Here is a 72,089-nt window from a genome sequence, read left to right on the forward strand (position 1 = left end):
TCCCAACCAAGATGCCTATGGGGGAGGCATTTCTGCTTCTAGAAGGAGTCCACGACATGGTGCCATGGAGATTTCGTCGACCCAAGTGGCCTCATCCCAGGCATCGGAGAGATGGAATCCATAAGGTACTATGATGGGATTCGGTTGTCAGGTTATCCGGGGATCTGCTCTATAAGCGGGCCTCTTCATTATTTTGGTTTGGTGCTTTATCTATAAAGCGGGGAGAGAGCCAATTTTGAGAGTTTTAGCCTAGAGATATTTTAAAGGTTGATTTGATATGACCCGAGACACAACTTGTTAACTACATTCATGATATGAGTAAGACGAGAACTTTAAAGGCCTACACAATATTGTCAAGCTCTCTGTTAATCTTGTAGAAACAAAGGGATATGTTGTTTATTATGTGGTCTACTCCCTTCTCAAATTACTATTTCTTCTACGGGTGGCAACGATAAGTTTTGAAAGGGCATTTTCTGCGATGCATTTAGTGAAGCATAAGTTGAGGAGTACGATGGGTGATAGTCTTTTGGATAATTGTCTAGTCACATTAATAGAGCGATATTTTCTCTTCAAGGTAAAATATACTGATATAATTGAGAAAGCGTTATCTGGAGAAGAGCAAGAACTAGTAATAGTACTAGCAAAAGATTCGTGCGTTGCAATGGTAGGAAAGAAAGACGGATCATATGTTGTTGCTTAAGTTTGCACCCCATACAACATTTAGAAAATGGTTAATATGTAAACTAACATCATATTCATGTTACACATTTTTCTAATCAAATCCTCATATATAACATGTTAAATTGGATTTAGGGTTTAAAAGATATGGATAGTTAAAAAGAAACATTTGATATGTACTACTAGTTGATTAACCCAAATATTAGGGGGTTTCATGCAAGTCTGCCTTAAAACTGGACTAAGTGTTGATTACCAGAAACATCACGCGGTTTTCTACACCTTCCTTTATTAGTAAGTTATAGATTGTGATATTTTATTACCGCGGATATGTAATATTCCTCTATGCAAATTTCAGACATAATCAGTTAATTTATGTTGCTTGTGAGACCTTATAAATCTATTTGCATTGCGTTTTTGGTAAATTTCATATCTAAACATTAGCATGTTGTACTTGTGGTAATGGAAAAAAAAAGATCTAGCTGCCAGACCCTGGCGTAAAATCCAAGATCCGCCATTAGTGCAGTGGAAGGGGCGTGGATGGGGAATGACGGGTAGGGTTTCTACCACCCGATGAAAAGATGAATGATGGAGATCATTTGGAGGAGGTGATCGTATGGTTGAAAGTGGCCTGGCTATGAGAAGCTTCTTTATTGGATGCGACTTAAAAAGAGGGATGTTCTTCTATGTTTATTTTTGAAAAATACTTGCTTTGTCCCACAAAGTAAGACGTTTTTGCAAGCTGTGGGAGTATGTTATGCCATGGAGCAATAGAAGTTTGATGAGATAGTTGATACGAGTCACAGGAAGCGTGAGCAATCACAGCTCACCTTTAGGTTCAGATCGAGCACTTGGAAATGTTTGAAGAAAGGAGAGCTGATGCTAATCGGTCTGTTTCTAAAATTGATTAACAATAACATCCTCTTCCACGTGACACGTGGTCTGCCGCTGGTATTCGGGGATAGTGTCGGAGAATAGATGCTCCTGTCCTAGACTAGGCCAGAAAAGAGAAGAGACGGCACCGTCCTGTCCGGCGAGAAGATGAAGCCAGCCAGCGCCCACCAAACCCAACAACTGTTGGAGAGCAGAGGGGAGCGGCGGTGATGATGGACCGATTCCCTTTGTGGCATGGACCATGGTGTCGCTCATGTCATGTGGCGCATGTGGCAGGGCAACTGGCACAAGGCAGGCCCCCCGATGCCATGCCAGAGCCGACACGCACCAACTGGACTAGAACGCATGCGCATCATCATGGCTGCTGAACCCTGTCGCTGGATACTAGTACTATGCAAATTTGACAAATTTGACCTGTAGACGAAATCAAATCACAGAATGAACTACGTGTGAAACTATTTCACGCGGCTGACTTTTTTGTGTAACGCCCGACACGAAGGCGCTACACTACATTGTGTAACGCCTCACAGATAGGCGCTACACGTCTGGCCAGCGTTGCACCCCAGATTGCCTAAAAATTGCTAAGTCATTATGCAGAGCCTAGAAGCTAGGCGCTACACTATATAGTGTGGTGCCTAGCTCTCAGGCGCTGCACACTGACTTAGTAATTTTCGGATCACACGGGTGCGACGCTGGCCAAGCGTGTAGCGCCTATATGTGCGACGTTTCACAGTGTAGTGTAACGCATTCGTGTCGGGCGTCACACAAAAAGGTCAGCCACATGAAATATTTTCACGGACAGTTTATTCTTTGATTTGATTTCGTTCCTAGGTTAAATTTGTCAATTTTACCCTAGTACTACTGGTAGGAGTAGTCTCCGTCTTTTGTTTTGCCTTGTGGATCTGGCAGCCGAACCGTCATCTCGTCTCTCCGGCGCTCCTGCCGTTCCTTTCCCCGCGTGCCTGCCTTGATTTGCTCTGCTTTCTCGAGGGGCTCAGCGAGGATCTTGCATGCCTTCCGTAGTGGATGGCCGGAATCGTGTCAAGTTCCAAGTACCGGCAATCTCTCGATAAAAAGGAAAGTTCTAAGTACCGGGGTGCAAATCCCGGTTTCATCGTTATGTCTACTCTATCCTAACTCTTCCGGTATAAAAAATGCTGGAGTACCCGCCATCCTAAGAGCATCTCCTATAGACGGTCCATGTATAAAAATAATTAACTGTTAAAGCTTCGAGAGTATTGAGTACGTATTTTGTACTGCACGTGTATTGGAGTCGTGGCACACCTCCTAGTCTTGTATAGTTGAGGTAGAGGCTTTCCCTTGTATTATATATGCGTGCACCAGCACCCCAATCAATACATCATATTGCAAATCATCTCTCTACATGGTATCATCCTCTCCGGTCTAATCCTAGGGTCAGCCGCCGCCGCCGCCGCCGCGCCTCCACGCGCCGCCGCCGCCGCACCCCACCACCGCACCTGCCGCCGCCGCGCTCAACTCTCTCCTTTCCCGCGCCGCCGCCGCTGTGCCTGCTTCCGCTCGCTTCCCATCGATCGAGTCGCCCGCCAAGTCGCGCGATCCAGCCGCCCGCCAAGTCGCGTGCGTGTTTCCCTGCTGCTCGCTCTCCCACAACGCGCCTTGCTCCACGCAAACCCTTCGCTTCCCAGCCGGGCGCCAGTCGTCCCGCCCGATCGCCGCTTCCCTGCATCGTTGTCCCGCCGCCGCACCATCTGCTGTTGCTGCCGCCTCCTCTCTACTCCACAAAACCCTAACCCTAGCTGTTCCTTCGCACCCGCACGTCGTCGCCATGTCGTGGCCCTCCTCTCCCGGCTCCTCCACAACTCACTCGTCCAACCCCTTCGCTGGCCCCGAGCCCTCCGCCACCGCCATCCGTGACCTCAATATTGAGGCCCGGGTTCCTATCCGTCTCGACAGCTCCAGCACGTCGTACTACGCGTGGAAGACCTACTTCAACCTCGTCTTCCGCGAGTACTATCTCACCGAGCACATCGACGGTTCCGTGGACAACGCGTACATGTGCAGCGACCCGGAGTGGTCCGCCATCGAGGCCACGATCATCCGTTGGTTCTATCAGACGGTCTCGAAGGACATCTTCCACACTGTCGTCGCCGAGGACGACGACGCCTGCACCATGTGGGGGCAAGATCAACGCGCTCTTCACCGACAACAAACTTCAGCGCCTTGTTTTCTTGCAGCAGGAGTTCTTCGGCTGTCACCAGGACAACTTCACCATCGACGAGTACTGCATGAGGCTCAAGATGCTCGCCGACGAGCTTCGCGACATCGGCGCTAAGGTCTCTGACGACCTCATGCTGAGCACCCTCACCGCCGGTCTCAATGAGGACTTCGGCAACGCGGCGTCCAACCTCACCCTGCTGCCGCAACCCACCTTCCAGCGCGTTGTCGCGTACCTCAAACTTGAGGAGCGCCGGATGACGAAGCTGAAGCAGCGGGTCCAGCACACCGCCCTCGCCGCCGGTACCACCGCGGCGGCCCCGCTCCTCCGGCCGCCCCCCGTCCGCCCGCGCCACCCGCGCCCGCCGGCCACTACCCGCTGCCGCCCGCGCCCCCCGCGTCTCCCCAGCAGCCGCAAGGTGGCGGGGGCCGGCGCAACCGGCGGGGTGGCGGAGGCCGCCGTCAGCGGCAGCCGCAGCAGCAGGCGCCAGGTATAGGGGGGCGCGCCGCTTCCAACAGCCGCCCCCGCCGTGGGCCGCCGGGCAGAACCCGTGGACGGGCGTCGTCCACGCCTATCATATGCCCGTCCCGCGGGCTCCTGCACCGGGTCTCCTTGGCCCTCGTCCCGCGGGCCACCAGGCGTTCGTCGGCGCCCCTACCAGCCCTATGGTGCCCCGCTCGCGCCGCCACCCCTCGGTGGCTACAGCGCGCCCGCCCAGGCGCCGCCCTATGGAGGTCAGCTACCACCGCCGACACCTGCACCATGGGACCCCGCCCTCCTGGCCGCCCTGCACTCGGCGCCGTCGCCGAGCACCTATGGCGGTGGAGGCGACTGGTACATGGACTCGGGTGCTACTACGCACATGACAGCTCATCCCGGTAACCTTTCCTCCTCCACTCCCGTTCACACTCCCACTCGCATCACCGTTGGTAACGGTTCCTCTTTACCCATCACCCATGTCGGTAGCACTAGTTTTCCCTCTAGTTCCACACCTATCACTATGTCTAACGTTCTTGTTTCACCCGACTTAGTCCCTATCTTAGTCTCTGTTCGTCGTCTTACTCGTGAGAATCCTCTTACTGTTGAATTTGACGGTGTTGGCTTTTCTGTGAAGGACGCCCGTACCCGGATGGTGCTTCACCGATGTGATAGTCCTGACGAGCTCTATCCCGTGCACGCCGGCGCCTCCACTTCCACACCCGTCGCTCTCTCCGCTGGCGTCGACCTTTAGCATGCTCGTTTGGGCCACCCCAACCCCGCCGTTTTGCGTCAGATTCTTAGGAGTTTTTCTTTCTCATGTAATAAGCTCGACGAGCATACTTGTGAGGCTTGTCGTTTGGGCAAGTACGTGCGTCTTCCCTTTAGTGCGTCTACTTCAGTTTCCACTTTTCTGTTTCAGTTGATTCATAGTGATGTTTGGACGTCTCCCGTTGCGAGTAACACGGGCTATCTATACTATTTAGATGATTATTCTCATTATGTGTGGACTTTTCCTCTTCGTCGTAAATCCGATGCCTTAGCCACACTCACCACCTTTTATTCCTACGTCACCACTCAGTTCGGTCGCCCCATACTTGCACTCCAAACTGATAACGGAAAAGAGTTTGACAACGTTGCTCTTCGCTCCCTTCTCGCCTCTCACGACACCACCTTCCGTCTGACTTGCCCCTACACTTCACAGCAGAACGGCTGCGCCGAGCGCATTCTCCGCACTCTTAATGACTGCGTTCGCACGTTGCTCTTCCACGCTAACGTGCCCGCTCGGTTCTGGCCCGATGCCCTCGCCACCGCCTCTCTCTTAGTCAACCTTCGTCTGTGTCGTCCCCGGTGGAACTACGCCCCTCACCACCTTCTTTTCGGTACACCACCGTCCTATGATGGTCTTCGCATATTTGGGTGTCTCTGTTATCCTAGCACCGCGTCCACCACGCCACACAAGCTTGCACCCCGCTCCGTCCCATGCATCTTCCTTGGCTACCCTCCCAACACCAAAGGTTACCGGTGCTATGATCCTGTCACCCATCGTGTGTACACCTCGAGGCACGTGTACTTCGTCGAGACGGTGTTCCCTTTTTTTCAGGTTCCTCCGGCCGCGGCTCCTTCGGCTCCGGCCCCGCGCCCCCTACCTGGTGCGATGCGCGGCGGCACCCCCCGGCGGCCCCCCGGCCCGGCTTCTTCTGCCGCCCCCTCCCGGGTTTTCGACTCCCTCACCCGAGGTCGAGTCCGACCGTGCCCCCGGGTCCCCGGCTCCCTCGCACGAGGTCGAGCCCGCGGGCACCCCACCCGCCACCCCGGCCATAGCCGCCACCCCTGCGACGGGCTCGACCTCGACCTCGCCGTCGCCTCCTCCGTGCCTGGCTCGGCTGGCGCCGTCGCGGCTCCTGACGCCCCTGACACCGCGGCCCCCGCCGCCGCGGGCACCCCCGTTCTGGCCGCGGCCCCCGCTGCCGCGGCACCCGCCGCCCTCCCCGTCCCGGTCACCCGTGCCCGTGCAGGAGTGCATCGGCCGAGCACGCGCTACTCCTCCGACGAGTATGCGTGCGCTGCCTCGACATCGACGCCATCACCCATCCCCACCTCCGCTCGTGCCGCCCTTCGGGATCCCCATTGGCTGGCTGCGATGCAGGAGGAGTTCGACGCCCTACAGCCCAACCGCACGTGGCAGCTTGTTCCGCGACCCCTCCGTGCCAACATCATCTCTGGCAAGTGGGTGTTTTGCCACAAGACTCGCCCGGACGGTTCTCTCGAGCGCTACAAGGCTCGCTGGGTGGTTCGTGGTTTTCGGCAGCGCGCGGGCGTGGACTTCACTGACACCTTCGCCCCGGTTATGAAACCGGGCACGATCCGCGTCGACCTTCAGCTGGCCGTCTCGCGTGCCTGGCCTGTGCATCAGCTGGACGTTTCCAACGCCTTCTTGCACGGTCATCTCGCCGAGCAGGTGTTCTATGAGCAGCCTACTGGTTTCGTCGACGCCGAGCACCCCGACTTCGTGTGCTTGCTCTCCCGCTCTCTGTACGGGTTGAAGCAGGCGCCTCGGGCTTGGTACCAGCGTATCGCCGCCTTCCTGCAGTCTCTGGGCTTTCGGTCCACTCGCTCCGATGCCTCACTTTATGTGTATCATCAGGGAGCTGACACTGCATATCTGCTGCTCTACATCGACGACATCATCCTCACGGCGTCCACCCCCGATCTCCTTCAGCGGCTGACTGCTCGTCTTCTTGATGAGTTCGCCCTCAAGGACTTGGGGCCCCTGCACTACTTTCTCGGCATCGAGGTGATCCGCCGGGCCGACGGTTTCTTTCTGCATCAGCAGAAGTACGCCCACGAGCTCCTTGAGCATGCCGGTATGCTTAACTGCAAGCCGGCGCCCACCCCCGTCGACACGAAGGCGAAGGTCTCTGCTCTTGAGGGGTCTCTCGCGTCCGATGGAGCGTTTTATCGCTCTATTGTCGGTGCTTTACAGTACTTGACGCTGACTCGCCCCGACCTGCAGTACGCTGTTCAGCAGGTGTGCCTCCATATGCACGCCCCGCGTGACTCTCACTGGACTCTGGTGAAGCGTATTCTCTGTTACATACGCGGCACCATGTCCTTGGGACTTACCCTGACAACCTCCGCCTCCACCGACCTCGTGGCCTACTCGGATGCTGACTGGGCTGGCTGCCCCGACACGCGACGCTCTACGTCAGGCTACTGCGTCTACCTTGGGCCCTCGTTGATCTCTTGGTCATCGAAGCGGCAGCCCACGGTCTCCCGCTCCAGCGCCGAGGCAGAGTATCGCGCCGTGGCCAACGCCGTGGCCGAGTGCTCTTGGATACGTCAGCTGCTCCAGGAGTTGCTTTGTGATGTTCACAAGGCCACTCTTGTTTACTGCGATAACGGGTTGCGGGAGAGTGGACCGCTATAGATAGATGGGGGAAGGTAATGGAGATGTTGGTGAAGATGGTGGAGGTGTTGGTGTAGATCGCGGTGATGATGATGGCCCCCAGCGGCGTTCCGGCGCCACCGGAAGCGAGGGGGAGAGAGCCCCCCTCCTTCTTCTTCTTCCTTGACCTTCTCCCTGGGTGGGAGAAGGGTTTCCCCTCTGGTCCATGGTCTCCATGGCGTGGGAGGGGCGAGAGCCCCTCCAAGATTGGATCTGTCTCTTTGTCTCTCTCTGTTTCTGCGCTCTGGATTCTGCCCTTTCACCGTTTCTTTTATAACCGGAGATCCGTAACTTCGATTGGGCTGAATTTTGGACAGGATCTCTATCCGGAAATTAGCTTTCTTGCGGCGAAAGAAGGGCTCCAACCGCCTTACGGGGTGGCCACGAGGGTCCAGGGCGCGCCCCCTGCCTCGTGGCCCCCTCGGGCATCGTATCGCGTTGATTCTTCTTCCCAAAAATCATAAATATTCCAAAAAAAAATCTCCGTTAGTTTTTATCCCGTTTGGACTCTGTTTGATATGGGTTTTCTGCGAAACAAAAAACATGGAACAGACAGGAACTGGCACTGGGCACTGGATCAATATGTTAGTCCCAAAATAGTATAAAAAGTTGCCAAAAGTATATGAAAGTTGTATAATATTGGCATGGAACAATCAAAAATTGTAGATACGACGGAGACGTATCAGCATCCCCAAGCTTAATTCTTGCTCGTCCTCGAGTAGGTAAATGATAAAAAAGATAATTTTTGATCTGGAATGCTACCTAGCATAATCTTGATCACATAATCTAATCATGACATGAATATTAAGACACGAGTGATTCAAAGAAATAGTCTATCATTTGACATTAAGACAATAATACTTCAAGCATACTAACCAAGCAATTATGTCATCTCAAAATAACATAGCCAAAGAAAGCTTATCCCTACAAAATCATATAGTTTGGCCATGCTTCATTTTCGTCACACAAAATTCTCCTATCACGCACAACCCCGATGACAAGCCGAGTAATTGGTTCATACTTTTTAACGCGCTTCAGCTTTTTCAACCCTCACGCAATACATGAGCACAAGCCATGGACATAGCACTATGGGTGGAATAGAATATGATGATGGAGGTTGTGTGGAGAAGACAAAAAAGGAGAAAGTCTCACATTGACGCGGCTAATCAACGGGCTATGGAGATGCCCATCAATTGATGTCAATGTGAGGAGTAGGGATTGCCATGCAACGGATGCACTAAGAGCAATAAGTGTATGAAAGCTCAAACTGGAAACTAAGTGGGTGTGCATCCAACTTGCCTGCTCATGAAGACCTCGGGCATTTGAGGAAGCCCATCATCGGAATATACAAGCCAAGTTCTATAATGAAAATTCCCACTAGTATATGAATGTGATAACTCAAGAGACTCTCTATATGAAGAATATGGTGCTACTCTGAAGCACAAGTGTGGTAAAAGGATAGTAACATTGCCCCTTCTCTCTTTTTCTCTCATTTTTTTGGGCCTCCTCCTTTTTTTATTTTTTTCGTTCGGAGTCTCATCCCGACTTGTGGGGGAATCATATTCTCGATCATCCTTTCCTCACTGGGGTAATGCTCTAATAATGATGATCATCACACTTTTATTTACTTACAACTCAATATTACAACTCGATATCTTGAACAAAGATATGACTCTATATGAATGCCTCCGGCGGTGTACCGGGATGTGCAATGATATAGCGTAGCAATGACATCAAAAAACGGACAAGCCATGAAAAAATCATGCTAGCTATCTTACGATCATGCAAAGCAATATGACGATAAATGCTCAAGTCATGTATATGATGACGATGGAAGTTGCATGGCAATATATCTCGGAATGGCTATGGAAATCCCATGATAGGTAGGTATGGTGGCTGTTTTGAGGAAGATATAAGGAGGCTTATGTGTGATAGAGCGTATCATATCACGGGGTTTGGATGCACCGGAGAAGTTTGCACCAACTCTCGAGGTGAGAAAGGGCAATGCACGGTACCGAAGAGGTTAGCAATGATGGACGGGTGAGAGTGCGTATAATCCATGGACTCACATTAGTCATAAAGAACTCATATACTTATTGCAAAAGTTTATTAGCCCTCGAAGCAAAGTACTACTATGCATGCCCCTAGGGGATAGATTGGTAGGAAAAGACCATCGCTCGTCCCCGACCGCCACTCATAAGGAAAGCAATCAAAGAACACCCCATGCTTCAAATTTCTCACACAACGTTTACCATACGTGCATGCTACGAGACTTGCAAACCTCAACACAAGTATTTCCCAATTTCACAATTACTCAACTAGCGCGACTCTAGTATCACCACCTTTATATCGCAAAACTATTGCAAGGAATCAAACATATCATATTCAGTGATCTACAAGTTTTATGTAGGATTTTATGACTAACCATGTGAATGACCAGTTCCTGTCATCTCTCTAAATAGATATAAGTGAAGCAAGAGCGTTTAATTATTTCTACAAAATATACGCCCATGCTCTAACAAATATAAGTGAAGCAAAAGAGCATTCTACAAATGGCGGTTTTCTATGTGAAGAGAAACAGGCAATCCAAACTTCAAATGATATAAGTGAAGCACATGAAGCATTCTATAAAACCATACTCAAAAGATTTAAGTGAAGTGCAAAGAGCATTCTATAAATCAACCAAGGACTATCTCATACCAGCATGGTGCATAAAAGAAAAATGAAAACTAAATGCAAAAGACGCTCCAAGATTTGCACATATCGCATGAACGAAACGAATCCGAAAACATACCGATATTTGTTGAAGAAAGATGGGATGCCTTCCGGGGCATCCACAAGCTTAGACGCTTGAGTCTCCTTGAATATTTACTTGGGGTGCATTGGGAATCCCCAAGCTTGAGCTCTTGCCTCACCCCCTTCTCCTCATATCGAGACCTCCTCGATCTTCGAACACTTCATCCACACAAAACTTCAACAGAAAATTCGGTAAGATCCGTTAGTATAATAAAGCAAATCACTACTATAAGTACTGTTGCAAACCAATTCATATTTTTTTGCATTATAGCTACTGTAATATAACTTTTCCATGGCTTAATCCACTGATAGGAATCGATTGTTTCATCAAAACAACCAAACTATGCATCAAAAACAGAATCTGTCTTAAACAGGACAGTCTGTAGTAATCTGAACATTAACCATACCTATGGTACTCCAAAAATTCTACCAAAATTAGGAAAAATAAAAAAATTTGTATATAAAGACAGTCCAAAAAGTTTCATAACCATTTGACGTTCCAGTAAATAATGTAAAATCGCGCACTACATCCAAAGTTTCTGTCCTGCACCGCACAAACCAACAAGCATTGTAAACATCCTAAAGGCAAACCTTGGCACATTATTTTTATAATACAATGGAATTGTACAAGGGGATAATTATTTTTGTTGAAAAGTTTCTGTAATCAAGATTCACAAAGTTTCTGTGAGCATGAACAAAGTTCAAGGAGCTCCCCCACTTCAACAATGCTTGTCTCTCTTACTTTCACTTTCCTTTTTGAAAAAGTTTTAGGTTCCCCTCTTTATTTTTTTGTTTTTAAAATTTATAAAAGCACTCAACAGAAATAAATGTCTCTCTAAAACTTCCGGGTTGTCTCCCTGGCAGCGCCTTCTTTAAAGCCATTAAGCTAGGCATATAGTGCTCAAGTAATGAATCCACCCGGATCCCAAGGTATATCAAAGCCAATTTTAATTAACAATGATTTGTAATTTAGTAGTGAGCACAAAGTAACATATATCATGCAACAACGAAGTCTAACTCTCTTCCTATGCATCGGCATGTCATAAAAGAACAATTCATGCACACTAAGTAAAGGCCAATGCATAATATAAACAGTTTCTTGCAATTTTATCGTGTTGGAAACATAGAGAGGTGGAGATGTAGTTCCTTTCTCATAATAATTGCAAGTAGGAGCAGCAAGCACATGCATATTATATTCATCAAAATCATCATGTGCAACGGTAAAAGGCAACCCATCAATATAATCCTTAATAAGTGCAAACTTCTCCGATATAGTGTAGTTTGGAGAATTCAAAAAGATAATAGGACTACCATGTGTGGGTGCAATAGCAACAATTTCATGTTTAACATAAGGAACTATAGCAAGTTCATCTCCATAAGCATAATTCATATTGGCATCTTGGCCACAAGCATAGCAAGCATCATCAAAAAGGGATATTTCAAAAGAATCAACGGGATCATAACAATCATCATAACATTCGTCCTTCGGTAAGCACGAAGGGAAATTAAACAATGTATGAGTTGGAGAGTTACTCTCATTAGAAGGTGGGCACGGGTAGCTAATCCGCTCTTCCTCCTTTCGTTCTTCGCTCTCCTCATCATCTTTTTCATCCAATGAGCTCACAGTTTCATCAATTCCTTCTTCCATAGACTCCTGCAAAATATTAGTCTCTTCTTGGACAGCGGAGGAGTCCTCAATATATGGTTTAATATAAGGATTAGAAGCATAATTATCATAGCAATATTTAAGTATGGCCAAATTTCCAGATTTGTAGAGAGTAGCATCACATTCTTCAATAAAAGAAGCAATTTCACAAGTACCCCTAAAAGCAACAAATTCTTCAATTTGTTGAACATCATAGTAATTATAAACACCCTTAGTATATGAAGATACGATTCCATTATCACTAAACTCACATTGGAAAGGAAGGTGTTTCTTGGGGTTTTTAGAACAACAAGTACAATCATATATTTCACATAAATTCCAAGCATAGCACTGCAAACGATGAATTTGATCCAGTAAAAGTTTCCCTTTTTCAGATATGCGGTGTCGCACATAACAAGCATGCTCATCTAAAGATTTGCCCTCAACTAAGCTAGTTGGGGTTTCAGCATGAGCACATAGGGATCGAAGATGATCCAAGTAAAAAGCTTCAGGAGTGTGATAGATTTTGAGTGGTTCTTCAACCATTGGTTCAGTAGGTACAACTATGTTTTTTGGTATTTTACGTTTCCTACCCATAACTAAAGATAGAAAACAACTAAGAACAACAAATAAAAATTACTTAGTGATAAAGCAAACAAGCACACACGAGAATATTCACCCCACGCTACGACTCCCCTGCAACGGCGCCAGAAAAAGGTCTTGATAACCCACAAGTATAGGGGATCAATTGTAGCCTCTTTCGATAAGTAAGAGTGTCGAATCCAACGAGGAGCTAAAGGTAGAACAGATATTCCCTCAAGTTCTATCGACCACCGATACAACTCTACGCACGCTTAACGTTCGCTTTACCTAAAACAAGTATGAAACTAGAAGTACTTTGTAGGTGTCGTTGGATAAGTTTGCAAGAATATAAAGAGCACGTAAATAAAAAGTAGGGGCTGTTTTAAGTAAAGAAGCAATAAAGTTAGTATAGCAAGTGTGGAAAAGTGGTGGTAGGAGTTGCGAAATTGTCCCTAAGCAATTGACTACTTTACTAGACCGATAGCAAGTTTTATGTGGGAGAGGCCACTGCTAGCATGTCATCCCTGACTTGGAATTCTAGGTACACTTATGATTGGAACTATTAGCAAGCATCCGCAACTACTAACGTTCATTAAGGTAAAACCCAACCGTAGCTCTAAGATATATTGGCCCCCCTTCAATCCCGTATGCATCAATTTCTATGCTAGGTTGAAGCTTCTGTCACTCTTGCCCTCCAATACATAGTCCTATCAACATACAACTAACCCTATGGTGTGATCCACGCGCACGCTCATATGATGGGCACCAAAGGACAGCAACATAACCACAAGCAAATTAAACCAATCATAGCAATTCACCAATTACCGATAGGACAACGAAAATCTACTCAGACATCATAGGATGTCAACACATCATTGGATAATAATATGAAGCATAAAGCACCATGTTCAAGTAGAGGGCACAGCGGGTTGCGGGAGAGTGGACCGCTATAGATAGATGGGGGAAGGTGATGGAGATGTTGGTGAAGATGGCGGAGGTGTTGGTGTAGATCGCGGTGATGATGATGGCCCCTGGCGGCGTTCCAGCGCCACCGGAAGAGAGGGGGAGAGAGCCCCCCTCCTTCTTCTTCTTCCTTGACCTTCTCCCTAGGTGGGAGAAGGGTTTCCCCTCTGGTCCATGGTCTACATGGCGTGGGAGGGGCGAGAGCCCCTCCGAGATTGGATCTGTCTCTCTGTCTCTCTCTGTTTCTGCGCTCTGGATTCTGCCCTTTCACCATTTCTTTTATAACCGGAGATCCGTAACTCCGATTGGGCTGAATTTTGGACACGATCTCTATCCGGAAATTAGCTTTCTTGCGGCGAAAGAAGGGCTCCAACCGCCTTAGGGGGTGGCCACGAGGGTCAAGGGCGCGCTTGACCCCCTGGGGCTCGCCCCCTGCCTCGTGGCCCCCTCGGGCATCGTATCGCGTTGATTCTTCTTCCCAAAAGTCATAAATATTCCAAAAAAATCTCCGTTAGTTTTTATCCCATTTGGAATCCGTTTGATATGGGTTTTCTGCAAAACAAAAAACATGCAACAGACCGGAACTGGCACTGGGCACGGGATCAATATGTTAGTCCCAAAAATAGTATAAAAAGTTGCCAAAAGTATATGAAAGCTGTATAATATTGGCATGGAACAATAAAAAATTATAGATACGACAGAGATGTATCAATATCCGTCAAAAAAATAAAATAGGCGCTCTGCATATAGAGATGGCGGCGGCGGCCTATGCAGCGGCTACCGGAGAAGAGGTCAATCCTCGGTCGGTGGGCGGTGGTGGCGTCATAGGAGGTCAATCCTCAGTCTGCGGCGGGAGATAGGAGGAGCTCGACCATCGAGGTCGGCGACGGCGTGATTCGAGCACATCCATCGCTGTCGATGGCGGGATAGTGGAGGTTGAACTTCAGGCGGCAGCCGCACTAAGCATTGCTCCTGGACCCTGCTATCTCAGCGTTCCGCACATCGCACTTCTCTGTCTGCTGGGTGGAGGTCGCTGCGCGGCTAATTAATTAAGGTATTCTTTTCGTGAGTGGCTTAATTAAGGTATTCAATTCCTAAGGGTAGTGTTGTACTAGTACTCAGCGTGTAAATTGATTGGCCATTAATTTTTGTCATTGCACGTCTGGATAACAATATGGAGCGCCCTCAGTAATTATGAAAATAAAACCTTGTGATTTATGCACGCATCTTTGGGCAGCAGTTAATCCGTGTATTAATGTTGTTGTTTTGTTTTCAATTACCATTAGTGTGGTGCAGATGGAACAATCTCGATGGATGAAGAATCGAAGAACCAGTGGCATGACAGAGTTCATGAATTTGGCTGAAAGTACAAAGAGGAGAATTGGCGATGCAGATTACATCCTGTGTCCATGTACTGATTATGCCAATACACAGGCACGTAAAGTTGCAGATGTCCAACGGCACTTAGTTTCTCAGTGATTCATGGATGGATATACACATTGGACCAGACATGGTGAAGAGGAGGTCATGGATGAAGATACCCAGGGCTGCGAGATGCCAAACCCCGATCAGTGTCACATGGATGTTGAATCTAACATCGGGGCAGAGGCGTCAAGCTACCAATGGAACACCAGAAAGCCGAAACGCCCACTGGAAAACCAAGACGTCGACGCAGATGACCACGATATTGATATGCCAGATTTTGCTGCTATGATTGCAGATTTCGAGGGCCCCAAAAAGGATATGATTGGGTACAAGGATCTGCCAACCATTGATGCGGACTCCAAGAAAGAATTGTATCCAGGTTGCAAAAAGAAATATTCCAAGTTGAGTGCCACCCTGGCGCTTCTCAGATTTAAAGTAGCAAACGGTCTATCAAACAAGGGCTTCACAGAGAAGTTAGGTCTTTTCAAAGAAATTCTTCCAGAAGATAATGTGCTCCCGAGAAGCATGAATGAAGCGAAGAAAATTGTTTGCCCGTCGGAACTTGAAGTACAGAAGATACACGCTTGTGTGAATGATTGTATATTGTACTGTGGTGAGTACAAATATTTGCGTGCATGCCCACATGCACGATACAAGCGCAGGAGAGCAAAGGACAAGTACAAATTGGACGATGAGATCAAGATAGGAATCCCGTTCAAGGTTGTTTGGTATTTGCCTTTAATTCCAAGGTTGAGGCATTTGTTTGCAAACCCTAGAGAGGCAAAGAGGTTGCGGTGGCATCATGATGAGCGAATTGCGGATAAGTATATGAGGCACCCGAAAGATGGGGCTTAGTGGGAATTAATCGACAACAACTTTCGAGACTTTGCCAAGGATCCTAGAAGTATAAGGCTCGGGGAGTGTACTGACGGGATGAATCCTTTTGGCGATATGAGCACCAATCATAGCACATGGATGGTGCTTCTGTGCATATATAACCTAGCTCCTTGGTTGTGTATGAAGAATAAATACACTATGATGTCAATGATTATCCAAAGCCCGAAGCAACCTGGAAATGACATCAACATTTACTTTCAGCTACTGGTAGAAGAACTACTGACAGTGTGGATAGATGCGCCTGCTGTAAAATGTTATGATGCTTACAGAAAGGAGATTTTTGATCTACATGCGATGCTGGTGCACACCATTCAAGATATGCCGGGATTAGGCAACACATCGGGGCAGAAAAGGAAGGGTGATGTAGGGTGTGTCACATGCATGGATAGGACAGCTAGCAGATTTCTTCCCAACTCGCGCAAAATCATGTATTTGTGTCATCGTAGGTTCTTACGGAAATATCACCCATACCGAAAGATGAAAGCTGAATTTGATGGTACGGCAGAGGTAAGTGTGGGCCCAAGACCCTATGATGGGGAGGTGGTCCACAACATGGCAAAACAAATTAATGTTGTGCTTGGCAATAAGCACGCTTTGACGGTGAAATAAACACCCGAGGGCAAGTGTTTAAGAAGAAATTGGTGTTCTGGAAATTACCTTACTAGGAGATTCTACGTGCACGTCACTGCATCGATGTCATGCACATAGAGAAGAACGTATGTGAAAGCAGCCTTGGTACTCTGCTCAAGATTAAATGTAAAAGAAAGGATGGTGACAGTTCATGGCTCGATATGCTTGTTGATCAATCAAAACGCAAGAGTGAAGCGGAAGATGATGACAAATTTATCAAAGATCGCCAGAGTTACAATTTCAGTACAAAAGAAGCAACATAGTTCTTGACCTATTTGTTGTCAGTTAAGACACCCTCTTCCTACTCCGCAAACATCAGAAGTCTCGTGGATGTGAGCTCAAGTAAAATGAATTTGGGACACATGAAGTCACATGATTGCCACGTAATGTTGACACAAATCCTCCCGGTGGCCATCAGGAATCTGATGGACAAAGATATAAGAAACACACTCATTGAGCTCTGTGATTTCTTCAACCAACTATGGCAGAAAGTTGTAGATCCCGAAGAGTTGGGTCATATGCAAGATGATATTGCAAGAATATTGTCCAACCTAGAGATGTTTTTCCCACCGTCATCCTTTGATGTCATGGTCCATATCACTGTGCACCTTGCCAATGAGATAAAGTATTGTGGTCATGTGTTTCTTTGCAACATGTATCCATTTGAGCGGTTCATGGGAATACTGAAGCGCTTTTGTCGAAACCGAAACCATCCAGAGGCAAGCATCCTACAAGGTTATACCGCGAAGGGGATGGTTAAGTTTTGCACTGAATACATGAAACAAAGACCTATTGGTTTGCCCCTCTCTCGCCACGAGGGAAGGCGAAAAGGTAAGCCGGTCCTTGCTGGCACGCAAATGGTGCACCCGGAGAATTGGCAGAGAAAGCCCATTTGATGGTACTACTTAACAGCCCAGTTCTCAGCGCTTATGCCGAAGAACACTTAGCGGAGATACGCCAAAGCTTCTTACCAATGGTGCCTTCATCAGATGTGGAGATGAAGGAGCACACTAAGAACTACGCCGAATGGTTGAAGAATCGTTTGGCACAAGGATCCATCAATGACATTGCTACGTGGTTGGCACAAAGGCCATCACCTACGGTGTTGACGTACCAAGCGTATGACATAACTGGATACATGTTCTACACTAAGGAACATGATGACAGGACCTCATATCAGAACAGCTCTGTTCCAATAGAATGCATGACTGTAGATGAAGCTGATAAAAGGGTATACTATGGAACCATCAAAGAGATTTGGGAGCTTGACTATGTGAAAGTTAAGGTGGCATTATTCAGGTGCGCATGGATCCCTCTTGGTCATGTAAAGGTTGATGATTACAGGAAGACCTGTGTTAACAGGACAACGATGGCATATCACGTGGACCCGTTCATTCTTGCCAGCGATGCTACCCAGATTTTCTTTGCGGAAGACCCCTTGCGTAAGAACTGCCATGTAGTGATGCATGGGAAGAGGAGGGCACCGGGTGTCGAGGATGTTGCCAATGAGGACGAGTACGATGAATTTGCTGGGTTGCCAGCCAAGGGATCACGCAACCGTGTAACAGAGAAGCTTAAAATCATTCGGGGTCAACGTAATGATCCCAGTTCCCCCGCGTACATGGGAATTAAGCCGTAAGACTAGTCTTTATGCCTACCCTACAACTTAATTCGTTCAATTTAGAACTGTCACATGTACTGAATTTGTGACTTATGCCCGGTTTTCTGTTGATGTAAGAACCGTTAATATGTTGACCTTGATATGCTGTCAGCTCACGCAATGAATATGAACTGTTTTTTGTTATTATTATTATTATTATTATTATATCATAGAGGTAGCACACTCAATTGATCTCACTACAGTATGTGTGAACAAAAATATGCAATCTGGTTTGCGAATAGAACATGGTTTGTTGATGAAATCCGTGTGCTGACAAAACCCCGCTCGCGATCTGAGTCGTGCTTTCTGATTGGCCAGAACCCAAACCCCACGGATCGTACATCTGCACCGTTGGATGCTCCCAGATCGAATGGTGATCCTCATCCCTTTTGACAGCACATGCAATTCCGGTTGTAATTTTATTTTTATGCACAAAATGCATGTTAAACTCAAAAAGGGAGACATTTGGCACATGTTAAACTCAAAAACTTGTGCCATCTTTGTGTCATGCGTGATGATTTCTACACCTTCTTTGCTAAGGGTGGCCATAGTGGGGGTATCATAGCCGGTAGCATGCACTCGGGAATAGCAAATATGATGATGTGGCAAAGAATTAAATAAGGGAGAGTGGGTTAGAGTAACATAGGTAGATACCGTAACATAATAAATGCTATACTACTTTGTGTCATATATGGCCATAAATACGGTCATCTATGATACTACTCTATGATACTATGCACTATGAAGGTACGTACGTAGTATCATACACTAGTATCATATGCATGATACTATAGTATATGATACTCCCCACTATAAGGCTGGCCATAGTGGTGGTATCATAGCCGATATCATGCACTCGGAAATAGCAAGTATGCTGATGTGGCAAAGAATTAAAGAAGATAGAGAGGTTTAGATTAACATATAGGTAGATACCATATCATGTTAAATGCGATGCTAATTTGTGTCATGCATGTCAATAAATATGATCATCTATGATACTACTCTATTATACTATGCACTATAATTAAAGGTAGTATCATACACCAGTGTCATATATATGCATGATACTAGTGTACGATACTCTCCACTATGAGTAGCCTAAGTATAGCCTAACTAAAACACCCACATGTAGTTGTAGTAGGATTTTTGACTTTATATGCACTAAAATGCAAGGTAAGTGCAAAGAATGACTTAGACATAGCAGACGAGACCTGAAATGGGCCGGGAAATCAAACCAATGGTATATCTGTGATTCTTTACCATGATTTTTTTGAGGCGAAATGATGTAGTAACTGACGATTTGGAGTCCGAAGTGCCGCGTCTCCTTTTGGAAACTATGATCCTTCTTGTGAGATGCTCCGGTATGGAAGGTGCGAGCACCAAAACTTATGCCAAACTTTACCAATTTTTTTCCATGCAATCGTGAGAGCACGCCACAGTGACACATTGATTTCGTTATTTTCCGGACTCTATATGCATTTACTGAAATTAAAATATCAACAAGGCCTACGCCTTTGGCCGCACCCTGCGGCCGAACTGTTTGAAGTTTTTTCCTGTTTCTCGAACAATGAATGAAAACTCGCAAAGCGACACACAAATGATCTTGCTAACACCCACATGTAGTTGAGACTATATATATATACACACACACACACAAACGAGATCTCTTTTTTTGCATATTCAAAGTTTGAGATTGCTAGCCAGGCCTGCCGTCTGGTAAAATGTACCAGAAAATCAAACCATAGGGTACAATCGTGATTTCTTATCGTGGAAAAAAATTGGAGGTGAAATGATGAACTCATGTTTTCATTCAAACGAACATATGTTGTTAGTTAATGTAAATGTTTTCAAATAGCACACGGTTCACTCATGAAAGCAGTGTGTCCACTAAACCGTGGCCGATGCCCCCTGCCATGCGCGCGATCTGAGACGTGCGTTCTGATTGGCCATAATCCAAACCCCATGGATCGTACGTCTGCACCATTGGATTCTCCTTGATCGAACGACGATCCTCATCCCTTTCGACAACACATGCAGTTCCGGTTGTGATTTTATTTATATCCACAAATTGCACGTTAAATTCAAAAAGTGTCTTAAATATAGCAAACGATAACCGAAATGCGTTAGAAAATCAAACCCTTGGTATAATGGTGATTGCGTACCGTGGAAAATTTTATGAGGCCAAACGATGAAGTCACCGACCACTGGAGTTTGAATTCACATGTCTCCTTTTGGAAACCATGGTCCTTCATGTGAGATGCTCCGGTTTGCAAGGAGCGATCATCAAAACTTGTGCCAAACTTTACCCAAAAAAATCGCTGGGGTCATGAGAGCACGCCACGGGCACACACCGATTTTGATGATGTCTGGACTCCATCAGAATTCCCAGTAATTAAAATACCAACTAGGCCTGCGCTGGTGGCCGCACCTCCCCGTTTCTCAGACAATGGATGAAAACTCGCAAAGCGACACACAAATGATTTTTACACCTTCTTTGCAAACTAACACCCAGATGTAGTTGTAGAACGGTTTTGAATTTAATTATATGCACTAAATGCAAGGTAAGTGCAAAAAAATGACTTAATTATAGCAAGAAGACCTGAAATGGGCCAGAAAATCAAACCTAGGGTATATACATGATTGTTTACCATGAAAAAAATCAAGGCGGGACGATGTAGTCACTGACGATTGGAGTCCGGCGTGTCGCGTATCCTTTTGGAAACTATGATCCTTCTTGTGAGATGCTCTGATTTGAAAGGTGTGAGCATCAAAACTTGTGCCATCTTTACCAGAAATTTTCCATGTCATCCTGAGAGCACGCCACGGTGACACACCGATTTTCGTTATTTCCGGACTCTATATGCATTTCCTGTAATTAGAATACCAACAAGGCTTACAACTCTGGCCGCACCCTGTGGCCGAACTGTTTGAATTTTTTCATGTTTCTCGAACAATGAATGAAAACTCCCAAAGTGACACACAAATGATCTTGCTAGCTAGCACCCACGTGTAGTTACGACTATAGCAAACGACTCAAATGTAGCAAACGATACCTCAAATGCACGAGAAAATCTAACCATAGGGTACAATGGTGATTGATTACAGTTGAAAACAATTTGGAGGCGAAACGATGAACTCTTGTTTTCATTCAAACAAAAATATGTTGTTAGTTCATGTAAATGTTTTCAAATAGCACAAGGTTCACTCACGAAAGCTGTGAGCCTACCAAACCGTGGCCGATGCCCCCCTTGCTGCGCGCGTGATCTGAGTCATGCGTTCTGATGGGCCAGATCCCAAACCCCACGGATCGTACGTCTGCACCGTTGGATGCTCCCAGATCGAATGGCAATCCTCATCCCTTTCGACAGGAAATGCAGTCCGGCTAGGATTTGATTTATATACCAAAATGCATGGTAAATGCCAAAAAAAAGTCTTAAATATAGCACACGAGACCTGAAATGCGCCAGCAAATCAATCCCGTGGTATAATGGTGATTGCTTAGCGTGGGAAAAATTTAGAGGCGAAACGATGAACTCACGTCTTCATTTCAAACGAAATTATTCTCTTTGTGCACACGAGTGCTTAGAGGCATCGTGCGTGCACCTCTTCTTTACGTGCAGGTACGTACATACGTGGGTGGGTGTGAGAGAGATGGTTTGTGCGAAACAGAGGAAATGTGTTGATGATATCTCAAACAAAAAATGTAACATATGCAAAGTGTGTGAAACAGAGTCATGGATATATCATATATAGAGGGAGCGATCCACAAGAAGAGAGTGGAGGGATCATCAGCGTGAGATATCGATAGAATCTAAAACAGGGATGAAGTGTGTGGGTGCGCGATCGATAAAGAGTGCCATCAAATTTGTGTTTGCCCACGTCAAAGATACAGGGCGGCTGGCCCACTAGAATGTGAGAGGGCAGAGGTGCAGTTTGTCTATGCATGGATACCTACCTACAACGTTCGACTATCAGTGTGTGTGTGGGGGGGGGGGAGGGGGCAGAGACCTAACTATAGAGAGGTAGATCGACTGGTATATGTGTGGAGAAGGAGAGAGACCTAGCTATGTATTGAGGAAGATCGATCAACATCCATGCATATGTGTAGCAGAGGAATAAGGTTGGGAGAGAGACAAAGGTAGAGTGTCGGAGGGTTGGTGGTGGAGTTGTTTCTCACAAATGGTGGGAGAGGCCTGCTAGACAAACGGAGGGTACGAGTGCAATATCAATAAGAGAGGGGATGTCTGCCTGTCTATGCACGTGCATGTGAGAGACGGGTCGGGAGTTATATGCAAGGATGATGAGGGGGACGATATGGTTGTGGTAAGCTGACGTAACTACATAGGAAGATCAATCATCGTGTGTCAGAGAAAGGGAGAGACATAACTAGTGAGGTACGTCGATCGGTGCGTGGGGAAAAAGAATTATTGTTGACCTAGCTATATGTAGGGAGATCGGTAGGTATACATGCGTCCATGTGTTAGAAGAAAATAAAGTACGGAGAGACGGACATGGGGAGAGGGGTGTGGCTAGGAGGTGGTGCGAGAGGCCTACTATGTCGAGGGGGGAAGGAGTGTGCGAGCACGAGATCGATGAAAAGAGGGGCGGGAGTGTGCACCTGCATGGAACCGTATTGGACATAGGGGGGCATGGACGGTGAGAAGAGAAGAGGGGAAGTGTGTGTTTGTGGTAGGCACACTTGTCTAGAGAGGTATATAGACCAGTGTGGGTGTGCCGGAAAGAAGGAGCCGGGGGCCTACACACACCGTGGGTGAACGACCTAAAGAGAAATAATGAATGTGCGCGATGGAGGGGACGTTGAGGGAGGGTGAGAGGGGGGCGGGCGTGTGCATGCACGATAGAAAGTTAGCGCTAGCTATAAAGAGAAGAGGATTGTGTGGGTGTAAAAGAGGAACAGAGATCATAATATTCCTTATAAAAAAGTGGATTCGATTAAGATATCATAGTGTTTTAAACCGATGCATGCATGATGGATATATATAATGGTGATACGCATGGTGTGGTTATGAACATGTTATACTACATATAGTATATAGAACATTGATTATAATTTGTGATGATCTGTGGCTTTTGCAGCTCAGGGCAAAATACTTGTCATAATGTAGGGGGCGGGGCACTATACTTTTTGTGACAAACACAGTGTACGTGTGGAACATGGTTTAGATTATCATTATCTAGTTAGTACATCAAATGTACTATTATTTGGAGTCAACATCAAGTGTATTCAAAAATTTGAATTCGAGTTCATATAGTACACATAGTTCATATCTATCTCTATAGTAATCATGTGGTGTGTTGTTAAGATAATACACGAATGATGGTTTAAGTTGGCAACAATCATGATTGTAGATTCTTATTCAAATAGAGAAACAAATTCAAATTTAGTTTGGATTGCAGCGGTACTATAGACATTTGGAATGCACTAAAATGTTGGTATGAGTAGGTTACATGCATTATACAGCGAGCGAAAAAAATTAATTGGACATAACATGGATTCATAGCTTTGAATAGCATTTGTACAGTAAAACCAGACAAGACTCTCTCTTTGTGTAGTGTGAATAGTTTTATTTTTTTCATTTTTTTCGTTGAGGGAAGTGCGAATTGATTTGGTACGTACAATATTACACGTTAGGTTTGTCCCTAAAATTCAACCCGCGCCTTGTTATATCCCGAAAATTCAGATACCGTGTTCCCAAAACTCGTGCCTTCACAACCCGCGCCTTGCTATCCCGAAATTACAACACGCGCGAAAAACTCCCTCAAGCTGCTAAATCCCGACACACGAAATCCCCCTTCTAACCCTGAGCTGAAAGGGCCACTAATTCAAATTGGTGGGGGTACTTTTGTAACACACCCTACATTTGGACAAGTGCGTCCCTAAGTCATGCCCCCCTCCCGTCGCCTCCTTTTCGCCATTCGAAATCCCAGGCCGCCATAACCTCTCTGCTCCAGCCGCGAAACCCCACCCTCCTCCGTCCGCCACCTCACCGCTGCCCAGCCGGAGCCTCTTCCCCGACGACATCGTCCACCGCAGCAGCCCGACGTCCCTCATCCACCTCCCCGGATGAGGATCCGTCGTTGATCTCGTCGTCCCACCGGTTCAGCCGCCCCGTCCTCCACCTCCAAGGAGATGCTCCGACGATCACCACGGCTAATCCATCCCCACAGCACCACCTTAACCTGCTCCACCGGAACCGCAACATCCTCACCGACTCCTTGGACGAAGCCGAGGCCTACTCGGCGCCACCAAAGAGGTTGTACACTCATCGCATCGCACCTTCTCCTTAACTCAATCTCCCGGTGCCGACGGTGCTCCATCCCGCACCCCCATGGCGTGGCTACCTCGAAGCCGGTGCCACGGGTGACATCTCCACGGCGGCTCTCCCCAGTGCGAGGCCCCTTCGGCAGTGGCGGCCATACCAGCCGGATCTACTGCGGCTGCTCCTACTCCGGCTCTCACTCGCTCGCGCTGCTGCTCTGCTCTCCCCCTCGCTCGTGCTGCTGCTCCGCTCTTGCTCTCCCTCGCGCTGATGATGCTGGTACACAGGCTGCTGCAGCTACAAGAGTTGCTGCTTGATGACCCACAAGTATAGGGGATCAATTTTAGCTCTTTTCGATAAGTAAGAGTGTCGAACCCAACGAGGAGCAGAAGGAAATGACAAGTAGTTTTCAGTAAGGTAGCGTCTGCAAGTGCTGAAATTGTAAGTAGCGGAGTAGTTTGATAGCAAGGTAATTTGTAATGAGCAAGTAACAATAGTAGTAGCAAAAGTGCAGCAAGGTAGTCCAATCCTTTTGAGGCAAAGGATAGGCCAAAACGGTCTCTTATGATAAGCAAAGCGTTCTTGAGGGTACGCGGGAATTTCATCATGTTGGTTCGATTTGTGTTCGCTACTTTGATAATTTGATATGTGGGTGGACCGGTGCTTAGGTGCTGTTCTTACTTGAACAAACCTCCTACTTATGATTAACCCTCCCGCAAGCATCCGCAACTACGAGAAAAGTATTAAGAATAAATTCTAACCATAGCATTAAACTTTTGGATCCAATCGGTCCCTTACGGATTTTTATATGTTGTTCTATAAGCCCAAAGTGCATCATCTAATTTCTTAGACCAATTCTTCCTGGACCTATTGATAGTCTTTTGCAAAATTAATTTTATTTCTCTATTACTAAGTTCAACTTGACCACTAGACTGAGGATGATAGGGTGATGCAATTCTATGGTAACATCATACTTGGCAAGCATTTTACGGAAAGCACCATGAATAAAGTGTGAACCACCATCAGTCATTAAATATCTAGGGACTCCAAACCTTGGGAAAATAACTTCCTTAAGCATTTAATAGAGGTGTTGTGATCAGCACTACTAGTTGGAATAGCTTCTACCCATTTAGTAACATAATCAACAGCAACCAAAATATGTGTATACCCGTTAGTGGAAGGAAAAGGTCCCATGTAATCAAATCCCCAAACATCAAATGGTTCAACAGCAAGTGAATAATTCATAGGCATTTCTTGACGCTTACCGATATTACCTATTCTTTGACATTCATCACAAGATAACACAAACTTACGGGCATCCTTGAAGAGAGTAGGCCAATAAAATTCAGACTGCAATACCTTGTGAGCAGTTATATCTCCAGCATGATGCCCTCCATAAGCTTCGGAGTGACATTTCCGTAGGATTTGTCCTGTTCATGCTCAGGTACACAACGTCCAATAATACCATATACTCCTTCTTTATAAAGATGTGGGTCATCCCAAAAGTAATGTCTTAAATCATAGAAGAATTTTTTGTTTTGTCGGTATGTAAAGCTAGGTGGTAAATACTTAGCAACAATGTAATTAGCATAGTCATCATACCAAGGAGTACTATGAGAGACATTTATTGCAGCTAACTGCTCATCAGGAAAACTATCATCAATAGGTAGTGGGTCAACAAGCACATTTTCAAGCCTAGACAAATTATCAGCTACTGGGTTCTCAGCTCCTTTTCTATCAATAATATGTAAATCAAATTCTTGCAACAAGAGAACCCATCGAATAAGTCTAGGTTTAGCATCTTTATTTTCCATAAGATATTTAATAGCAGCATGGTCTGTGTGAACAGTTACTTCTGAATCAACAATATAAGGTCTAAATTTATCACAAGCAAACACCACTGCTAAAAATTCTTTTTTAGTAGTACCATAGTTTCTTTGAGCACTGTCTAGAGTTTTACTAGCATAATGAATAACGTTCAATTTCTTATCAACTCTTTGTCCTAGAACAGCACCAACAGCATAATCACTACCATCACACATAATTTCAAAAGGTAAGTTTGAGTCAGGTGGTTGAACAATAGGTGCAAAAATTAAGGCTTTCTTGAGTGTTTCAAAGGCTTCTAAACAATCGTCATCAAAAACAAAGGGAATATCCTTTTGCAAGAGACTAGTAAGAGGCCTAGGAATTTTAGAAAAGTCTTTGATAAATCTCCTATAGAAACCAGCATGACCTAGGAAACTACGAATACCTTTTATATCTTTAGGACATGGAATTTTCTCAATTGCATCAACCTTAGCTCGGTCCACTTCAATACCTCTTTCAAAAAATTTATGACCCAAGACAATGCCTTCATTAACTATAAAGTGGCACTTCTCCCAATTCAAGACAAGATTTGTTTGTTCACATCTCTGCAAAACTCGCTCAAGATTGCTTAAACAATCATCAAAAGACTTCCCATAAATAGAAAAATCATCCATGAAAACCTCAACAATGTTTTCACAAAAATCAGAGAATATAGCAGTCATACATCTTTGAAAGGTAGTAGGTGCATTAGATAAACCAAAAGGCACACGTCTATAAGCATAGGTTCCAAAGGGACAAGTAAAAGTGGTCTTTTCTTGATCAGGTTGAGAAACGGGTATTTGTGAAAAGCCAGAATATCCATCAAGGAAGAAAAAGTGTGTGTGCTTAGATAATCTTTCAAGCATTTGATCAATAAAAGGCAAAGGGTAATGATCTTTTCTAGTTGCTTTATTTAATTTTCTAAAATCAATTACCATTCTATAGCTTGTAACAATTCTTTGTGGAATAAGCTCATTCTTATCATTAGGAACAACAGTAATACCTCCTTTCTTAGGAACACAATGAACATGACTTAACCATCTACTACCAGCTATAGGATAGATTATACCTGCTTCCAGAAGTTTTAAGATTTCCGTTCTTACCACTTCCTTCATTTTTGGATTTAACCAACGTTGGTGATCAACAATGGGTTTAGCATTAGGTTCCATATTAATTTTGTACTGACATAGAGTGGGACTAATGCCCTTTAAATCATCAAGAGTATATCCAATAGCAGCCCGGTGCTTCCTTAGAACTTTCAATAATCTTTCTTCTTCACGTTCTGAAAGGTTAGCACTAATAATAACAGGATATATCTTCTTTTCATCAAGATAAGCATATTTCAAAGTGTCTGGCAATTGTTTTAATTCAAACACAGGATCACCTTTAGGTGGAGGAGGACCTCCTAGAGTTTCAATAGGAAAGTTGTGTTTAATGAGAGGACGTTCAAAGAAAATTTTATCTATTTCATTTCTTTCATGCATATGTAAGTCATTTTCATGGTCTAGCGGATATTATTCTAAAGGAACAGTAGGTGGAACAACAATAGAAGCAAGACCAATTAATTCATCTTTACTGGGAAATTCTTCTTCATGTACTAAACTTGGAAAAATTAAACTCATGTGACTCATCACCAAAACTAACACCGACAGTTTGTCTCTTACAGACTATCTTAGCATTAACTGTATTCAAGAAAGGTCTACCAAAGATAATGGGACAAAAGTCATCTTGTGGAGAGCCAAGAACAAGAAAATTAGTAGGTATTTTATTTTCCCACACAAGACTTCAACATCTCTAACAATCTATGTCTTTTATTTCTACCATTCAACATCTCTAACATTGTGGAGAGCCAAGAACAAGAAAATTAGTAGGTATTATACGGTGTCTCTCTTAGCAAGTTTAATAGTAACATCTATGTCTTCTATTTCTGCCGGTGCTATGTCTTTCATAATTTCTTGATAATGGGTGTAAGGAATAGCACAGACACTAGCATCCATGTCACATAAACCATGATAACAGTGATCTCCTATTTTAACTGACATGACAGGCATGCCAACAACAGGTCAATGTTTATCCTTTTTATCAGGTTTGGCAATTCTAGCAGCTTCTTCACAGAAGTAAATAACATGCCCACCTATATCTTCTTCTAAGAGATCTTTAACCATAGCAATGCTAGGTCCTACTTTAATTTGTTCATCAGGTTTAGGTGTTCTAATATAGCTTTTGTTAATCACAGTTGAAACTTTAGCATGTTCCTTTATCCTAACTGGGAAAGGTGGTTTAACAATATAAGCAGAAGGAACAACTGGATCAACATTATAAAGTGTAGTTTCTTCTTTAATTGGTATCGGTTCTTTGATTTCTTCTTTAATAGGTGGGTGATACTTAGACCACTTCTCCTTAGGGAGTTCAACATGAGTAGCAAATTATTCACAAAAGGAGGCTACTATCTCAGAGTCAAGTCCATATTTAGTGCTAAACTTTTGAAAAGCATCGGTATCCATAAAAGATTTAACACAATCATACTTAAGTTTTACCTGACTCTTTACCTTCGTCGAGTTCCCAATCTTCAGAGTTGCGTTTAATTCTTTCCAAAAGATCCCACCGGAATTCAATTGTCTTCTTCATAAAAGAACCAACACAAGAAGTATCAAGCATGGTTTGATCATTACGAGAAAGCCGAGCATAAAAATTCTGGATAATAATTTCTCTTGAGAGCTCATGATTGGGGCATGAATATAACATTGACTTAAGCCTCCCCCAAGCTAGAGCGATACTTTATCCTTCTCGAGGCAAAAAATTATATATATAATTCCGATCATGATGAACTAGATGCATATGATAATTTTTTGGTGGAACTCCAATTTCAAATGATTCCAATTCCATGATCCAATATCATCGCATAGCCTATACCATGCCAATGATTTTCCCTTCAAAGATAAAGGGAAAACCTTTTTCATAACTTGATCCCTGGGTAAACCTGCAAGCTTAAACAATCCACAATTTGTTCCACATATATCAAGTGCATATCAGGATGTTCGGTACCATCTCCTGCATAATGATTAGCTAGCAGTTGTTCTATCATACCCAAAGGAATTTCATATTCAATATTTTCAGTAGGTGCAGTAGGTTGTGGGGTAGCTAATTGTGGTTCCGGACGAGGTGAAGATACCACGAACAAACCCCTCAAAGGATTGTTTTCCATAGTAACAAGTAACAATAAATTTCAGCACACTATATAAATGTTTCCTTACCAAATTCCACTTACCAAAGGCGCTTCACTCCCTGGCAACGGCGCCAAAAAATAGCCTTAATGACCCACAAGTATAGGGGATCAATTGTAGGCCTTTTCGATAAGTAAGAGTGTCGAACCCAACGAGGAGCAGAAGGAAATGACAAGTAGTTTTCAGTAAGGTAGCGTCTGCAAGTGCTGAAATTGTAAGTAGCGGAGTAGTTTGATAGCAAGGTAATTTGTAACGAGCAAGTAACGATAGTAGTAGCAAAAGTGCAGCAAGGTAGCCCAATCCTTTTTAGGCAAAGGACATGCCAAAAGGGTCTCTTACGATAAGCAAAGCGTTCTTGAGGGTACACGGGAATTTCATCTAGTCACTTTCATCATGTTGGTTTGATTTGTATTCGCTACTTTGATAATTTGATATGTGGGTGGACCGGTGCTTAGGTGCTGTTATTACTTTAACAAACCTCCTACTTATGATTAACCCTCCCGCAAGCATCTGCAACTACGAGAAAAGTATTAAGAATAAATTCTAACCATAGCATTAAACTTTTGGATCCAATCGGTCCCTTATGGAATAGCGCATAAACTGGGGTTTAAGTTTCTGTCATTCTCGCAACCCACCATCTAATTGCTACTCCACAATGCATTCCCTTAGGCCCAAATATGGTGAAGTGTCATGTATTCGACGTTCACATGACACCACTAAGGGAATCACAACATACATACTATCAAAATATCGAACACATATCAAGTTCACATGATTACTTGCAACATGATTTCTCCCGTGACCTCAAGAACAAAAGTAACTACTCACAAATGATAAACATGCTCATGATCAGAGGAGTATTAAATAGCATATTGGATCTGAACATATAATCTTCCACCAAATAAACCATATAGTAATCAACTAGAAGATGTAATCAACACTACTAGTCACCCACAAGCACCAATCTATAGTTCCGGTAACAAGATTGAACACAAGAGATGAACTAGGGTTTGAGATGAGATGGTGTTGTTGAAGATGTTGATGGAGATTTCCCTCCCCAAGTTGGGAGAGTTGTTGGTGATGATGAGGACGATGATTTCCCCCTCCGGGAGGGAAGTTCCCCTGGCGGAATCGCTCCACCGGAGGGCAAAAGTGCTCCTGCCCAAGTTCCGCCTCGAGGCGGCGGCGCTTCGTCCCCAAAGTCCTCCTCTTTTTTTTTAGGTCAAAATGACCTATATACCAGAAGATGGGCACCGGAGGTGGGCTGAGGAGGGCACAACCCACCAGGGCGCGCCTGGGGGCCCTGGCGCGCCCAGGTGGGTTCTGCCCACCTGGTGGGCCCCCTCTGGTGGTTATTTGCTCCTGTAATTCTTACATATTCCATAAAAAATCTCCGTGAAGTTTCAGCTCATTTGGACTTGTGCAGAATAGGTAGCCTGACGTGGCTTTTTCAGGTCCAGATTTCCAGGTGTCGGAATTCTCCCTCTTGGTGTGTACCTTGCAAATTATGAGAGAAAAGGCATTAGAATTACTCCAAAAGGCATTATTATGGATAAAAACATTATAAATCACAATAATAAAACATGATGCAAAATGGACGTATCACTGCTCTCGCTCTAGTTTGCGCTGCTCCTCCAAGCAATGCTGCTCCGGCTTCTATCTGCTACTGTGTTCCCCGTCGATCGCCTGCTGATTTAGATCACTGTTTCTCTACTACTAGTGCTCGGGCAGCCTAAACTACATGTGAAGTGCCTCTCTGCTACCAGTGCGTTCAGTTTTGGCAGTAACATTCAGATTCCACAGTAAATTTCAGTTTCGACAGTTAAGTACAGAGTCAACAGTTTTTACCTCATCTGTTGTAGTCAGGTGTTTTTTGGTGATGTAAATTTTACGTCTATCACTTTTTGGTAATGTATTGTACATAATCTATTGGAGATGCAATTAGAATCCCACTTGATATTAATGATGTCTGTCTTGTACTGCTTCAGCCTTGATGTCTTACGGCTCGCCAGAGCTGCTCCAACGACGGAACCATCCATCACAACAGAGCAGTGCCCTGGACGCCGTCTACAGATTCCTCAGATCTTCCTCCACACCTCCGACAACCACATCTGCCTCAACTTCTTCAGTGACCAACCCAATGATGCCGAGGTCGACACGGCTACGACAAAGAGGTTGTACACTTGTCGCATCACTTATGACTCTACATTCATGTCGATCCATTAGGGCTATTTTGGTTCAAAGGAAAAACATAGCAATAGGAAATTTCCTATGGCACTCTACTATTCAATTATTCATGCATTTTGTTGAAAGGAATGGAGCAAAACATCCACCTGGACCTACTTTTCAAAATCCTATGCATGAAAACAAGACCAAGTGCATTAATGGCAAAATAACATTCTAACTGTACACGCTTTCATATGGTTTCACTTTAATTTGGCCATGTTTCTTTGCATTCCTCTGCTCTTCCAATTCCTGTGAACCAAACACCCAAGTTGACAGAAATCCTGTGTTTACAAATGCTCTATTTCCCACGTGCATTCCTATCCTATTCCGGTGTTTTTCCTATCCCTGCGTTTTTAGAATCCTGCAAGCCAAAGGAGCCCTTACAGAATTACTTCAGTTACAGGTAGGTGTCGAAGAAAACTTTGTGTGGTTTATCCTGCTCCTGACATGACGTCGTCCACCTCATCTGAGCTGCTCCATCGACAGAAGAATCCACCAAACCAGACATCACGACTCCTGACCGTCTTTCGCCGCCTCAGATCTCCTTCCCTGACGCTGGCACCCACCGCAACTGTATCACCATCATCGACTCAGCAGATGAACCTGAGGAGTACACGGGTCCACAAGAGCGGTCTCACTCTTTTGTTTTTGCTTATGTTATGCATTGCTCAATATTACCTACTACTTTATCATCATGTTCACCTCTTAGACTTCAAGTCAGGTCCAAATTAATGTTCAAAATTGAGTTTTAAAATTACTTGTGGGGCACATATCGAGGCAGCAATGAATAGTATCTCTGTCAATTATCTGGTTCACCTAGGGTATGCCTATGTTGTTCATCTTGGGTGGGAAACAAATAGTAAAGCAATAATCATCTATCTTTTTATTAAATTAAAGCTATCATCAGCCTGCTATCATTATTTTTGGATCCATCCACTCGTTGTTAGCATCACTCTAGATTTGTGCATGCTCTCCTTACATAATCTCACTATATTTTTTCGTATGCATGTCAGATATTGTACACAGTCATGCTGAACATGTAGAGCAAAATAGAAGAGTTTTGTGCGGCAATACAATGTCATGCAGACATTGCTCCATGGTGGGTTCAGTGGCAAACCCTCCCCCCTCTCCAAATTGTAATCTAGAGGAAAATATCTATTCTGAGGTGGATTCAGACGCAGCTGACCACTCCTATTTACCCCACAAGGTGTTTGCTCTAACTTGGCATGATGATATTGGTCATATCATGCATATGTTGCCTTGCAGTGCCTACTTTAGACATCATATATGTCATCTGCTTAGTTTAGACATGTTCTGTAATGCCACCTATTTAGTTTCTATATCATATATGGGAATTGTGCAGCCTCATCTCTTTTAGCCAGCCATAATATATGTGAAATATGCAATGCCATCCTGTTTAACCAAGCATCATATATTTGAATGATATCTTGCCCACCCTTTCTTCATTACATTTCCATTTGTCGACAATGTTTGTACATTAAACTACTCTTCCTATGAATCAGCCATTTGAGTGGTGATGGAAAAATCTAGAGTGAAAACAAGGTCTTCAGAGCAGACAGTGCTACCTATCGAAGAAGATCTCTTGCTGGGTCCCGATAGCTCCTCAGAGATGGGTTCAGAGATAGATGACCAGTTCTATTCCCCCACCGAGGTTTATGCTCTAATTGGCACGGTTATACTGCTCATATCATGCATATGGTGTATTGCATTGCATAGTTTAGACATCATATACACAATATTCAACACCATGTTCTTAGTTCAGACATCATATATGTGAATGCCCTCTGCTTAGCATATAAATCACATATGTGAATTAAATCATGCGATCCTGATTACTTAGATAACATGTATGTGAATTATGTCATGCGAACATGTTTACTAAAGACATCATATAATTATCTCATGCCATCCTGTTTATTTAGTCATCATATCTTTGAATTATGTGATGCTATACTATCTAATTTAGATAGACATCATATATGTGAAATTATGTCATGCTATCCATTTTAGTTAAACAATATACATGTCAACTATTTCATGCCCTCCTTTTTCCACACTATCCAATGCATCTGTCTCTCGTACAATGTCTGTACATTCAACTATGTTTCCTGTATATCAGTCATTTGAATTGGAGCGGGTGATGGCAGTATCTAGCGGAGTAAAATCACGGTCTTCAAATAAAACAGTGCTACCTCTTGGTGGAGATAGCACCCCGGTTGTACATGCACGAGAACCAGCCCTACCACACATAACCCAGACTCTCGCAGATTGTACCCCTACTGCGATGGATAGAGAACCAACTTCACCCAATCTAACCCCAATAGGGATGGCAGTTTTGCCCATGGGTATGGGTACCTGCGGGTACCCTACCCGAAAACAATGGGCATGGGTGAGACTTGGCAAGATTTTGTACCCATGGGTAATGGGTATCCATACCCACAAAATATATGGGTAGGGTACTTTGTTCGTGTAGAACAAGTGCTTAAACCTGAAGAACAACTATTCTCATTTAAGATTCCATTGCTATCGTGCATACTGCTTTGCTCTTGTATCACTGTATTTACTCATACAAACTTATTTTTAAATTGAAGGATCTAATCAAAACTCCAATGGCACAATAGTTATGTTTACGCATGTTTCTTTAAGAGGTTTGCTCTTATAAATAACTCTGTTAATTTCAGTTGTGTATACAGTTGACTTCTCATATCATGCACATTACTGCATCACAACAGAGCCAATAGTGTTGTTGTACATGTAGACCCGTGGTACCCATCTGAAATCTTGTTGTGCCATGTAATTTCCCACGCTTTGTATTCTTTCAATGCTGCTTTGTCTTGAACTGATATGATTTGAACCGTGTCTCTATTTTGATTTGGCAAGACAATGCAGTGACCATAGAACATAGATATATGTTTGTTTGATGCTTTTATTATGTACTACTTGGCAATAGAAGACTTGGTAGTTTAATCCTGTCCACCTTACTAATGAACTGGTTCACCGAAATGAGTTTCATATACTAGTACATGCAAAACCTATTATGTGTCTTCTTGTTTCTTCTTTTAGAATGCTGACAGAATATTGGGGAAGAGTGCCTTATTAAGCAATGGTAAAGGAAGTAATGCAGATAAGGTTCAGGATAGTGAGACATCCTTGTTGGTCTCTAACAAAGCTAATAAAACAGCCAAGGAAAACTATCTTAAAGACTGTGAGACAACCCCAAAGTCCTGTCTTGGTGTAGTGTTCGAGTTACTGGCCACTACCGCTAGCACAAGCTATTCAAACTCACTATCTGAATTAGTTTGGTTTCTTGAGTCTCAACTACAAGCTGAAAGACATCGATCAGTTGTGTTGCGATAAGAAGCCGAAGGACTGCGGAAGTCCCTGGAGCATTCAGATACATACTTTCTCGTGCAACAGCAAGCGTTGGAGGATTTTAGCGCAAAACAGGAGAAAGCTAATAAGCTTGCTAAGCTTATTGCCAGCATGGTGGATACCCAGGATAATGTTTCTTGTGCTCTTCTGAAGTTGTTTCAGTTATGGACTTGTTTTGCTGCCGCGTTTATTTGCACTGGTTGCCAATTTAGACGGCCAGTGTATGTAATATGCTGCTTTGTTCCCTATATTTGCACTGGTGGTGAACTTTGATGCCCAGTGGATGTAATATGTGTAATAGCCGCAATAGCCTAGCATTAGTTGCTTGCTTATTTATTTCCTTATTGTCTTGTTTAGTTGTTTGCTTGTAGTCACCGCAGTTCTTTTTCCGCGTCTTTCTAGTGACCACAATAACCTATTTTTATAACTAGGCCACAATAACTATGCAACACACGGATTGTTGTAACCATGGTCCTGCTACTTGCTGTAGTGACCATGGCCCTCCTACGGGCCATAGGATCCATGGGCCTTCTACGGGCCGTAGGATCCATGGGCCTTCTACGGGACGTAGGATCCATGGGTGTTCTACGGGCCTTCTAATCTATAGGCCTTCTACAGGCTGTCTAATCTATGGGCCTTCTACGGGCCATATAATCGTTTCGCCAAACATGGATCATACTATTCGTGGACCAATAGGTCCGCAAAACGGGTCGTAAATGGGCTAGAGTGGAAATCGTCTGTTTTATGGCCCGACCATAACGGACCATTAATAGGTCGTATTTGATGATGCTATGAAAATAGCCCAACGGGTTAACGGGCCACAAACGGGCCGACTGTAGCCAAGGGCTGAATTTGGCCCACAAGCGAAACAGGTCGGTAACGGACCGTAAGTAACCGAATTCTGGAAATGAGCCCAAGAATAAATGGGCCCTTAGAAGGCCGACGGTTAACACGAGCTGGAAAGGGCCGATGAAATAATGGGTTGTTAATGGATATAAAGCGATACACTTTTCATTATGGGCCAGTTTCATCTCGGGCCTTTAATGGGCCCATAGTTACAAAGGGCCTCGTATGGGCCGAAAGACGTCATGGGCCATACATGGGCCGAAAGTTACAACAGGCTAGAATCATATTGGACGGCCCAGATGACGCTACTGGGCCTAATTCGGATAGGCCGTGACGGGCCGTGAGTTAGCGGGTTGTAAATGGGCCATATGCGAACATGCCATTAACAGGCTTTCCGTGGGCTGGCCTGCTACCTTTTGACTAAGTCAAACGGGCCGGCCTTTTCACCGAAATGGGCCTCTGTTGGGCCATGCCACGCGTCATGTATCATAGGCGCCTTCGGTCCAATGAGTGGTTGACATCTGTCCCAACGGTGAGCCGACACGTGGTTCCTCTGGCCATTGAGAATTTTACACATGGAAAATCCCCATTGGTCCGAGCTGTTAACGGGTTATCGGATCCAAACTGGAACCCGATAGCTTAACGGCAACCCGTTACGGTGGATGCCACGTGTTGGTTACCCTTAACGAAAGCACTTCTATGACGCATGATTTATCGTCATGGAAGTGGACACTTCCGTGATGATAATTTTGGTAATGTCATGGAACACTTCTACGATAGCACAGGTATGACTATCTTGATTATGTCATAAAATTGTCATGGATGTACATGCATGACAGAAAACATGACCTACTGTGACAAACACGTATCATCACGGAAGTGTATTTGTTTTGTAGTGATCCACCCCCAACACCTCCAAGTCCAATCCCTCCAACTCCTTTGTTGCTAGCTCCGTCAGCCCCGTAGATCGCTCATAGTGCCACCACCATCCAGCTCATCAACATCCGCAACCATGTCACCGTTATCATCGACTTTGAGGAGTCCAATTTTTGCATTTGGCTAACCTTCTTCAACCTCACTTTTCGCAAGCTTGGTCTTCTTGATCACATCGATGGCTCTGTCGACGTTCTCATGGTGTAGGATCGAAGGTATGTCTAGAGGGGGGTGATTATACTATTTTACCAAATAAAAACTTGTCCTTTTCCCAATTTTAGTTGTAGGGAAATTTTAGAAATTCTACCAAGTCAAGTAACACCCAACACATACAAGTCTAAGAGTTGAGCAGCGGAAAGTAAAGACTTTGCATATGAACGTAAAGGAGGGATCGGAGAAATCAAATGCAATGAAGATACAGTGATTTTTGGCATGGTTCTGATAGGTAGTGCTATCATACGTCCATGTTGATGGAGACTTCAACCCACGGAGATAACGGCTGCACGAGTCCACGGAGGGCTCCACCCACGAAGGGTCCACAAAGAAGCAATATTGTCTATTCCACCATGGCTTACGTCCACAAAGGACCAGCCTCACTCGGGGTAGATCTTCACGAGTTAGGCAATCTCCTTGCCCTTACAAACTCCTTGGTTCAACTCCACAAGATCTTGGAGGCTCCCAAGTGACACCTAACCAATCTAGGAGACACCACTCTCCAGAAGGTAATAGGTAGAGTTGGTGATGATGAACTCCTTGTTCTTGTGCTTCAAAAGATAGTCTCCTCAACACTCAATCACTCTCTCACAGATTTGGCTTTGATAGGACAAGGATTAGAGTGGAAAGCAACTTGAGGAGGCTAGAATCAAGGTTCAAAGGTTGGATTGGAGTGCCTTGATCTCAACACATGAGTAGGTGGTTCTCTCTCAGAAAATGAATGGTGGAAGTGTAGTTTTGTTCTGATGGCTCTCTTAGAGAGTAGGTGGGGGTGGAGGGGTATAAATATCCTTCACCCAAAATCCAACTGTTACAAGTCTTCGTCGTCTCCAGCTCGCTCTCGCCGTCAGATTCCATCACCGTCAATGGAAATCTTCACCATTGTTGCCGCCGTAGCAGATCTCCACCAAGTTAGGGTAAGATTCGACCCCCTAGTGCTTCTCAATCTGATTCAATGCACTAGTAGACGTGCATTCATTCTTGCCACCATATGACATTCCTTTTCCAACAAAACAAATCCTTGGAATTAGGTTTGAGTAAAATTTTAGGTTTAGGGTTCTGCGGAACTCATATCGGACTGACCGAATTGGACTAATTCGGAGTCACCAATTCGGCTTTAGCTATTGAACTCAGTACATCTCGGTGAAACTGTAACATACTAATCTGTGATACTGAGTTAGACCATCAGCAGTACCATGTGCACTTCGATGAAACCTAGTTTCAGTTGTCGCCTCGGTACTTCCGAAATTGGATGTCCTTGAGGGAGTCCTGGACTAAGGTGTCCTCGGGCTGCCGGCCAATCTCTTATGGGTCGGCCAGATGGGTCGTTCTACAACTACTAAAAGGCCAAGCTATAAGGCGACTCTGTGTCCAGACAGGAAATCTTCGAAGCCTTGGTGTGTGTCCTTCAAGTCAAGATGGAAGAATCGACATGTTTATCCCCTTTTTGTAACTGACCATGTGTAACCCTAGTACCCCTGGTGCCTATATAAACCAGGGGTTTAGTCCGTAGAGGCCAGAAGAAGAACCATCATTCTAATCACCTAGGGTTTAGTTCATCTGACCTCGTGGTAGATCGACTCTGTAACCATCATATACACTTCAATATAATCAAGCAGGACGTAGGGTTTTACCTCTTCGAGAGGACCCGAACCTGGGTAAACATCGTCTCCTTCATCCCTTGTTCCCCATTGATCCAAGATGCACAACTCGGGACCGCCCTACCCGAGATCCACCAGTTTTGACACCGACAGTCCTCGAATGAGAAATATGCATTGCAACATGCTCACACAATAAAGATAGCAAATGAAATATGTAAAATATGCACAACCAATTCTAGCAACTATCATGTAATGGGCGATGACATAGTCATCTATATATGAGTATACTGACTTAAGAGCCAAATGAAAATATTTGATCATAGGTCATACTCATCGTTTAAGCACAAGTGGGGTTGCCACTTGTACATAAAGCATTAATGTGTTCACACCATTAGAGTTGCTTTAGCTCAAGTCTTAGAGCAAAGCTCCCCCTAGATGTGATATCCCCCCAAAGAGGGATGAACTAACCTTGGGTTTGTCCATGACAACTTCATGTAGATGTTGTAGATGTGTATGCTCAAAGTGGATGTAGACCATCAAGAGTTGGGAGCAATCCTTTGAATTTTAGCACTTCCAATACCTACATGGGTTAGTCCCACAAGGAACAGACAAGGATATCCATAGACATAGAGTGACATGCACATATGATGATGTCCATGAATGCATTGAATACCTTGTCCCTTGACATACCAATAGGAGGATTTATGACTCCATGAACTAGTGCAAGATGTTGAAGTTAGTTGCAAAAGTTCTTGCCATGAATAAATATGAGTGAATTTTGTTGGCGGAGTCACCCTCAAGAACTCTCTAGTTCTTCTTCATTTGGACCCACATCAACTTGATGGGAATCCTTGGAGTTGTAGTTGTACTTGATGAAGTCTTCGGGTCATCTTGAGCTTGTGTCACCTTGAAATAAGTAGGATCGTACTTCTCTTGTTAAGGAACAAACTTCCTCTTGGGGTATTGATCTTCTTCCCGCTCAACTCCGTTGGCATTGAACTTCCGTTCAAAACAAACACCTTGGTTCTTCCGGTGCGTTCCTTGCTTACGTACAATTTCATAAAATTGCTTACTCCCGGCAAGGCTCTTGTAGACACCCTTTTCTATAATTACTTCCAATATTTTTTTCTTGCTCAAGTGGAACTTGGCTAAGAGAATCATCAATAGAACTACTTGAAGCAGCAACATTGGATTTAGCATTGTTATTGTTACTACTAGAGATAGAACCTTTATTACTCTTGTTACTAGTTTGGATAGATTTAACTTGTGGCATAAAAGTAGACAAGAGAAGATGTTTGGCAATGTGAGAAGAACTCTTCTTTCGAAGATCATCATTGATTGCTTTTAGAAGCTCATGTTCTTGCTCTAAATTTACCTACTCGAAGCGTAACTTCTCATGAGTTCTTAGGAGCTCTCTATGATCTTCTTGAATTGTTTCATGGGCTAACTTAAGAGTATTTAGTTATGTAGTTAAACAATCAATCTCCTTCTTAGAATTGTCATTCATTTTATCTTGACTATCATGATTACTAGCAAGTCCATTATAGCTTACATCACTAGTTTTATCAACAAGCAAATCACCAGCACCTAGCAAATCATCCCCATCAATATTGAAATCAAGATATTTGAGGTGCGATACCTTGGGGCCTCTAGCCATGAAGCATTTTCCAATTCCTTCATTTGGTGAATCAATAGGTCATAAGAGTTGGAGGATACGAGAGCAAGTCCGGCAACACCATCATCTTGACTATAGTCGAAGTCTCAGTGATAACTTCTCTTGGAATGGTTATCGGAGCCAGAGTCAGAAACCCATTCACCAAGATGGGCCTGATATCTTCTTCTAGAGTAGCTCTTGGTTGACCTGTCTTTCCTTTCTGAATCCTTGTTTCTTCGAGAAGGTATTCATTCATAACTATCATCTCTACTCCTTCTCTCTCTATGAGGTGATTCATCTCTTCTACTCTTGCTTCTAGGTGATTCATCTCTTTTCATGTGAGGTGTCGTACACTCATTGGAGTAGTGTCTAGGTTTCCACAATTGTAGCAGTTACGGTCGCGACTTGATGTTCTTTCCTCATAGTGTCTTGAGTTGGAGCTTCTCTCTTTGCGTCTATTCTTGTAGAAGTTGTTGAAGTTCTTGACCATTAGGCTTATCGCTTCCTTGGATACTAGTTTCTCACTTGATGTTGTGGGAGCATCGCTTGAGGCCTTGTAAGCTCCAATTGACTTATTGTGGAGCTCCTCCTTGTCCTTGAGTGACATATCATGAGCAACATTTCTTCCAATGACTTTTGTTGGCCTCAGATCTTTGTAATTGGGCATCATTTGGATCAATGCGCACACAAGATCATATTTTCCATCCAAAACTCTAAGGATCTTCTTGATGATGAACTTGTCGGTCATCTCTTCACTTCTTAAACCGGCAATCTCATTTGTGATGCCTGGGTTGTTCATAGAACGACAGGGGGTAGTCGGTATATTCCATGATAAGCGGATTATTCTTAGGACGAGTGTTTATTCGCTCGCCATTGCACGAGAAAGGGGCGGCAATAGGGATTCCCAGTCCCAAACTGCAAACAGAAAAGAGCTTACAAATAATCAAACAAAAACTCCTACGGAGTCATAACCTTTACTTTATCGCTTGGGAACCGCTACTAATGTGTTTAGCATGGAAGATATTGATAACCGATGGTCGCGAAGTAAACAAGAAGGGTGCATTTCTCAAAATATCATTTACCTCTGTTTTAAAAACTTGAGCTCTCGCACCGCTGCAAATCATTGCCTCCCTCTACGAAGGGACTTCCTATTTACTTTTATATTGTGTCATCACCTTCTAAAATAGCGCCAAAATCTGAGAGCACTACTATCATGCTTATGCATTGTGTGTAGCTAATGTTGGGTGCATCATGACTGGATCTTTTCTACCATGAATTACAATGTTTAGTCCCTGCTTGAACTTTGGAGGTGCTCTGCATTTATGTTTTGCGGTCTCAGAAAGGGCTAGCGAGATACCACTATTTTCATATTATATCATGGTTGTTTTGATAATGTGTTGCTGTTTGAGATATCTTATTATTGCTTGCTAGCTGATTATGTCATTGATATGAGTTATTATAATTTTTGAGTTATTGTCTACATGGTTAGTTATAATATTGGCTGAAAACCTGGGTGTTGTTTAAGCTTATTTATGCAAACGAGAGAAAAAGAGTTCGTAATTTTTTTCTTTTTCACTTTCAATTTATCAACTGAATTGCTTGAGGACAAGCAAAGGTTTAAGCTTGGGGGAGTGACGATGACATGCACCTAGGGTAGGGCCATAGGCCTGACCTAGACGCCCTACCCAAGGACACAGCCCTAGAATCAAGGACATTCAAAGTACAACAGAAGAAACCGACTGAAATCACCTTGGAGTGCAATCCACTCGACCTGCTATCCCACTCGGATACCCCAATTCCACTCGACCATACGAAGAATCACTCAGAGTACAGAAGGTCTAAAGCCACCCCAGGATGGTAACGGTCAGGCGGTCACTCTGTAGTCTTAAAGATCATTATTGCTAGCGTTACTAGTAACGCCTCTGCCTTAACGTACATTAAACCCTGTGCAACTGAGGGCTGGAGGGGCCTGGTGTACTCTATATAAGCCACCCCTCCTTTGGCACAAGGGCTGGCACCCCCGTAACTCTCACGCATAATCCAGTTGACTTGTCTCTGGGCACCGAGACGTAGGGTTGTTACTTCCTCCGAGAAGGGCCTAAACTCGTAAAACTTGCGTGCACAACCTCGCCGTAGCTAGGGCCTTGCCTCCTCCTACGTACCCCCTATTCTTACTGTCAGACTTGCTCCCACGACAATTGGCGCCCACCATGGGGCCGACATCTTAGCGACTTCCGGTGAGGTTGCAGTTATTCCGATCTTCATCAACATGGTTTCCGACGGTGGTTTGGCTTTGGGCCGCGAGATCCGTCTCGGCGCGCTCGTTTTCTTCGCTGACGACTCCGCCTGGCTGCAAGAGGCCCCCCTCGACGTCGAGGCCCTTCCCATCCGCGGGGCGGCGCACTTCCGTGCGAGTGCCTGCGGCGTCCTCCTGCGACAGCCTTCGACCCAATATCGGTCGGCTCCCGTGTCATCCGCTCTCCCCGTTGTACGCCGCCGCAAGCGATCTGGTCGATCGCGGCTTCAGCGGTGGGTGAAGCATGCGGTTGCTCGACAGTGGCCACCCCTCAAGTCGCGGCAATCGAGCCCGACGAATCTCTCTACGGACCATTCGACTGGTTCCGCAGACACTCTGTCTGAGTGCAGAAGCAGCGATCCTGCGGTAGAAGTCCTCATGGTCGACTCCCATCGCAGCCCGCCTAGTTTCCGTCACAACGACGGCGATGGTGATGGGCCGTCATACATTCATGATGAGTACTAACCCCAAGCCCACACTTCAGAGCACACAGAAGAGTTCCATCGTCGCAACATGGAGGCACTCGAGACCCCCATCTTGGGGGAGACCTCCGAGGCTCGGGCCTTCGAGGCTGCAAGCCTGGCCACCTTGGCTGAGTGCACGCGTCTGGAGAATCTTCAGCATTCACTCGATGAACGCGCCCGCCGGCAAATCCACAAATCCAATCGACGGCATCAACAATTGTTTCCGCCTGAACCTCATGTATACCGTATTCCAGTCCAGAATCTTGCTGCTGCAACACGTATAGCAGAGTCAATTCAGCCATCTCGTTCGGAAGCTGGTAGAGGTTTGCTGCAGATCTGAGCGCTGCTCCGAGCAGCGGGTGAACAAAACTCAGTTGTTTCTCAGTTGCGTAACAGGATCTATATCAGATCTGTGGTTGTAGACACAGTTCGGTCGGCACACAGTCCAAGATCGCCTCCGTGGCGTGAAGATCGTGGGCACCGCCAGGATCAGTACCTGGGTCGAGGCCACAAACAGTATGATCATCGGTACACCCGTGATGACCACCGTCGAGTGCCTACGCCCCCTCCGAGGGACGAATCATACGCGCCCAGGTGGTATGATGACAGGCGCCCATATGGTGATGAGCGGAGAGCTCCAGTTGACCCAATAGAGCCTGGGTTTGATGCGAGATCTCTTCTCGTACAAGGTTTGGTCGACAGGGGCCGGGCACAAAGAGAAGGACAAGACATGAACCGTCCGAGTGGAAGCAGAGTACATATTTCTAGATCTGAATGTTTTAGTAGAGCCATCCGAGCTGCTGAGATCCCTCCCAACTTTAGGTTGGCGACGGGCATGAGTAAGTTCACCGGTGAGTCGAAGCCCGACACTTGGCTAGAAGATTACCGAGTGGCAGTGCAGATTGGTGGAGGCAACGATGATGTAGCCATGAAGCACCTCCCCGTGATGCTCGAGGGTTCAGCAAGAGCTTGGTTGAATCAGCTGGCCCCTGGAAGTATTTTTAGTTGGGAAGAGTTAGCCCGAGTTTATCAAAACATTCGAGGGCACCTGCAAGCAACCTGCTGGACTGACTAAATTACAGCATTGCGTTCAGAAATAGAATGAGACTTTGTGAGACTTCATCCAGAGATGGACTACTCTTCATCATACTGTAGAAAATGTGTCAGCACCAGGCAGTTTGCGCCTTTAAAGAGGGCGTTCGATACACAGAGCTCAACCTGAAATTCGGTCGGTCAGGAGACATGTCCCTGGCCCGAATGATGGAAATAGCCACTCAGTACACTAACGGCAAAGAGGAAGATCGACTCTGCAGTGGCAAGAATAAACCAGTCGCCCAAGACACCGGAGGAGGAAGTTCCAGTCGGAAGCAGAAGCGCAAGGCTGAACCTGCAGGTCCTGCTGACGCCGCGGTTTTGAATCAGGGGAAGTTCAAGGGAAAGCCTAAAGGGCCATGGATCCCCCAAAAGTGAAAGATCGGGCGGGAAATGATGTTCTTGATTTGCCGTGTCACATACACACCAAAAAAGATGAAGAGGGTAACTTGATTCTGCCCAAGCATACCTGTTGTAGGGTGGAACCCTAAGTGAAGATCTTTCACGAATTGGAGGGGGAATCCCCAAGAACAAGATGAACACAAGAGAGAAAACAAGAGGAACACTCAAGAACAAGTCCAATCACACATCCACTAGACCAACAAACACACAAGATCCACAAGGTACATGAACAATCAAAGGGAAACAAGATACATGGTAGGGTTCATCCCAAATCCTATGAAGGAGATGAGGGCTTGATGATCCTATGATGGGGATCCTTCTCCAAGAGGAGGCCTTGGTATCCACAAGTGGATCTTCTCCCTTAGGAGGTCATGATCTCCATGAGGAGGAAGATGAGCAAAGCTCTCTCTTTGTCTATCAAATACTTCCCCCCCCCCTAGAAAGGAGGTGGAGGTGGTCTATTTATAGTCTAAGCCATGAAGGGGTAAGTGGGAAAGGGATACATGGGCCTCAGGCTCGATTCTGCGCGCAGGCGGGCGGTAGTACCAGACATCGGGTGGTAGTACCGCATGTAAGCGGTAGTACTGCTCGCTCTGGGTCTTCTTCCTCCTTCTCTTCCATGCTTCTCTCGCGGATGGTGTAGTTGTACACTTGTTCTCGCACTCCTCCTCCTTGTCCATGGTGTTCCGACAATACCTATGTATGCACACGAGAGGAGTGTCAAGTAGTATACCATCCTCGAAGGGGTCAAGTGAACACGTGTAAAGGAGATGATTCACCTTTGTGTATGTGAAGTAGATGTCGCACGTGTCGCTTGCCGAACGGACTCTTGACATGGTGATGTCCGTAGGATGCTCCGCATCACCCTCTCCCCCTTGGGAAAGATCTGACCTCGGATCGAAAACCAAATCACCATGGGAAAGAGATGGTGTTGCCGTGTAGGAGTGGACGCTCACCAAGTACTTGTCATCTTGAAGCTCGAAATGGGCACTCTCCAATGTCGCACCGTCTTGGGATTCCTTAAAAAGGAGCAAGGACAACAAACACTTGGAAAAACGAATGTGCTTAGCGTTAGTGCAAAACCAGGCATTCAAGCGGTGATTCACTCAACAAGTGTCGGCATCGTGCAAAGCATATGGTGTGACAAGGGATTGTGTCATGGCATGTGAGCATATGAATTGAGCACAAGCAAAGATATCATGGGGACAAGCATGTAAATGTGAGGTAGAGATACATATATGTTTGACAAGAGAATAAGCATCTACCTCAAGTTCATAGCAAGCATTCACAAATTGCTCAATGAAAGGTCTATGGTAGGCATAAGAATCATTCACAACACCAAATAAAATGAAGTGTCTAAACACATCGGTCAAGTGCAAGACAATCCGTGCATAACGTGCATAGGGTGTAGTGAAGATAGTATGGCACTCAACACAATAGAAAGAGCAATTGTTCATCATGTGTGAGGCAATCAAGACAAGCATGTAGCAATCAATGGGACATGGCATATGTGAAGTAATGACATTGTTGCAACCAAACATGTGATAGTAGCAAGTAAACCAAGAATGGGATGGAACATGAGAAAGCATAGCAATCAAGTCGTGCAAACTAGTGGAGCGAAGATGCAACACACTAGAGGAAATCATGGCAATCATGTCATGTGAGCACATAATAGATATAGGAAATTCACATGACATATCGCGAGCACGAGCACAATGCAAGATCAATGTATCATCATAGGTATGGGGCACATAGCAAACATGGCCATAAGAAGCAATATCTCCACCAAGCTTGCAAATACACATACACGTATTAGAATCAATCATCATGTGCAATGCAAAGCATGGGTCATAAATGCATGGCAAAGGCATAGGAAAGAGCATATCATGCAAAGTGAACATGGCAATATGGGCATATAATATGTAATGGACAATAACCCATAACCAAGTGAGTGCCATGTAGAAGAAATGCGCGAAGTCTTTGCGCGAAAAGAGCGGTGGGAAAGGAAATCCATGGGATCCCAAGTCATCATTGCTCTCTAGAGCTCGTTTTGTCAACTCGTGGGATTGCGAGGTTGACAAGTATTCATGTGTACCTACACAAAAGAGACACAAACCAAAGAAATTGTGCGTGTGGTAAATGTACACATCATCCATCATGATGTGTATGTGCATGTGTGAGTTAGCACAAGATAAGCATCGCTCAAATAAATTTGATGCATGGTATAAGAACATGTCATCCATCATGAAAGAATAGTTGTTATGTATGACACGATGGGGATGCAAATTTAGCATACAATTATATGGCACATCAATAGCATGTTTATTCATGGGGAGCATATTGTGCACACAAGTATTGGGATCATGCAATGAATGGGATGGATCAAAATCTCCTAACATGGATGAGGAAACTATGGGGGTCTCCTCATGAGCAATGTTGGAAACATCATATGGAGAAAATGGACAACATCCAAAACAATGCATATCCGAAGCTAGGTGGTCATGGCATGGCATATGATATACATGATGCAAATCAATATCATCACAAGAAAAGCAAATGCCAATAACCATGGGCTTGTCATCTATGCCATATGTGCAAATTGGGTTTATCTTAATGGCATATGCATAGTCACTATGAAGAGATTGTAAATATGACATATTGTTGATCTCATGCATAGCATATGGCAAGTCAAGCGGATTGTCAAACATGATGTGACCAAGAGAATTATCACAAGAAATCCTATGTAACATGGCATTACAACTAATAGACTCCACATGGCGATCGTCAAACTCATCATAAATGGGTAAATCATCGCATGGGTAAGTCGAACTAGCATGAAGCATGACAATAGGTGGATCAACATCATGCAAGCAATCAAAGTCGAGAATGTCCACTAGTGGGACTAGAGCATCACCTTCACCTTTATTACCTTGTTCATTCCACTCAAGTGGTGTAGGTGAGGTGGAAAAGACCAAATGGTGGTCATCATCTACATCTTGATGGAACCATGTGGGGGGTGCATCATATTCCACCATGGCCATCGTCTTGTCCAAAGGAAGGACGAAGTCGTCGCGAATCGGCGCGTCATCATATATGGGACCTAGTACCAAATGAGAAGACACAATAGAGGTAGAGGTCAAGTTGTTAGAAATGCAAATGGCCTCATGAGACCTATCAACTATCTCACTCTCTCTATGTGGTGGTTCACTCACTCCCTCAAAATAGGTGCACTCAAAGTCACATATGGTGGAGTCACTCATCTCACTGAAGTGGTGGGGGTTGGAGCTCTCCTCACATGGGGATTGTGGCAACTCATCATATATGGGGCTAGTGGTGAAGTCACGCTCACTCTCAATATGGTGGCACAAGTCACTCAAGTCATCATACATCGCCGTGGTCGAAGGGAAAATCCCATGCTCAACCATCTCGTAGTCGTCGCCGTGGATGAAGGCCGAAGATGGCACATCATCGCTCTCCATGACCGAAGGGAAAATCCCATGCTCGATCATCTCGTCATCGTCGCCGTGGATGAAGGCCGAAGATGGCACATCATCGCTCTCCTCCATGACCGAAGGAAAAATCCCATGCTCGATCATCTCGTCATCGTCGCCCTGGATGAAGGCCGAAGATGGCACATCATCACTCTTGCCTCCAAAGATGGAAGCATCATCCTTGCTCGCCACCTTGTCGCTCGCCTCCAAAGCTTGGTCCTTGAGGTTCTCCTTAGTCGTACTCGTTGCCGCACCGTCTTGAAAAAGAGTCAAAGTAGACTCAGCATCATCAATGCCACAAAGAGGGATGGCGGCGAAGTCGAACTTGGGAGCATCATCTTGGAGCTCGTCGGGCTTGGACATCGTGGTGGTACTAGCCTCATGCTCGTCGTGTGGGAGCTTGGTCTTCGAGAAGTGTGCTTGGGGTCGAGAAGCCTTTGCCTTCATGAGTTCTTGTTCCGCCTTGAGAGCACCAATGTAGTTGTCGTCGAAGGACTTGTAGTTCTCGAGGAAGATAGTCTTGGAGATGTCGTTGTTCAATCCCATCATGAAGTGGAACTTCATCGAAACGGGGTCGTCCATGCCGGCTGGTCGCAAGGCATTCTTCATCTCCTTGAAGTACTTGTCGATGGACTTGGATCCTTGGATGGTGTTCTCCAATTGGCGTCGAAGTTGTTCCGTGTAGGTTGGAGGCACAAACTCTCGCCGCAAAGCTCTCTTCGTCTTGGGCCAACTCATGTCGTAGCCCTCCGAAGGTGTGTGAAGCCACCATGTCGAGGCATAGTCGTGGAAGTTTCTTGAGGCGCACTTCACTTGATCTTCGGGAGGAACTTGATGTAGCGTGAGGTAGTCGTCCATTAGGCGCTCCCACTCGAGATACTCCTCGGGTTCTTGAGTCCCATAGAAAGGAATCGCGTGGTTGAAGTCGAGGTCGTAGTAGCTCATGGAAGTCACAGACTTGAGCTTGGGTTGCTTCTCTTGAGCATAGTCTTGAGGTGCTTGTTGGCGAAGATGCCGTATGTCCATAGGCAAAGATGCCTTGAAGTAGCTTGGTGGAGATGCCAAGGGAAATGGTGAAGTTGTTGAGCGGTTGTTGGTGTTGAGCTCTTGACCTTCACGTTCTTGTTGGTGATGGTGTCGATGCTGATGTGATCTTGCCGGAGATGGTAGCTCGGAAGCATGTGCTCTTGAGCGTCTTCTCGAAGATGAGGAAGATCGCTTGTAGGACTTGATGAGGGCTTTGATGTCCTCCATTTGAGCTCGTCGTTGTTGTTCTTGGCATCGAACTCGTCGTTGTTGTTGTAGACCGAAGGTGAAATGCCTTGCCTATCCATCACAAGACTCGAGTAGAGGTGAGTAGGAAATGAGATAAACAATACCAAGTTACCTTTTCCCAAAGTTGAGGATGTATCTCGTTTCACTCAATGTGAGATGAAAGAATAGTGGAATTGGTACCGGACTTGTTCACTCACACCTACAAACTAAAGCTTATGGAGTAGCTCGGTGAGGATAGTGGCACAAAAATTTGATGCAAAATGTTAGCAAGAGTCAATAATGTTGAAAAAGATTCACAAATTCGCAAGTGAAACAAGTAGACCAATAGCAATATGTGGCACACGGAAACACACACACGGATAGATAAATGGGGTCGTGCAACCAAGGAATGAGCACAAAATGTGGAATCCACGGAAAACGCTCGTGTTGCACAACTCAAGAGAGACGCTAGCACGATTTCTCAATAGGCGGATACGACACTTGTGCACAACCTATAAGATGCAAAATGGATAAACTTTCTATCCCAAGTATGCTATTATGTATGGTTCCCGGTGTTTCTCTCAAGATGATCGTATATGACAATCTTATGTGCAATGAGGTATGATGCTATGGCTCTTGCTTACAAGCTTCTTTGCTCTTCCTCTCTTTTGCTTAAAAGCTTATTCTCTTTTCTTTTATTTTTGATATGGCCACTATGCGACATGCACAAACCAAGATAGCAATTTTGTATATGCGGGAACAATCTTGTGACACAAGTGATGATATGATGATACCAATATGATACCAATATGATATGGTATGTATGCAATGGAAGGTATGGATCACTAATGTGCACAAGTAACGTTGCCGACAATACTCGATAGGCAAGTGACGCAAAATGGGCTAAGGGGTTAACAATATTATGGCAAGAATGTACAAAAATGGGATACCACGATACCAAGATGATATAGAGGTTACCGTTCTTTCTTACGGTTAGGGTGTCAAAATGGCGAAGTGGTCGATGTCGAAGACGACCTCGTGGCGATGATGAGTGGCGGTGTTCTTGATGTAGATACCAAGATGATGTATACCCGTCCCTAAGTAGCCGAAACACCTTAGCAAACAGTAAAAACCGCAAACTCAAAATCTCCAAATGCAAATGTCAAATGGTGGTGGTGGAATGCGTTGGTGGTTCCGGAGTTAGCAATGTGGAAGTGGTGGTGGTGGGTGATGACGAAGCGACCGTCCCTAAGTAGCCGAAACACCTTAGGAGACTCAGGTCACCACTCAAGCAACCACAAATGCTATAAGGAGCAAAAATTGGGTTAGGTTGCGGAAAGCTATGGTGGTTTGGCGGATGATATGGTGGATGGCCTATGCAAAGATGCCAAAATGCCAAATTTTTGATGGAGTCCAATGGTGATGGAACCTATCTAGATGGATGGGGGGTGTCAATAGCTACTCAACGAGCTAAAGAACGTCAAAATCGGACTCCGGGAGCGAAAGTTATGGCCGAAATGGTGAAACTCGGAACACGGAAACTGGGAGGGGCGGAAGTACCGCTCGGGAGGGTGGTAGTACTGCTTGTAAGCGGTAGTACCGCTTGGAATGGGCGGTAGTACCACTCGTGTAGGGTTTTTTCGCAAAATCTGGCTCTGGGAGGGGCGGTAGTGCCGCTTGGAAGGGCGGTAGTACCGCTTGGAGGTGCTAAGCGGTAGTACCGCTAGGGGGGCGGTAGTACCGCTGGTGTCAGGAAAACTCGCAAATCTGGATCGGGGCGCGATTTTGGGGCGGAAAAAATGATTTCGGGGGCAAAATTTGATGGACTTCGTGGATGGAAATTGGGGAAACTTGGGGAGATGCTAGATCCACTCGAAACCAAGCGAATCCATGGACCAAAATCAACAAAACATCATCAAACCAACAAATCACAAAAAAAAATTGGGGCTATTTTTGCTGGGGAAATTTTCAAAATTAGGACGAAATCACACAAAACAAGGCTAGAAAACGGTGGGAGGACTCCAAATTCATGATAAACGTGGCTCATGATACCAAGATGTTGTAGGGTGGAACCCTAAGCGAAGATCTTTCACGAATTGGAGGGGGGATCCCCAAGAACAAGATGAACACAAGAGAGAAAACAAGAGGAACACTCAAGAACAAGTCCAATCACACATCCACTAGACCAACAAACACACAAGATCCACAAGGTACATGAACAATCAAAGGAAAACAAGATACATGGTAGGGTTCATCCCAAATCCTATGAAGGAGATGAGAGCTTGATGATCCTATGGTGGGGATCCTTCTTCAAGAGGAGGCCTTGGTATCCACAAGTGGATCTTCTCCCTTAGGAGGTCATGATCTCCATGAGGAGGAAGATGAGCAAAGCTCTCTCTTTGTCTATTAAATACTTTCCCTCCCCCTAGAAAGGAGGTGGAGGTGGTCTATTTATAGTCTAAGCCATGAAGGGGTAAGTGGGAAAGGGATACATGGGCCTCGGTCCCTATTCTGCGCGCAGGCGGGCGGTAGTACCGGACATCGGGCGGTAGTACCGCTTGTAGGCGGTAGTACCGCTCGCTCTGGGTCTTCTTCCTCCTTCTCTTCCATGCTTCTCTCGCAGATGGTGTAGTTGTACACTTGTGCTCGCACTCCTCATCCTCGTCCATGGTGTTCTGACAATACCTATGTATGCACACGAGAGGAGTGTCAAGTAGTATACCATCCTCGAAAGGGTCAAGTGAACACGCGTAAAGGAGATGATTCACCTTTGTGTATGTGAAGTAGATGTCGCACGTGTCGCTTGCCGAACGGACTCTTGACATGGTGATGTCCGTAGGATGCTCCGCATCAATACCACTCGACAGTGTCGACTCCTGATTCAGAGTTTCCGGGAGGGTCAGCCCTATGAGAAGGAGAAGGAATCTGACAAGGAAGAAGATAAGGAGGAAGATGATGGTTACCCCAATGTCAATGCTAATTTGGTGATTTTTGCTGACATCGAGAGCAAAAGTCGAGTGAAAGTTATCAATAGAGAAGTGAACATGGTTGCTCCGGCAACTACGATGTATTTGAAGTGGTCAAAAACTCCCATTACATTCGACCAGTCTGATCACCCAGTGCATGTTGCTACCCCCGAGCGGCAAGCATTGGTGGTCGACCCAATCGTTGGGGTGACTGACCAAGGTTCTGATGGATGGCGGCAGTGATTTGAACATTCTGTATGCTAAGAGCCTGAGGGATGGGCATCCCGATGTCCAAGCTCAGTGAGAGCAACATGCGATTCCACGGAGTCATCCCAGGAAAGAAAGTAGATTCACTCGGTCAGATCACTCTTGATGTGGTTTTCGGTGATTCAAAGAATTACCGTAAGGAAAAGTTGACGTTTGAGGTGGTGGATTTTTACAGTGCCTACCATGCTATTCTAGGTAGGCCCGCATATGCTCGTTTCATGGCTCGACCATGTTACGTATACCTCAAGTCGAAGATGCCTGGTCCCAGAGGCATGATCACAGTCACAGGGAATCGGCAAAGAGCGAAAGAGTGCCTCTAGAAGGGCTCAAAGATTGTTGATGAACAGATGGCAGCAGTAGAGATGGAAGAATACAACAAGAATGCAGATCTGAGTGATTTGTTGCGAGCTAAGAAGCCTGCTTCAGAGCCCGTATTTCAGTCGGCCGGTGAGACAAAGCCTGTTCATATTCACCCGACTGATCCCAATGCTGCTCCGACCCACATCTCAACAACACTCGACAGCAAATAGGAAGAAGCGCTCATCCAGTTCCTCCGTGAGAACTGGGACATCTTCGCATGGAAACCATGTGACATGCCCGGTGTACCCAGGGGACTGGCTGAGCACCATTTGCACGTCGACCCAAAAGTAAAACCTGTCAAAGAACATCTATTTCGGTCCGACGTGGAGAAGAGAAAGGCAATTGGCGAAGAGGTGGCTTGACTTCTAGCCGCTAAGTTCATCCGCGAGATATACCACTCCAAGTGGCTCGCCAATGTTGTCATGGTCCCCAAGAAAGATGATTCACTTCGTATGTGTATCGATTTCAAGCACACGAATCGGGCCTGCCCGAAAGATCACTTCCCTCTCCCCGCATCGACCAGATTGTCGAGCGTTTGTCCTTTTTGGATGCGTATTCTGGTTAGCATCAGATCCGACTGTATGGACCCGATGAAATAAAAACAGTCTTCATCACCCCGTTCGGGTGCTTTTTCTATGTTACCATGCCCTTTGGTCTTAAGAATGATGGCACCACGTTCATGCGTATGATTCAGAAGTGCCTGCTCACTCAAATCAGTCGGAACGTGGAAGCGTACATGGATGATATCGTGGTCAAGTCATGTAAAGATTCCGACCTGCTGACTGACCTCGCTGAAACATTTGCCAACTTAAGAAGATATGATATCAAGCTTAATCCGTCAAAATGCACATTCAGAGTCCCAGGCGGAAAGTTACTCGGTTTCCTTGTTTCAGAACGAGGGATCGATGCAAACTAGGAAAAGGTTGGAGCAATTCTCTGAATGAAATGCCATGTGCATGTGCATGACGTTCAGAAGCTTACTGGTTGTTTGGCTGCATTGAGACGATTCATTTCTCGTCTCGGTGAAAAGGCATTGCCTCTTTACTGACTGATGAAGATGTCTGATAAGTTCGAGTGGACTCCTGAAGCCGAAGCAGCATTTATAGAGCTCAAAACCCTGCTTTCCACCCAGCCGGTGCTTGCTGCCCCAATCAGCAAAGGGCCTCTACTGCTATATATCGTAGCCACTGGACAAGTTGTTAGCACAGTGCTCACAGTGGAGCGGGAGGAAGAAGGCAAAGCCTATAAAGTTCAGCTCCTAGTGTATTATATCTCTGAAGTCTTGACTCCGTCCAAGCAAAGGTATCCGCATTACCAGAAGCTTGTCTACGGGATTTACCTGACCACGAAAAAAGTTGCACATTACTTCGCAGACCACTCAGTTTCAGTCGTCAGGGATGCCCCATTATCAGAAATCCTGAACAATCGAGATGCAACTGGTCGAGTGGCCAAGTGGGCGATTGAACTCCTCCCTTTGGATATCAAGTTCAAAGCAAAAAAGGCGATCAAGTCTCTAGCAATAGCAGATTTCCTGGCCGAGTGGATCGAGCGGCAGCAACCGACTCAGATTCACTCGAAACATTGGACTATGTTCTTTGATGGGTCCAAGATGTTGAATGGTTCTGGTGCTGGAGTGGTCCTGGTATCCCCAAGAGGTGACAAGCTCAGTTATGTCCTCCGGATTCACTTCGACTCTTCAAACAATGAAGCTGAGTATGAGGCAGTCCTATATGGGTTGCGTATGGCCATCTCACTCGGTGTCCGGCGCCTGATTGTCTACGGCGACTCGGACTTGGTGGTCAACCAGGTAATGAAGGAATGGGATATCAGGAGCCCGACTATGACTGGTTACTGCAATGTAGTGAGAAAGCTAGAGAAGAAGTTTGAGGGATTAAAGCTCCACCACAAACCCCGAATCAAGAATCAAGCAGCCGATGATCTGGCGAAAATAGGTTCCACTTGGAAACCTATTCCCAATAATGTGTTCTTGGACCATCTCCACACCCCATCAGTTCAAGAAGATCCTTTTATAGAGGAGCCCCCACAACTGATAAGTTCAACTAATCCGACTAAGATTGAAGTCCCAGCTGTAGTCGACTTGATCATGGAGGTTTTAGTGATCACTCCCGACTGGACGGTGCCATATATTGCATATCTGCTCAGGCAGGAGCTTCCAGAAGATGAAGATGAGGCCTGCCAGATCATCCGCAGATCCAAAGCCTTCATGGTGATAAGTGGGTAACTTTACAGAGAAAGTGTTACCGGGGTAGCTCAGCGTTGCATCTCTCTAGAAGAAGGTCGACTGATCTTAAATGAGATTCACTCGGGGACCTGTGGTCACCACGCGTCCTCTCGGACTATCGTGACCAAAGCATACCGAGCGGGATTTTATTGGCCGTGTGCGAATGAGATGGCTAAAGATATAGTCGACAAGTGCGAGGGCTGCCAGTTTTACTCAAACATGTCTCACAAGCCTGCTTCTGCCCTGAAGACTATTCGACTCGTCTGGCCATTTGCAGTTTGGGGGTTGGACATGGTTGGACCTTTCAAGACCGGCAGAAGTGGCTACACTCATTTGCTCGTAGCAGTCGACAAGTTCACCAAATGGATTGAGGCCAAGCCTATCAAGAATCTTGACTCAAGCACTGCCATTAGTTTCATCAGAGAGCTGATATTCCGATATGGAGTCCCTCATAGCATTATCACAGATAATGGCTCCAACTTTGATTCTGATGAGTTCAGAGTATTTTGTGCTTCCCAAGGCACTCGGGTTGATTACACATCCATTGCGCACCCACAGTCGAATGGGCAGGCAGAAAGAGCAAATGGCTTGATCCTTCAAGGACAGAAATCCCGATTGATGCGCGATCTCAAGCATGCAGCTGGAGCTTGGGTGACTGAGTTGCCATTTGTCCTATGGGGACTGATAACGACTCCCAATCGGTCGACTGATCGAACCCCTTTCTTGATGGTGTATGGTGCTGAAGCTATGCTTCCGAGTGATATGCTACACAATGCCCCCCGAGTGGAACTCTTCTCAGAAGCTGTAGCAGAACAGGCATGCCAGGACGCAGTTGATCTCCTAGAGGAAGAACGAGAGATGGATTTGATCCGGTCGACCATCTATCAACAAGACTTGCGTCGATTCCATGCCAGAAACGTCAGAGGCCGAGAATTTTAGGAAGGAGACCTTGTGCTCCGGGTGCACCAGAAATGGCCTCACAAGCTTGCTCCGGCCTGGGAAGGGCCCTTCATCATCACCAAGGTGCTCCACAACGGGGCGTATCACCTCTACAACATAGCCAATAAAGAAGACGAGCCACGCTCGTGGAATGCGGATCTGCTCTGCCGTTTTTATACCTAAACACTCAGATCAACGGGTTGTAATAAAAATCCTTCAGTTTGCTTATCAAAGACATGATTTTCCGAGTATCTTAACGATTGTTTTCACATAAGCATGTGTGTTCAAATCCCCCAGTGGGTGGCTTAGCCGCGAACCCGATTCGCCTAAGTTTCAAAAAACACTATGAGTGAAGAGCAAGAGCAACCCTCTCACTTGGGGGCTTAGCCGCGAACCCGATTCGCCTAAGTTACAAAAAACACTCTAAGTGAAGAGCAACCCTCTCACTCGGGGTCTTAGCTGCGACCCCGTACTCGCCTAAGTTACAAAAACACTCCGAGTGAAGAGCAAACCTCTCACTTGGGGGCTTAGCTGCGACCCCGTACTCACCTAAGTTTCAAAAACACTCCGAGTGAAGAGCAACCCTCTCACTCGGGGGCTTAGCTCCGAACCCGATTCGCCTAAGTTTCAAAAACACTCCGAGTGAAGAGCAACCCTCTCACTCAGGGGCTTAGCTGCGACCCCGTACTCGCCTAAGTTTCAAAAACACTCTGAGTGAAGAGCAACCCTCTCACTCGGGGGCTTAGCTGCGACCCCGTACTTGCCTAAGTTACAAAAAACACTCCGAGTGAAGAGCAACCCTCTCACTCGGGGGCTTAGCTGCGAACCCGATTCGCCTAAGTTTCAAAAACGAACTTCGAGTGAAGAGCAACCCTCTCACTCAGGGGCTTAGCTGCGACCCCGTACTGGCCTAAGTTTCAAAAACACTCCGAGTGAAGAGCAACCCTCTCACTCGGGAGCTTAGCTGCGACCCCGTACTCTCCTAAGTTTCAAAAAACACCCCGAGTGAAGAGCAACCCTCTCACTCGGGGGGCTTAGCCGCGACCCCGTACTCGCCTAAGTTTTGAAAAACACTCCGAGGAAGAGCAACCCTCTCACTCGAGGGCTTAGCTGCGACCCCGTACTCGCCTAAGTTTCAAAAACACTCCGAGTGAAGAGCAACCCTCTCACTCGGGGACTTGGCCACACACTCTGAGCTGAGCCACAAGTACAATGTATGGTTGCACTCTGAGCTGCATCACAAGTAAAACTTCTGGCTGCGCTCTCAGCTGCACCACAAGTACAATGTATGGTTGCACTCTGAGCTCCACCACAAGTACAACGTCTGGTTGCACTCGGAGCTGCGCCACAAGTACAACGTCTACTCCGAGTGAAGAGCAACCCTCTCACTCGAAGATTCAGCTGCGATTCCCAATTCGCTCGAGTCAAGAAATCTGAAGATGATAATGACAAAGCAACTGCATTCAAAAGAAAAAGGCAAGATTCAGAATCACCAGCTGGAGTACTCGAGCACCAAGCCCGAAAGAGTTTAACGATTATAGGATCACTCGGCATTCCGAGGCAAATAAAATCAAATTCTCAAGTTTTCACTCGGCAGGAGGAGGACTTGCTGGCTCGACGAAACTGTCAAGGTCGATGCCGTCTGCAATGCAAGTAGCAGCATTGATGATGGTCTCCATGAAGGATTGGAATTGAAGCTTCTTGGTGTTGGCAACCTTGAGAGCCGCCAGCTTCTCTTCTTTGACTTCCTTGCAATGAACACGGGCGAGTGACAAAGCTACGTCAGCACCACAGCGGGCGGCTGACTTCTTCCACGCCTACACTCGCTCCGGTATGCTGTTGAGTCGAGTCATCAGTGACTCAAGGTCATTCAGAAGCACACCCTCTGGCCATAACTCCTTGTCGATCTGGGACAGCGCGACCTTCAGTCGAGCGATGTAATCCAAGACACTGACAAGACGAGATTCCAGTCGCGGCACGTTCATTGCAGCTTCGTCTTTGATGGGAGAGTTGATAGGGTCCAGACCTGTCTCGATCCGCCCAGTTTCTTCCTCGAAGTTCTGACAGAATTCTGCACGCACAGGAAGGTGTTGGATTGACAGAAACATAATGAAAAAGTTCTCTACAGTCAGTCGGATACAGAAAAAGACCTTCAAGCATGAGGAACATCTTCTTGGCAAGACCTCCTAGATAAGTTTCCAGATCATCTCTCTTCCGAGTGAGAGTATCAACTCTGTCTTCCAAGGCCGCCTTCTCCTCCTTCAGCTGCACGACTTCTTTCTTCGCTTCATCAACGATAGTTTTTAACTTGGCGTTCTCTTCTTCCAACTTTCCGACTGAAGCCAGCTTCTTGTCGGCAAGTTTAGTTTTCTCCCGCACCGTCTTCTGCGCCCCTGCAAGGTCAAGATCCTTCTGCTCTAGAGCCTGCTTCATTTTTTCTAAAGAAATAACATTCTTCAGACGAGCTTGGAGTTGACGATTTTCACTACGCACATCTGTTCGAGTGGAATCACTCGGTTTAAAGGCTGAAAGGGAAAGATGGGAAGGCGAGCAGTTGACAAATTGTTACCTCCCATGACAGCTGCTTCATCTTAGGCTTTCTTCAGATTCTCCTTAGCCAGCTCCAAGTCGAGATTGAGTCGAATTTTCTTTTTCTCCAATTCAGAAAACTTGGCCCCAAGCTCACAGGATTTCCGCAATCAATAAACAAGACATGTCAGTCGACAGAGACAAGGATCGGTCACTTCCGAGTGATAAGATACAAGGTCAGATTATTATGACGAAAAGAGTTCCGAGACTACTACTGAATCAAACATTCAACAGCAGTCTCGGGAACTACACCTAGTGGGTGCACTTGACGTGCCCCCACTGGTTTGATTGCCCACTCGACACGGTCCGCCCAGCACGAGTGGAAGGAGTAAAAAACAGCAACAACAACAGCTGACTACCCGCATTCGACCACGGTCTCGGGGACTACACCCAGTGGGTGCATTTATCGTGCCCCACTGGTTCAGTTCCCACTTGGCACGATCCGTCTAGACCAAGTGGAAGTACTACAAACAAACATTTCTCAAAGACCCCCGCCGAATCAAACTTTCGACAGCGGTCTTGGGGACTACACCCAGTGGGTGCACTCAGCGTGCCCCCACTGGTTCAAGAGTTCACTCGACACGACCTGGTCGACTCAAGTGAAAGAGCTACAAAGAAAAAGATAAACACCCAGTGGGTGAACAGATGCAAGGTGCAAACTCATGATAGATGCACATAAAGTTTCAAAACGCTCATCCAAGGACATCTTATGAGTAATAAAGCAGCAGTTTTCAAGTAGCATATCCTAACAGAGCAAAGATCAAGCTGAAAGACAGTCGAAAATCAACTTACAATCCTACTTACTTGCACGTTGGTTTGAAGGGCAGAGCTGACATCATAGGCGGCCTTGCTGGTTTCGTACACCACCTTCATTCGGTCCATCATTAGTCCTGCTTGGATCATGGCTTCCTTGGCATCGCCTACCTGGTCCTCCAGGACATGATGAGTAACAAAAAGTGGACTTGGTGGAATAGACGAGGCAGCCGGAGGAGCTAAAGCCTGGAGTTGCACGGTTGGAGCAGGGGCTTGAGCAGCCAACGCCGAAGGCCGATCAGTCGACACGGGATCAGCAAAAGAAACAGAAGTCCGAACTGGATCACCAAGTTGCTGAACGACTGGTTCTGATGCCGATGTCGAGTGAGACACTTTGTTGGTAGGCACCTTCTTGCTCAGAGTCCTGCCCCTTCTCCCTGTGTTCTTTTGTGGCTCTTCTTCATGGTCATCGTCGTCTGGAAGTTCAATAACATTTGGTGGCGCTACAAAACACTCGACCGTAAGAATTCAATCGACCATCAGAACAGTTGGCAAAGTAAGAGCATGGTTGTGAAGCTCTACCTACCCGAGAAGTCGCCGCGTCTGCGGTTTCCGCGTCATCCTGCTCCTTGTCAATGTCCATGGACGTCCCAAAAGTAGCAGCACTAAAAGTTCCCAATTCCACTCGGTCAAACAGGAAAAGAAGTTCCCGATCAAAATGAAAACAGAGAGGAGAAACACTTATGCAGAAGCAACAGGAACATCCACCTTGATCTTGGGCAGGGCCTTCCGAGGCTTCGGTGGCACAACCCTAGGCTGCTTCGCGGCCTTCTCTGACGGCTCAGGAGTGGACGTCCGAGTGCGCTTCGAAACTTGCGTACTTGGCGGAGCTGCTTTACCATGCCCACCTGCAGGATCCTGCGGCTTGGAACGCCGTTTAGAGCGGGGTGGTGAGTCGACCTCTTCACTACTACCAGAATCCTCGATGCCTCCTTCACTATCGTATCCGGATTGCCAGTCGGCGCTTCCGTCTTCACTCTCCTCTCCCTCCTGGAGCTGTTCCCCGTTTGGCATCGAGTACATCTTGGTATAAATATGCAAAATGTGAGTTAACAAGTATCAGTCAGATTCAGGAGCAATTGCAAATCGTAAGGAGAAAACACTCGGTATTTTGAGCCTGACCTCTTTCTGGCTCGTGGTCGGCATCGAATGGCAGAACCCTCCTAGACCCCCTGGGGTTATCTTTGTTCCTAGTGATGCTTCGCAGCCACTGAGCCACTGTCTCGTCGGCGACCTCCTCTGGGTGGACCCGAGCGGTGTCGTCAGTGCCCGAATACATCCACATCGGATGGTCATGGGCTTGCAGAGGTTGGATGCGTCGACTCAGCAATACCTCCAACAGATCCATGCCAGTCACACCCTCCCGGACTAAGTTAGCGACCTAGTCGACTAAAAGGGACACCTCGCCTTTCTCCTCTGGGGTCACAGTCAGTCAAGAGGGTTGGCGGAGTCGCTCCATAGTAAAAGGGGGGAGACCGGTCGACTGACCAGGAGTCGGGACGTCATTGCAGTAGAACCAGGTCGACTGCCATCCTCGGACCGACTCAGGAAGGGTCATGGAAGAAAAAGTGCTTCTACCCCTAGTTTCAATCCCCAAACCCCCGCACATTTGGATCACATGCGTCTTTTCGTCAGTTGGATTCGCTTTCTTAACCGTTTGAGAACGGCAAGTGAAGATGTGTTTGAAGAGAACCCAGTGCGGTTGGCAACCCAAGAAGTTTTCGCACAATGAGATGTACGCAGCAAGATAGGTGATTGTGTTGGGGGGGGGAATGGTGAATCTGAGCACGGAAGAAGTTCAAGAAACCCCAAAAAAATGGATGCGGGGGAAGGGAAAAACCTCAATCGACATGGGCGGTGAGGAGGACACGCTCGCCCTCACACGGCTGGGGCTCAGATTCCCCCTCTGGAAGCCTCCAAGATCCATCAACAATCAAGCCGTCGGCGGCGAGCTTTTCCAAGTCTTCTTGCTTGATAGTGGAATGGATACAGTCCCCCTTGATCCAACCAGGGGGCAAACCGGACCACGACGACGTCCCCCTCGCCGTCTTCTTGCCTTTGGCCGCCGCCGTCGCCTTCTTTGCACGCTCCAAGGCCGCCATCTTGTAGTTCACCATGGCGGCGGAATGCGCACGGGCGAGCGGAGGTGTCGAGAGTAGAGGAAGGCACGGTGGAGAAGCAAAGGAAGAAGAGATTTAATGAGGCGTACTGTACATTGCATCGGCCTCGACGCCTTTTATGGGCCTGCTTCCGAGTGGCTGACCCGAGGGCCCAAGCAATCCTATCATATCCCGCAACAGTCGCTCACCCGATATGTGGCGAAAAAGGCAGTGCGGGGATCGAGGCGCCCCTGTCTACTCGCTCCGATTACTGCGGCACGCTCCATCCCGCGCGCTTCTCCAAAATTTCAAATCTCGTGCGATCCCGGAACCGCAGAGAAATCAATCGCGCCGAAGATTTCGTGCTATAACCCACTCAGAGATTATCAACATAATTCACTCGACGATCTTTGAATTGATCAAGGCGACTGAAACGAGATTGAAGCTTCAGCATGATTTCCATACTCGAGTGAAATGCCTCCGAAGCATGGAATCGAGTCAGAACCAACTTCAACCCTTCTTCACTCGGACCTCAATCCATTCGGGGGCTAATGACGATGACATGCACCTAGGGTAGGGCCATAGGCCTGACCTAGACGCCCTACCCAAGGACACAACCCAAGAGTCAAGGACATTCAAAGTACAACAGAAGAAAACAACTGAAATCACCTTGGAGTGCAATCCACTCGACCAGCTATCCCACTCGGATACCCCAATTCCACTCGGCCATACGAAGAATCACTCGGAGTACAGAAGGTCTAGAGCCACCCCATGATGGCAATGGTCAGGCGTTCACTCCATAGTCTTAAAGATCATTATAGTCATTTATTGCTAGCGTTACCAGTAATGCCCCTGCCTTAACGTACATTAAACCTTGTGTAACTGAGGGCTGGAAGGGCCTGGCGCACTCTATATAAGCCACCCCCTCCTCTGGCCAAGGGTTCGCACCCCCTGTAACTCTCATGCTTAATCCAGTCGACTAGCCTCCGGGCACCGACACGTAGGGCTGTTACTTCCTCTAAGAAGGGCCTGAACTCGTAAAACTTGCGTACACAACCTCTCCATAGCTAGGGCCTTGCCTCCTCCTACGTACCCCCTATTCTTACTGTCAGACTTGCACCCACGACAGGGAGTTGATACGTCTCTGCCATATCTACTTTTCCTAACGCTTTACTGATGTTGTTTTCAGCAGAACTGCCATGGTGTTGTTTTTGTGCAGAAATAAAAGTTCTCAGAGTGGAACGAAACTTTGCGAGGATTTTTTATATAATAAAAGAGAATTTCTGGAGCCAAGAACCACCGGAGGGGGGCATCTGGGTGGGCACAACCTACCAGGGCGCCGCCCCCCAAGCGTACCCAGGTGGGTTGTCCCCACTTGGTGGCCCCGCAGACCCTGAAACCGACGCTATAAAATCCTATTTTCCACACAAAAATCGGGGAGAAAGAATTATCGCGTTCCACGAGACGGAGCCGCCGCCGTCTCTTGTTCTTCATCGGGAGACCAGATCTGGAGTCCGTTTGGGGCTCCGGAGAGGGGGATCTTCGATCTTCGTCATCACCAACCCTGCTCCATCACCAATTTCGTGATGCTCCCCACCGGGAGTGAATAATTCCTTCATAGGCTCGCTGGTCGGTGAGGAGTTGGATGAGATTCATCATGTAATCGAGTTAGTTTTGTTAGTGCTTGATCCCTAGTACCCACTATGTTCTGAGATTGATGTTGCTATGACTTTGCCATTCTTAATGCTTGTCACTTTGGGCCCGGGTGTGATGCCTACTACACAACCTTCTTCTTGTAGACGTTGTTGGGCCTCCAAGTGCAGAGGTTTGTAGGACAGTAGCAAATTTCCCTCAAGTGGATGACCTAAGGTTTATCAATCCGTGGGAGGCGTAGGTTGAAGATGGTCTCTCTCAAACAACCCTGCAACCAAATAACAAAGAGTCTCTTGTGTCCCCAACACACCCAATACAATGGTAAATTGTATAGGTGCACTAGTTCGGGGAAGTGATGGTGATACAAGTGCAATATGGATGGTAGATATAGGTTTTTGTAATCTGAAAATATAAAAACAACAAGGTAACTAATGATAAAAGTGAGCCCAAACGGTATTGCAATGCTAGGAAACAAGGCCTAGGGTTCATACTTTCACTAGTGCAAGTTCTCTCAACAATAATAACATAATTGGATCATATAACTATCCCTCAACATGCAACAAAGAGTCACTCCAAAGTCACTAACAGCGGAGAACAAATGAAGAGATTATGGTAGGGTATGAAACCACCTCAAAGTTATTCTTTCAGATCGATCTATGATAGAGTTCGTACTAGAATAACACCTTAAGACACAAATCAACCAAAACCCTAATGTCACCTAGATACTCCAATGTCACCTCAAGTATCCATGGGTATGATTATACGATATGCATCACACAATCTCAGATTCATCTATTCAAACCAACACAAAGTACTTCAAAGAGTGCCCCAAAGTTTCTACTGGAGAGTCAAGACGAAAACGTGTGCCAACCCCTATGCATAAGTTCACGAGGTTACGGAACTCGCAAGTTGATCACCGAAACATGCATCAAGTGAATCACATGATATCCCATTGTCACCACAGATAAGCACATGCAAGACATACGTCAAGTGTTCTCAAATCCTTAAAGACTCAATCCGATAAGATAACTTCAAAGGGAAAACTCAATCCATTACAAGAGAGTAGAGGGGGAGAAACATCATAAGATCCAACTATAATAGCAAAGCTCGCGATACATCAAGATTGTACCGACCTCAAGAACACGAGAGAGAGAGAGAGAGATCAAACACATAGCTACTGGTACATACCCTCAGCCCCGAGGGTGAACTACTCCCTCCTCGTCATGGAGAGCGCCGGGATGATGAAGATGGCCACCGGTGAGGGATCCCCCCCTCCGGCAGGGTGCCGGAACAGGGTCCCGATTGGTTTTTGGTGGCTACAGAGGCTTGCGGCGGCGGAACTCCCGATCTATTCTGTTCTCCGATGTTTTTAGGGTATATGGACATATATAGGCGGAAGAAGTCGGTCAGGGGAGCCACGAGGGCCCACGAGGGTGGGGGCGCGCCCAGGGGGTAGGGCGCGCCTCCCTGCCTCGTGGCTTCCTCGAAGCTTCCCTGACGTCTACTCCAAGTCTCCTGGATTGCTTCCGTTCCAAAAATAACTCTCCCGAAGGTTTCATTCCTTTTGGACTCCGTTTGATATTCCTTTTCTTCGAAACACTGAAATAGGCAAGAAAAAAGCAATTTGGGCTGGGCCTCCGGTTAATAGGTTAGTCCCAAAAATAATATAAAAGTGTTTAGTAAAGCCCATAAACATCCAAAACAGATAATATAATAGCATGAATACTTCATAAATTATAGATACGTTGGAGACATATCAGCATCCCCAAGCTTAATTCCTGCTCGTCCACGAGTAGGTAAATGATAAAAGAAATAATTTATGAAGTGTGAATGCTAGCAGGTGCACAAGTTTGATCAATGATAATTTCAATCACCTTTTCTAGCATTATCATATGTCATAACAGTAGCTCATCTCATAAAACTTTTTATGATCAAGTAACAAGCTATTCACATGTTTAAAGTATAGATCATAAACTTTCTTGAAAACTAACAAACCATGTTATTGGTCATCAAACAATTACAATTCATCTGATTTTCAGGAAGGGTCTATGTCAGAGCTTTGATTCAGCAAACTTCACATACTCAACTATCATTTAGTCTTTCACAATTGCTAACACTCACGTGATATTTATGGGTTCAAAGTTTTAATCAGACACAGAGAAAGATAGGGGCTTATAGATTCGCCTCCCAACCTTTTACCTCAAGGGTAATGTCAACAATAATAGTTCATGATGCCTTACATCCAATTGGATATATGTATCAGGATCTTTCCAACACAATGTGCTTGCCAAAGGATAAAATGTAAAAAGGAAAGGTGAAGATCACCATGACTCTTGCATAAGGTATAAGACAAGAATAAAAGATAGGCCCTTCGCAGAGGGAAGCAGAGGTAGTCATGCGCCTTTATAGTTGGATGCACAAAATCTTAATGCGAAAGAACATCACTTTATATTGCCACTTGTGATAGGGACCTTTATTATGCAGCCCGTCTCTTTTATTGCTTCCACATCACAAGATCGTATAAAGCTTATTTTCTCCACACTAATAGATCATACATATTTAGAGAGCAATTTTTATTGCATGCTCCGATGACAACTTACTTGAAGGATCTTACTCAATCCATAGGTAGGTATGGTGGACTCTCATGGCAATACTGGTTTAAGGGATGTTTGGAAGCACAAGTAGTATCTCTACTTGGTGCAAAGAATTTGGCTAGCATGAGGGGGAAAGGCAAGCTCAGCATGTTGGATGATCCATGACAATATACTTTATTTCAGATATAAGAAAACATAACCCATTATCCTTGTCCAACATCAACCTTTTAACATGTCATATTTTAATGAGTGCTCACAATTACAAAATATGTCCAAGATAGTATATTTATATGTGAAATCTCTCTTCCCTCAATATTCTTTCATGAATTGTTCAAGTGACCAATACAATGTTTGCTAACCTTCAATAAATTTACCACCTCTACTTCTTATATGTGAAGTCATTACTCCCCATGGGATAGGCATATGAAACATATATAATTTCATATTTATGACATTCAAATCATTCAACCATTTACTCATAGGATATAAGTGAAGCACACGAGTAAATGACAAACTACTCCAAAAAGATATAAGTGAAGATCAATGAGTAGTTAAATAATTATGTAGCTATGTGAAGACTCTCTCTCATTTAAGAATTTCAGATCTTGGTATTTTATTCATACAGCAAGCAAAACAAAATAAAACAACATTTCAAGGATAGCACTCATCATGTGAAGAAGCAAAAACTTAGGCTCAACCGATACTAACCGATAATTGTTGAAGAAGAAAGGTGGGATGCTAACCGGGGCATCCCCAAGCTTAGACGCTTGAGACTTCTTGCAATATTATCTTGGGATGCCTTGGGCATCCCCAAGCTTGAGCTTTTGTGTCTCCTTAATTCCTCTCATATCACGGTCTCCCTAAATCTCAAGAGCTTCATCCACACAAAACTCAACAAGGACTCATGCGAGAAGTTAGTATAAACCAATGCAAAAACCTTATCATACTCTACTGTAGCAAATCACTAAAATTATTGTTCAACATTGCATACTAAATGCCTCTGCATATTTAATAGTCCTATCCTCAAATAGAATCATTAAACAAGCAAACATATGCAAACAATGCAAACATAACAGCAATCTGCCTAAACAGGATAGTCTGTAAAGAATGCTGCAAGATCCATACTTCCCTAGCTCCAAAAATTATGAAAGAAAATTCCCACTGTAGTAAATTTATCAGATCTTATTATGAAAAAGGTTTCAACATTTTATCACATTCTGAATTTTCTAGGGAATTTTTGCAACAGCGGTAAACTTTCTGTTTTGAAACAGCAACATGTATACTTGCAAAATAAGCATGGTAAAGGCTATCCTTGACATTTTTATTGAAAATAAAGATGCAAACATTATTCTAAATAACATCAAGCAAATACTAACAAAAGAAAATGACGCTCCAAGCAAAACACATATCATGTGGTGAATAAAAATATAGCTCCAAGTAAAGTTACCGATGAATGAAGACGAAAGAGGGGATGCCTTCCGGGGCATCCCCAAGCTTAGGCTCTTGGTTGTCCTTGAATATTACCTTGGGGTGCCTTGGGCATCCCCAAGCTTAGTCTCTTCCCACTCCTTTTCCATAGTCCATCGAATATTTACCCAAAACTTGAAAACTTCACAACACAAAACTTAACAGAAAACTCGTAAGCTCCGTTAGTATAAGAAAATAAATCACCACTTAGGTACTGTTGTGAACTCATTCTAAATTTATATTGGTGTAATATCTACTGTATTCCAACTTATATATGGTTCATACCCTCCGATACTACTCATAGATTCATCAAAATAAGCAAACAACATATAGAAAACAGAATCTGTCAAAAACAGAATAGTCTGTAGTAATCTGCATCAAACGCAAACTTCTGGAACTCAGAAAAATTTGCCAAAATAGGACGACCTAGATAATTTGATTATTGATCTACTGCAATTGGAATCAGTATTTATCACTTTCTGGTGATTTTTAACAATTGTTTCGTTAGCAGAAAGTTTCTGTCTTTTTCAGCAAGATCAAATAATTATCATCCAAGAAGATCCTATAGGTCTTACTTGGCACAAACACTAATTAAAACGGCACAAACACTAATTAAAACATAAAACCACATCTAAACAGAGGCTAGATCAAATATTTATTACTAAACAGAACCAAAAAGCAATAAACAAAAATAAAATTGGGTTGCCTCCCAACAAGCGCTAACGTTTAACGCCCCTAGCTAGGCATGATGATTTCAATGATGCTCACATAAGAGATAAGAATTGAAACATAAAGAGAGCATCATGAAGAATATGACTAGCACATTTAAGTCTAACCCACTTCCTATGCATAGGGATTTTGTGAGCAAACAAATTATGGGGACAATAATCAACTAGCATAGGAAGGCAAAACAAGCATAACTTTAAAATTTTAAGCACATAGAGAGGAAACTTGATATTATTGCAATTCCTACAAGCATATGTTCCTCCCTCATAATAATTTTCAGTAGCATCATGAATGAATTCACCCATATAACCAGCACATAAAAGCATTCTTTTCATGATCTACTTGCATAGAAATTTTACTACTCTCCACATAAGCAATTTTCTTCTCATTCGGAATAGTGAGAGCAAACTCAACAAAATAATTATCATGTGAGGCATAATCCAATTCAAAACTAAAATCATGATGACAAGTTTCATGGTTATCATTATTCTTAATACCATATAATCATCACAATAATCATCATAGATAGCAACTTCATTCTCATAATCAATTGGAACCTCTCCCGAAATAGTGGATTCATCACTAAATAAAGTCATGACCTCTCCAAATCCACTTTCATAAGTGTCACAATAAGATTCAACACCCTCCAAAATAGTGGGATCATTACTTCCTAAAGTTGACACTCTTCCAAACCCACTTTCATCAATATAATCATCATAAATAGGAGGCATGCTAACATCATAATAAATTTGCTCATCAAAACTTGGGGGACAAAAAATATCATCTTCGTCAAACATAGAATCCCCAAGCTTGTGGCTTTGCATACCATTAGCATCATGGGTATTTGAAGAATTCATACTAAAAACATTGCAATCATGCTCATCATTCACATATTTTATGCCAAGCATTCTATCTAATTATTCTTCTAGTACTTGAGCACAATTTTCCTTCCCATCATTTTCACGAAAGATATTAAAAAGATGAAGCATATGAGGCACCCTTAATTCCATTTTTTAGTTTTCTTTTATAAACTAAACTAGTGATAAAACAAGAAACTAAAATATTCGATTGCAAGATCTAAAGATATACCTTCAAGCACTCACCTCCCCGGCAACGGCGCCAGAAACTGCTTGATGTCTACTACACAACCTTCTTCTTGTAGTATTGTTGGGCCACCAAGTGCAGAGGTTTGTAGGACAGTAGCAAATTTCCCTCAAGTGGATGACCTAAGGTTTATCAATCCGTGGGAGGCGTAGGTTGAAGATGGTCTCTCTCAAACAACCCTTCAACCAAATAACAAAGAGTCTCTTGTGTCCCCAACACACCCAATACAATGGTAAATTGTATAGGTGCACTAGTTCGGCGAAGAGATGGTGATACAAGTGCAATATGGATGGTAGATATAGGTTTTTGTAATCTGAAAATATAAAAACAGCAAGGTAACTAATGATAAAAGTGAGCACAAACGGTATTGCAATGCTAGGAAACAAGGCATAGGGTTCATACTTTCACTAGTGCAAGTTCTCTCAACAATAATAACATAATTGGATCATATAACTATCCCTCAACATGCAACAAAGAGTCACTCCAAAGTCACTATAGCGGAGAACAAACAAAGAGATTATGGTAGGGTACGAAACCACCTCAAAGTTATTCTTTCGGATCGATCTATCATAGAGTTCGTACTAGAATAACACCTTAAGACACAAATCAACCAAAACCCTAATGTCACCTAGATACTCCAATGTCACCTCAAGTATCCATGGGTATGATTATACGATATGCATCACACAATCTCAGATTCATCTATTCAAACCAACACAAAGTACTTCAAAGAGTGCCCCAAAGTTTCTACCGGAGAGTCAAGACGAAAACCTGTGCCAACCCCTATGCATAAGTTCACGAGGTTACGGAACTCGCAAGTTGATCACCGAAACATACATCAAGTGAATCACATGATATCCCATTGTCACCACAGATAAGCACATGCAAGACATACATCAAGTGTTCTCAAATCCTTAAAGACTCAATCCGATAAGATAACTTTAAAGGGAAAACTCAATCCATTACAAGAGAGTAGAGGGGGAGAAACATCATAAGATCCAACTATAATAGCAAAGCTCGCGATACATCAAGATCGTGCCGAATCAAGAACACGAGAGAGAGAGAGAGAGAGAGAGAGAGAGAGATCAAACACATAGCTACTGGTACATACCCTCAACCCCGAGGGTGAACTACTCCCTCCTCGTCATGGAGAGCGTCGGGATGATGAAGATGGCCACCGGTGAGGGACCCCCCCCTCCGGCAGGGTGCCGGAACAGGGTCCCGATTGGTTTTTGGTGGCTACAGAGGCTTGCAGCGGCAGAACTCCCGATCTATTATGTTCTCCGATGTTTTTAGGGTATATGGATATATATATATATAGGCGAAAGAAGTCAGTCAGGGGAGCCACGAGGGTGGGGGCGCGCCCAGGGGGTAGGGCGCGCCTCCCTGCCTCGTGGCTTCCTCGAAGCTTCCCTGACGTCCACTCCAAGTCTCCTGGATTGCTTCCGTTCCAAAAATAACTCTCTCAAAGGTTTCATTCCGTTTGGACTCCGTCTGATATTCCTTTTCTTCAAAACACGGAAATAGGCAAGAAAACAACAATTTGGGCTGGGCCTCCGGTTAATAGGTTAGTCCCAAAAATAATATAAAAGTGTTTAGTAAAGCCCATAAACATCCAAAACAGATAATATATTAGCATGAATACTTCATAAATTATAGATACGTTGGAGACGTATCAGGGTGCCATGATTTCAGATCTAAACCGTTTATGTTATCACCATTATATCCACATTCTAGATCCGATCTTGCAAGTTAGAGTCACCTACTATGTGTTATGATCCGGCAACTCCGGAGTGACAATAGTTGGGACACTTCCCGATGAGGACCGTAGTTTGAGGTGTTCATGTATTCACCGTGTGTTAATGCTTTGTTCCGGTTCCCTATTAAAAGGAGGCCTTAATATCACTTAGTTTCCAATAGGACCCCGCTGCCACGGGAGGGTAGGATAAAAGATGTCATGCAAGTTCTTTCCATAAGCACGTATTACTATTTACGGAATACATGCCTACATTATATTTATGAACTGGAGCTAGTGTCGTATCGCCCTAGGTTATAATTGTCTCATGATGAATATCATCCAACAAATTACCGATCCAATGCCTACGATTTTCCTATATATTAATCTTGCTAAGTTACTGCTGCTACTGCTACTATTGCACTTGCTAAAAAACTACTACTATCACTGTTACCATTACTATTGTTGTCGCTACTATTATCAAAACTATCATACTAATTTGCTATTGATCACTTTGCTGCAGATAATTAATCTCCAGGTGCGGTTGAATTTACAACTCAACTGCTAATACTTGCAAGTATTCTTTGGCTCCCCTTGTGTCGAATCTATAAATTTGGGTTGAATACTCTACCCTCGAAAACTGTTGCGATCCCATATACTTGTGGGTTATCAAGACCTTTTTCTGGCGCCGTTGCCGGGGAGCATAGCTATATTTGTTGAGTCACTTGGGATTATTATCAATTTATCATCATGAAGAATCTGAAGGATGCTAAGACTAAGATTTTTCCCTCTAAGACGAGGGGAGGTAAGGAACTGCCATCTAGCTCTGCTTTAGATTCACCTTCTGTTATAAGTAAACTTGCAACACCACCACATGCTATCAATCCTGATATGTCGCAAGTTATTGATGATGCTACTTCTGCTATGAATGATACTTATGATGATGCTAGTACCTTGCTTGATGATAATGTGCCACTAGGTGAATTTCTTGATGAATAAATTGCTAGAGTAAGACAGCATGATATTGTTGA

Source organism: Triticum aestivum, chromosome 5D, assembly GCF_018294505.1.
Source record: "Triticum aestivum cultivar Chinese Spring chromosome 5D, IWGSC CS RefSeq v2.1, whole genome shotgun sequence".
NCBI lineage: Eukaryota > Viridiplantae > Streptophyta > Magnoliopsida > Poales > Poaceae > Triticum > Triticum aestivum.